The sequence below is a fragment of the Pseudopipra pipra genome, chromosome 6 (assembly GCF_036250125.1).
Source record: "Pseudopipra pipra isolate bDixPip1 chromosome 6, bDixPip1.hap1, whole genome shotgun sequence".
NCBI lineage: Eukaryota > Metazoa > Chordata > Aves > Passeriformes > Pipridae > Pseudopipra > Pseudopipra pipra.
In genome coordinates, this window is record NC_087554.1 from 48,678,676 (window position 1) to 48,750,764 (window position 72,089).

At 38.1% G+C, this 72,089-nt stretch overlaps 1 protein-coding gene across 3 annotated transcripts; it reads right to left on the reverse strand.

Moving 5' to 3' along the window:
- Nucleotides 1-1,125: 1,125 nt before the first annotated feature.
- Nucleotides 1,126-46,358, reverse strand: PPP4R3A (protein phosphatase 4 regulatory subunit 3A). Of its 3 annotated transcripts, XM_064658982.1 has the most exons (15): nucleotides 45,414-46,358; nucleotides 37,048-37,103; nucleotides 27,671-27,769; nucleotides 24,634-25,251; nucleotides 15,073-15,150; nucleotides 14,873-14,989; nucleotides 14,319-14,435; nucleotides 12,890-13,021; nucleotides 12,698-12,800; nucleotides 11,682-11,840; nucleotides 10,369-10,538; nucleotides 7,540-7,682; nucleotides 4,857-5,047; nucleotides 4,143-4,369; nucleotides 1,126-1,883 (listed from the first exon to the last, which is right to left on the reverse strand). In XM_064658982.1, the coding sequence occupies exons 1-15, from the start codon at nucleotides 45,553-45,555 to the stop codon at nucleotides 1,770-1,772; spliced, it is 2,466 nt and encodes an 821-aa protein (XP_064515052.1). In that variant the 5' UTR covers nucleotides 45,556-46,358; the 3' UTR covers nucleotides 1,126-1,769. The 3 variants fall into 3 exon arrangements, with proteins under 3 accessions (XP_064515052.1, XP_064515053.1, XP_064515054.1); XM_064658983.1 differs by lacking the exon at nucleotides 14,873-14,989 and having other exon boundaries at nucleotides 45,414-45,693; XM_064658984.1 differs by lacking the exons at nucleotides 37,048-37,103; nucleotides 45,414-46,358 and adding an exon at nucleotides 29,241-29,310.
- Between the last annotated feature and the right edge of the window lie 25,731 nt (nucleotides 46,359-72,089).

The following is a 72,089-nucleotide window of genomic DNA, read 5'->3' on the forward strand; positions in this document are numbered from 1 at the left end:
ATCATTTTTCCCCAATGCACACTCTTATTTAAATCTGAAATGGCTGGGATGTATTCACAAAGTCTGAGCACAAAAGCTTTGGCTTTTGTAGCTGGCAGAGAATTTCCCACACAACGTACAACGTTTAGAAACAAAGTGCTAATCTACTCTTGGGTGTGATCGCCTGTGGTCCCACCTCAGATCTTCATTTCTCTTATTTCTATTTGTATATGAAACGTTAATACATATATCGTGATTGTTGCAAAACTGATGTTTTGAATGTCTGAAAGGAAACCAGCTCCTGAAAATATATGTAAGAAAGGGTCTCTTGTTTGCAAAGAACTCCCCTTCATGGGAAGCACTGCTGTGCAAAGCTATCTTCTGTAAAAGGAGTAAAGAAGTGGGATATAATGCCTAGTTTCAAATTAATAACTAATATTATTTAGATTTTCTGGAAGAGGAGAAAGAACATAGTCATTGAGTTAGACCCAAAGTTTAATTGCTGTTTTTCAACTGACTATTAGAAAAAATTTCAAAAGATGGTATCCTTGTAAAAAGTTTATTCTACAACCACCTTTCATTCACTAAAACTGGTATTCCAAAGGGAATCAGATATTTTTAAAAAATACCACTAATGCCATTTTCCTTCAGCTTAAATTATTTCTTTTTTATTTTTCTAAGTCAAATGAGTCAATATATTGGTATTCCTAAATCATCCATCTTGCATTTTGATGAGTTAGTTACCATCATTGTTCTGAGTTATGAAATTTCAAAATCTCTTTGGAATACTAATTTCCTATTTATAGGTTTCAATTTTTTTATTTCATCCTATTTCCCTGATTCTTCTCTCAACAGTTGATGATGTAAAATTTAATATAAAATATTTAGTCACAAAATAGTTATTGCTTTTATGCACATTGTGGTAAGATTTTTTTTTCTCCAATAAAAACTATACCATCTTCCATAAAATCCTAAACATATTAAGAACTGTGATGCAGAACAAAATTACACAGTGTGAAACAGGTACCAGCACAACAGTGAGATTATATTACATCAAAAAATTTTAATGGTCCCAAATATATACTCAACAACTAAGCATACACTCAGGGGGGCAAAAAAAAATTATGACACAAAAGTGACCACATCTAGAATTCCACTCAATCTTTAATCAAGAAGGGACAAACAAATCCCCCACCTCAAAAAAAATTTCTGCAGTTTAAAGGGCAAAGGGAACAGATTTAAAAAAAAAGAGGAAACTTTATATTCGGCCCTCCCCCGTAGAGGTTTTTAAAACCTGTTGTAGCTTGAGTAAAACGTTCAGAATGTACGATTTCAAAGGCAGGTCTCTTTTTTACAAAGAAACTGCTGGCATTCTAACTAGTGAAGAATTATGGCAAAACCTGCCTTTTCTTCAGAAGTCTCATACATGGTCCAAGAAAGCATATTCTGATTGTAGCAACTGACCAGCCAATCCAGAGTTCCACTAACAAAACTCCTGCCCTGTTGGCTTTTTTTTTTTTGTTTTGTTTTGTTTTCCATTTCCTTCCCTGAGAAAAGGGCAACATGTGGTCCAAGCTGGAGAGCTCAAAGGCATAAGTCTTTCCCCTAAACGAAGTATTTCTCCTTCTTCTGCTCCTTTGAATTGGCACTTGATTGGCAGAAATCCATTTGTATAGGTTTATCTGTGTCACAGACAGTAATTCACAAAAGATTGCTGCTTTGCTGTGGGTTTGTTTTGTTTTTGGAAAATACATCCTTCCCCAACTGGTAATGTTCTTCAGCAGTTGCCATTATGATGACTCAAGCTTTGCTTTCTTTGACAAAAGTAAAGTTTCCTCTTTATCTTCATCTTCATCATCCTCTTCATCATCATCAGGATAATCTACAAGCCCAACGAGGCCTCCCTATGAAGACAAACACAACTACTATAATTAAGAAAATGTTTGCACATCGATATTTCACATCTGTATTGGAACATGATGTCTGCACAGAATATTGCCATAAGCATTCTGGTTCAGGAGGTTTTGAATAAAATGAAGCAGAACAAAAAGAAATCCTTCAGTATGAATGACATTATCTGACAATTTTTAAATTAATAAATCCAAAATGGGGTTTTACCTATCCAACTGGAAGTATTTGCAGTTGAAATTAAAGTGAAGTCAAAAATCTTAGTTTTGCTGAGTGTCACTGCAGCTCCATCTGTGAAGATGTAAATTCTATTTTTACTGAGCACAGCTGACTGCAGTGAGCGATTTGGAAGCACTTCAGAAACAAATACAGAATATCCTTTGAATTTGAATTTTTGAGTTATGATACTTTTAGAACACTGTCTTCAAAAAAGTTAGTTTAAATGTGTAGTAGCTTAAAGATTTTTTTTGAGTAAGATAATGGGATGAGGTGTACAGGTTATAAAGTTTAAATAAGTTGTCAGCTGAAAATGAAAATGTATCTAGTAGCATTAAAACCTTCCCTGTATTTCAAATAACCACAAATTTTTAAGATTAGGCAGCTCTAGAACCGTGAAGCAGCAGCATAAGCTTCTGAAACTTCCTCTAACTATGCTGCAATTTCTGAAGCTTAACCAGCATTTAATTAACAATGGCAGTTACTGATACTTTACTCAAAGATCCTACTACTTATTCAGGTGCCTAATGAAGGACATCCAAACCAGAAAATTTCAGTCAACTGTCTACCAAAAGACAACTTGAAAAAACATTACACACATTCTATACAGTCACATACAACACAGCACTGAGGATATTACCCCTAAAACAGCAGCACCAGATAATTAATGAAAAACCCAATTTCAACACTTTTCTGGTTTGTGACTGCGGCACATTTTACTCTGAAAGAATGTACCTTATGCCTGAATCCACAAGTGGTTTTTCAGTGCTCTGCATACTCAGTGTAACCTGAACATTTTTCTTCTGCCACCACTATTTGACTTTTTGGAGCCAATACTGTATGCAATATGTTCCATATGTAAAGACTCCATTTCAGACTCAAGGAATTACACTGTCTGGGAGAGAACAAGCCTCTAATAAACTGAACTGATTTTCCAGCCAGTTACCTCCCTTTTAAAAAGTGCTTGACTAACTCTTGGGTTATGCAAGGAGTTTCCTCCACAGAGGGATTTAGAGGAAGTGTTCCTTTAGTTCTTCTATCAGCAAAACTCTTCTAATTCAAGTGTTTTCAACAGAAGGCAATCCAAATACAAACTCTTAAGCCATGTTCAATTAGAAGAAAGAAAAAAACTTAACCCGCCATTTACCTTCACTAGAAGTTAGGTGAACAAGCAGTATGGTGGCATTAAAAAACAAGGATGAATCAGAGTTATTCCAAGGCTATGTGACAAGTGGTATACGTACCTGACCTTTCAGAAATGCAAACACGTGTTATGAAAATAAATGTTCATTATCTGAACTACCCTGTATCAACACTATCCCATCTGGCCCCCTGTGCTGGGAAAACACCAGTCACTATTTCTCTAACTTGGTTTAAATAGTTTTAGCCAAAAATCTGATAAAATCCAACAGTGTCCTAAAATGTACTTTAAAATGCTAGTTTTGAATATTTACTGCAAGCTGTAATACTCTTTTAAAGGGACTTTCTTCTATTACTACAATATGCTCCAAACCAAAGCTATATGTTAGTTTAAATGGTAAAAAAGTCTCACTAGGGTATTAAAAATTGTTTTGCCTTACAGTAACCATCCCCAATACAATTTTTCTTTCACAAATGCCAGTTATGTAATCTGAACAATATTAAAAATGGTGAGAGCAGAAATCTTCAATGGGTGTGGCAGGACATTGTAGAATCTAGCAAACTTTTGGCCATGTTTCCAAAATATTTCTGTATTTTCACCTGCCAAATATCCCTGTGCAATTTAATAAAAGTAAAGTGTTATCTGTATTTCACAGTGAATATCACTGCTAAGAGCAACCAGCGGTGTGCTTCCTGCTTGAAGAGTTTGGGCATTAAAAGATCTTTTATTTCTTCTATATAGGGCAGATCTCGTTAAAAATGCTGAAGGCCAAACAATAAGTCCACACAAACCAGACAGTCCATTGGTGCTTAACGTGCCAGAATTCACACAAATGCGAGACAGATGCTAAAGAAAATTCCTACTCTATAACAGTGAAGTCAACCTAATTGAAAATTACCTTAGTTGTAATAGCTGCCATCTGAGATGTGCTTTTAGAAACTGATCCTGGTGAGCCAGGGGACCCTGGAGACCCAGGGGACCCAGGGGATCCAGGCAGATTACTTGCAGATGACTGGCTGGTAAGATTAGATTTTGTACCACTGGAAAAAGAAAGCTTGAAACTTGGGCTCTGACGACCTGAAAGGTTAGTTTTCAGAAGAACTTCCTTTTCTTCACTCTCTTTCACTGGAGGGGGGAAAAAAAAAGGCAAAAGTAAAGCATATTACTGAATGAAACACTTAATTACAAATCACTTTACTGTGTGGAAAAAGGCTTAATACTTTACGTACAACTCAGTAAAGTGAGTCATCATAGACTTTTTTTCCATACTACTGTACCTACACCTACCAGCTGTTGCCACTGGCCAGGAATGAACACTTTTGTTCTATGAATGATATCACCTGAACATTATGAAGAAAATTTTTAATTATAAACCTGAATAAAACACAGGAAAACTCGACTATCAGCTAAGATCACTGAAATGCTTTAAGAAATCAACAACATTTTGTATTGTTCTGCTTTTAAAGATAACAAAACTGTTTTAAAGGGATGTTCCACCAAGTTGATGTCACAATTTCAAAATCTACAAGCTTCAGAATAAATACATGCAAATCTTTCACTGCAGTAGGACTAAAATAATACAAGTTATGGCACTCATCTTCTCATCACTTACATTTTTTTCTTTCCATGAATTTACTGATAGGGTCCATAATATCCTCATCATTTTTAGGTTTGTCAGAAGGGGGCACCACTGCCTCTCCATCTTCCATATCATCCTCATCAGTATTAAACCACATTTCCTCCTCATCCTCCAGGGTTCTTGCATCCCTTCTGTATCTGTGGTTTCTCAAAATGGAGCGCATGCTACAGAACAGTAAGTTTTAAAAGTTTAGGTTCAAAAATCAACTCATTAATAATAAAACTTCTGCTCCGCAGTTACAGTGACAGTGGTACAGCTACCTACATTGTAGAGCAATAAAAAACACCAGCAAATCATTCTGTAATGTGAACTTTTGTATTTTCAAAGCAAGTATCATTAAAAACTTTTCTATATAAATCAAATATGGTACAACTCTGCTAACAGCACTTTCAGACTATCTGTGCAAAATTTTGTAGCTTATAAACAGTATTATTAGAAGTAATTTTGATAAATCTCACTGAAGTGTTGCATTCAGGCTTGGTTTGCCAGTCTGCACTGATAAAAAGTTGTAAAACAAAGAGTTTAGAAATTATAGACTTTTCCTCTGAAAATACTTTGTAACCTGTCAGTATTCAGGGTCCAACATGTTAACAAGGAAAATCAAATAAAAACCTAACTTAAATATTACTCCAGTTTTAAACAGATACATTAAAAAGACAGCTATCTCTCTCTGCCACATCAACCTGTTACAATTTTTGGTCAGTATCAGTATTTTCCATTCTTCAGAGCCCTAGATATGAGGTGCTACTCCAATCCCCATTTGATCTATTATTAGTGCTGGTTTATCTCAGTTCAACCTTCCTTTTCTCTTTTCTCACAGAAGCTGTATTATGGTCTTGGAGCAGAGGGACAGGGATGTGCCCCTTGAAGAATGGTGAAGAAGAAGTGGAAGAGAGGTTGAAAACATTCTTTTCATTGCTAGATGTTCATTTTAACAGTCAATTTCCAACAGAAGCATGAAACCCTTGATGAAGCACTTCACAACTTACTGGCTGAAATTTAATATTTTTCATAAAATCTCTGTTACTAGGATCAAAATGTTAATAATACAACCTAGACCTTCTGTTTAGAGAAAGGGTCTCGCATTAATGACTGCACGAAAAAGCCAGAAGGGGAAAAACTAGGAAATTGCAAGGTATTTAATAAGAATGCTAAATACACTTTTACATCTGGATCTATACATCCTGCATCATTTTACACTGCATTTAACCTTGAGTTCTGCTAGTAGCACAAAACTAGGACTTAAGTGGAACTCTTCTCAATACTTTTATGGCCCATGCCAACAAAATGTCGGTCTCCTTCCTTACCAAACTATTCTTTGCTAAAATACGTAAATAGATTCTTGTTATTTTTTCATCTCAATATTTCTGGGGTTTGACTTAAGAAATGACATTGACTGTGACAGGACTTGTGCAGCCACTATATCCGATGTAGGAAGAAGGTAAAAACCGAGCTGGCTGAGCTCCAGACCTCTTGAAGCTCTATTTTCTGTTGGATAAACTCATGCAGCACAACTATACACAACCCCTTAGCTCAACTGAAGCCAAGAAAAGACTAATGTTTTACTTGCTATACTGGATAGAAATTACTGAATTACAGCTGGCTGTTCTTTCCAACACATGGATTAATTTAAGTAAGAATCATAGGCTTGAATTTCACAGCTGTTTAAGTGATAAGCTTAGATGACACAAGCCAAAATAACATCATCTCACCTATAAAACATTAGTACTCAAAACTGCAGGTCCTATACATGCTCTTGGAAGTGCTTCAACATTTTAAAATAGATGTAGACTTATACTCTTTATTTTAATTGTACAAGTCTCAAATTTAAATACTGGTTAAGAAATCTTGTGGCAGGAAATAAAAGTCTGAGATTTTAAGATGTCCTTGTAGGACTAATCAGGATTAATTTTTTAATGTTTTCTCAAACTAATTCAAGACAGCAGAACAAGAACAGGTCTTGCTAACAATTCTTAAGAGTAACTCATCTATTCAAGCAGTCTATCTTCTTTTAATGACACTGGACAGCCTTTTAACCTTGGGTTACTGTATATTAAGGAAAGGAACTTTTGCTCTGGCAAGCAACAGAAAGTGTGATTCAAGTGTTACATCAGACTGCTTTTTACTCCATCAGCAGCTCTAAAAGTGACAAAAAAGTGTTCTCTGAAAATTTCTCTGCGTATTCTACTTCTCAGGCATTTTGGTAGAGCTTATCTGAATATCTACTCCCACAACTAACTAAAATAAAAGGAAATCTGACATGTGAATTTTTTAAAGGAAAAAATCCACAGAATGGTAATGCAAAACTGAGCAATCATTCAAATCAGCATTGAAAATCCGTTATTTAAACAAATGAACTTTGGATACTCGGTAGCTTCCAGCCTCATTAAAACAGTGTACATAAGTTTAGGATATGACCAATAAGCATTATGACTGGGAGTCCAGCAACTAATGTTAGCTGAAGGTTGATTTGATCAAAAATCTGCAGCAACACATTTGAAAATCCCACTTTTAGTCAAGTAAACTCGACAACGCTTGAGATGCAAGCAGGAATCTAAATTATGTTCATTTCCCACTATCAGAGAACAATCCACCAATATTCTGAAAAGGGAATTAACACATTAATATACTATTAAGAGCATTGAGTGCACTTTACCTGTCAAGTTTTGGATTATCTTGTCTTTCCCTTTGTTGCTCAAATCGTAGTTTCAGCCCTTTGAATGTCTGCACATAATCTACATCTTCCAGTGCCTTCCAGTAATTTTCAATTACGTGAGCCGTTAACGATTTTATATCTTCCTACAGGAATGAACAAATATAAAGTGACTTACTTTCATTCAAATGAATTTATTTAATACAATATAAAAAGTAACTGAAATGAGAAATTATTTTAAAATACGCCATATGAAGCACTGTATTAATTAGCTTATGCAAAAACTAGCATTAAGCATACAACTGCAGTTAAAAATCTCGTGTCAAATATTTAATTAGCAAAACAGCGTCAAATTTTCTAGAAGTGTCTTCTTCAAAACACGACAGAACCCAACACCTGATAAAAAAACCATACCAAACCCAATTCTAAAACGCCTTTCCCACTGTAATTTATAAATATTTTTATATTGATAGATTAACTGGTACCTGTTGAATTAAAAACATGTTTATGAGATACAGTTTTGGCATTCATATTATTTCTTTCCTTGTCACAAATAAATTACTTATGTAAAAATAACTATTCAATGCATTTGTTTGGATCGAGAACAAGAAAGCTATTTTTCATCAGAACCTAACATCAAGTTTTTTTCTTTGTGGCTATGCAGTATTGGTGAAGGTCCTTTACAAAAGCTTCCCAACCCTTCTGCTGTTTCAGTTTAGCTTTGTGGCTGCCCAAAGCCACTCTACGCAGCTGAGACTAGCACAGGTCTGCACACTGCAGCAGGAAAACTGCTCCTGTGCAGTGTTTTGCTTTCTTAACCATGCACAGCCCTTGAAATACACTGCAGAATAAACACCCGAATTACCATCCACTAAGGGTTATGTGCTTAAAAGTAATCTTTTTGGTTATGTGCTTGAAAGTCATCTCTTGTAAACGGTAATACACCAATAACAACAGAAACAAGCTTTTTAAAAATTTGCTGTCTTTAAAAACAAACTTGGATAAAAATAATGGACAAAATTATTGACAGCTACCAAGAAGTAGTCTGGGAATGCAACCTTGATATCTGTGTGAAAAGGTGGATAAGAAAAAAAATAGTTATTTATTTTCCCATAGTATGATCTGTAGAATCAGCACCCAATCTCATGGAGTACTGAAAGACCATACATGCTAGTATGACCCTGGCTGGACACCAGGTGTCCACCAAAGCTGCTCTATCACTCCACTCTTCAGCTGGGCAGGGGAGAGAAAATATAACGAAAGGCTCACGGTTTGAGATATGGACAGGGAGAGATCACTCACTAGTTACTGTCAAGGGCAAAACAGATTCGAATTGGGGAAATTAACTAAATTTATTACCAATCAAATCAGAGTAGGACAATGCAAAAGAAACACAAATCCTAAAAATATCTTCCCCCACCCCTCCCTTCTTCCTGGGCTCAATTTTACTCATGATTTTCTCTACCTCCTCCCCCAAACGATGCAGGGGGACAGGGAATAGGGGTTCCAGTCAGTTCATCACAGATTGTCTCTGTCACTCCTTCACTTCTTCCTCCTCAGGAGCAGGACTCCTCACACTCTCCCATGTGAGACAGTCCTTCACAAACTTCTCCAACATGAGTCCTTCCCATTGGTTACAGTTCTTCACAAACTGCTCTCGTGTGGGTTCCTTCCATGGCATGCAGTCCTTCCCAAACAGGCTGCTCCATTGTGGGTCCCCCCATGGGTTACAAGTCCTGCCAGCAAACCTGCTCCAGTGCGGACTCCTCTCTCCATGGGGCCACAGTCCTGCCAGGAGCCTGCTCCAGCACAGGCTTCCCATGAGGTCACAGCCTCCTTTGGGCATCCACCTGCTCCAGTGTGGGGTCTGCCATGGGCTGCAGGGGGACATCCTACCTCCCCATGGTCTTCAAGGAATTTCTGCTCCAACCTTGGCCACTGGCACATTAATCCTGGAGCCAGCTGGCATTAGCTCTACTGAACACAGGGGAAGCTTCTAGCAGGTTCTCCAGATGCCACTCCTTTAGCTGCCACCCAATAAAACCTTGCCACACAAATCCAATATAGCACAGCACAAATCACGGTCACCTATATGGATTAACTTTTTTCACAGCTTCAAAACCAGTTTTCAACCAACTCTGCTATGACTATCAGGTCATCTCAGCCTTAAATTATCTTGAGTTCCAACTCAAAAAGGAAAGAGATGATCAGCACTGAAGATTTCAAGAGGTGACAAGGCCTGGTGACTTACTCCTCCACAACTGTCTGTGCTCTAGCTTGGCCCCACTTACCACATTTCCAGTCTGTACAGCATCTGTCAGAATCTGGATGCAAACAACAAGGAGGAAACAGTACTGTGCAGACAGCCAAACTGGCATGAATATTTAAGAGGCTCCCCATGGAAGGGACTTTGTAGCACTCTGTTAATATAATCAAAAGACTGCTATCTCTTCTGTATATTTCCATATTCCATTGAATTGTCATTACAGAGGAGAGTTAAATTTGATGGGTTTGTAGCACTGGTTTCACATTACATTTCTGTCATACATAACAAGTCCATCCAATTTGCATGATGAAACTTGATTAGTGCTGCCTTTGCAAATCTGGGTACTGTGAGTACACTATCAAGTGAATTTAATTTTCAAGTAACAGTACTGTTTAAATGTAGGAAAGAACATGTACGAATATGTAACAGTGATAGAAAAGAAGGTTCATATAAATACGTATCATATGGCTCCATTATGATAGCATAATTTAGGGCAAAAGCAAAAAGAAATTGAATTACAAGACTAAACAATACAGTAATTATCTTCAGCATGTAACAGCACTCACCACTCTGATAAATTCGAACATCTCTATTATGGCAGAGTTCATCAGATTATAACGGGAACCATTATTTAGAAATGCTTTGACCACAGGTTCAAACAAAAAACTTTTCATTATATAACGGTTGTAGAATTCATCTTTTAGCCCAATTATCTTCCTCTTGAAACGAAGGGCACCTGAAACAGAAGTGTTGTCAAAAGAATTTTTAAATTTAAAAGAAAAAAGTGCAAAAATTACTCAGCATTAGTTAGAGCAATTTACAACCCTGGTTTGTACACAGCCGTACATTACCAGAAATAAGTAATACATTCAGCTGTTTTCTGATTCTCTATAGTCTTGACTACACTGTTGAAGATTACTTATCTGTTTTAGCATAAAAAAATCCTCCATCATAATTGTACAAATGAAACTACCTCTGTTCACTGAAGAAATAATATAGTATTGTTTAACTATCTTATTACTAATATAAAGGCGTATTTTTGATTTTTAAATTACATATGGTAAAGGTAAAATATTTTCTCAGTAAAGAACTGAGAAATGTGCTTATCATTCCCATTATTCAAATGCAAGTTTGATTAGATTTAATTAGTTCTATTTGATTAGGATATAAACTATCTCATTTTAAAATTGGTAAATGACCTTTTCTTCACACACATAATAAGGCAAAGGCTTAATTTACAAACTATTTGAAGCTCTTTCTGAAACTCCAAAGCATATACAAGTGAGAGAATGTCCATGTATCACGAGAAAGTACAGTATGATCTCATTAAAAGGCAGCACATTTTGCTTAGCAACTAGGTGTACAGGAAAAAGATTATTAAAGATCTAAAATCAAACGCAGGTTATTCAGTTACAAATTTAAAAGGTACTTCTCACTGTATGGTACTGCTCAGTCAGCTTAAGGCTTTGTTTAACTCTTGTGTGCACAACAGAATTATGGAGAAAATCTCTTACTTGCCTTCAGAATTAAGTCATGCTGCTTTGCCATTACTGAGCTGCACATGGTCAAGAAACTATCAGAGTTTCAAGAGCAGCACACAGAATTTCTGTGCAGTTTAATGCAGTCAGGTAGCTGTATCTCTAATTAAGTACCTCTGGTAACTTCTACTAAAAAATATCAAAGCTTACAACACTTTTCTTAGTATATTCAATACTGACATACCATCTTTTCAAATCACCTCTCCACTGAAATGAGAGAAAATTTCCATATTCAATCATAACTTGTCACAATCTATGAACAGTGTTCTCCCAGCAGAATGAAGACACACAAAACTTCACACTGACAAAATACTAGTTTATTCCTTAGCTTTCAGACTTACACAATGCCAGGAAAGCGTGCTTCGAGGCCATGAGAACGAGAACCCTCCGCAGGATATCTTTGTTAATGATGTAGTTCTTTATGTGATAGGTATGATGTTCTACGCAGAAAGTCAGCAATTCCAGTATTAATGCCAAGAGCTGGGCCGTCTGAAAATCATCTGGAATAGAAACAAAACCCAAATAATTAAACTTATCTGGAATAGTGCCTTCAGAAGCTAACTTCAAATATCCAACTGCAGTCTGGTAAACATTTCCAAGTTCTTGTATATTCCCACAGACAGTTTATGGGACGTGCTGCAGGATATGTTTAGTCTTTAAAACAGAAATTGAACAAGCTTGTTATGGATTATTTTCTATAAATACAGATATAGCAGAAAACCTCCTAAACTACAGAAACAACTACATTTCCTTAAATTGGTGTTTGAAGAGTACAGAACTGAACACTAACACAAGCAGTCAGACTTATTTAACCAAATCTCATTGTGATGTCCACATATCTTTACCATAAAGTATCACCCCATATGCAGTGCCTTGACTAAGTCTGAACCAAAGTTGTGATCTATGATGCCTTTTAACAAAACTAAAATGCAAGAAATATCTCAGGCTCTTTTAATACCTGTGATAAAAACTGCTGCTAGTAGCCAGCACGAACAGTTACTTCATCACTGATCTTTGTTTTCTTAGCCCAATGTAGGAACAATACCCTCAAATTCAGCACACCTTCTTAGGGGAAATGTTGCAACATCTCTGGTAGTCCCTGACCTTAAAAAACATTTATGCATGTGTACAAGTCTATGTCACTGAACTGCCTCATGAGTCCCCACAGACTATAAAAATATTTAATTTTTGCTGAAGCCAAATTTGCAGCAAATGTCACATCATAAATCAGGTCTCTTGTTATGCTTATGTATTATTCAAATGACTAAATCATGAATCAACACTTTACTCTGAACTATGTAACACAATCTCAGACTCTCTTTAAGACAGAAAATGTCCTTTGACAGGTATTCATTACCTTTGCTAGGCTTGTCCTCTGTAGTATTGGCCAATAAAGGGGCTGTCAGAACATGCATACAATGTTTGTAGAAGAAACCCAAGAACTCTGTCTTTTCTGTTTTCTAAAGAATAAAAAAAACCCACATGTAAAACATATCATCAAATACTCTGAGAAACCCAAATATAATTTCATTTCAAGGTATTTACTTACATTGGCAGTGGCAAGCATATTTTCTGGATCAACTAAAGTACGAAGCAAACCCATGAGTAGCACTGCCCCTCCAAGTTCTGGATCTGTGTCACAAATCATGTGTTCTATAATAAGGTTAATGAGCAATATATCCTAACATGGGGAAAAAAAAAAAAAGACAAAAATCAATTCTAATGCTACTCCCTTTTCCCAAATCTGAAATTACCTTCTGAAAGGGTTACTGCCTGGTTAAAAATGTGTTCTAGCAAAATTTTGTGAAGTGTGAACAACTACCAAACAAAAAACCCCAAACTTAAGAAAAACAAATTAACTTTACATACCACTGATACATACTGACCAGTGGTTCAACAGTAAGAATGCAAGCAGTGAAGAGGAAACTTTTAAAGCAACTAAAAATGGTAATGAAATTAACAATCTAATTTCGAATTTAGTCTGAACTGAAACATCAAAAGATCAAAAGCACACAGGCACATCCTGAACAGTCTCAAAATTCAACTGATTTCTGGAAGCACTTTCAAAATAAAGAAGTTTTAATTTGTATCCCCTTTAAAATACATACCAAAAGATTTATTTCCACAAACATACAACAGGAAATTTTATAATGCTACTGAACTTGATGAAATTATTTTCACCTAAAAATAACCCTAACATGTATTTGCAGAAAACAAGAATAACACATGAAAATGAAGAATAACATTTACATTTAGGAATACCTAAACTGAAGTTGCTTAGTTACCACTCTTCCCCATAGAAGAAGACAGGCATCAGACACAAGTGGCTGGAACCACTAGCAATATTCACTGTCCCCTTTCTTTCAGTATAGAAGCAGTAGCATTAGGAGCTTCCTGTTCTCTGGTATGTTTTTGGCAGTTCCAAGAAAAAAACATTAACTATCTCCTCTGTGGAAAAGGCAGCACAACGTTTTCACTCCACTGGATACCACTCTGAAATACCTTTCTTGTCACTAGTTACGTGTAATCAGTTACAGAGGATCTTTGGAAAATCTGTCAGCAAGTGTTCTTAAACATTCAGGGCCATAATTCCTCTTTCAACATGTATGATAATAAACTGAACACAGGTTTCTCATATGTAAAATAAAAACACATGTACATGCCAATATCAAGACTGAAATTTATATTTCACATTTTAAGGAGGACATTGTTCAAAACATTTTGTTTTGCTTGTCTGACTGCTGATGTTAACCAGAATGGTGGTTTATGGTAACCTGCAACAAGTATCTGTGAACAGGTGAACACTCATGTCACCTGACTAACAGAACTTCTAAAAGCATTGTAGTTCAGTGTCCTGTTACCATCATGACTATATCCCATACTTCTTCAAAACCAGGGCTCATGCCATCATAGAGTCATAAATCTAAAACAGTAATTTCCAAAAACACTACACACATCTCTGGGGACTCTCTACTTACATCATCATTCTGCTGCGCTTCCTGCATGACAAACTCTCGTACCATGGATGGGTTGTATTCAACCAAATAAGAGAATATATCAGTGGCTGCACTTCGTACTTGTGCATCATCCATACCCTGGAACAGTCAAATAAAATCATTTATGTTTCCTTGAAAGGCTTAAATGCAACCAGAAAACATACAGCTTTAATTCTTACTCAAAAGTCATACCTAATTATTGCTAAAACCATATTCTAAAACTGAGTCAACTCTCACTGCTTCCCTGTACATTAAACAATTGTTGGGCAAAATAAATTTTATGGTTTTGCTGCCCTTCTATTTTCTTACTTAACTGTACACCAAAAAGCATGTAAAGATAGGAAAGCAAATAAGAAAACAAAACCAGAAGAATGCCAATGTAATATTGTAACTGCTTTAGCTCAAGCTAAGATAAGACAAATGAAGCAAACACAGCAGAGAACCAGTTGCTGAAGTTCGTGCTGAAGTTACTTTTTAAAAAAACCTCGCTGGAGATGAACAAAATTGTTATGACAAATAGAACTGAAATGACTTACCAATATGACTTCTAGTGCAGGCAGTATGCCCATATTTGATAAGGTTTTGAAAAATGCATCTCTGTTTTGAGGTTGCAGTGTTTGTGAGAATGCACAAAACTCTTTCAGAAAATTTACCTGAAAACCAGGAATATACCAGTCAGATACAGGTGTCCCTTTGTGGTAACTGTCCCTTTCATGTATATTTACAGATTTCTTACCAATTCCTGTCTTTTCTCCTCATCTGTGGCTTCATCTGTTAGTTGTGCAAACAAGTCTGTCAGAAATTTTTCATCTTCCTACAAAGGCAAAACAATACCATTTGTTTATTTGACAATATCAAAAGGCATCCAAGTATAACATAAAGTTCTAAACCATGCCTCCTGGAATTAAGAGAACATATGCTTGTATGCTGTAGTTAATCATACCAGTATCAGCTTTCTAATTCAATTTTCAAACAAATTAATATGAATCTTGGTTTTGAGTTCCAATCATGTTCAGCACCACTCCACTCCCCAATAATTCACTCTTGGTTACAACATATGTTGTGTTGCCTTTGGCTGTCCTTTTTCTGTTTTCTACTGCAACTCTCATCATTTCGTCTATGACTTCTTCTTTATCTTCCTTCCCCTTTGTCACATGCCTGTCCCCTTAAACCACACTATCCTTGCTTCAACTGTTTACATACATTTATAAACATGACCTCCCACACAGCCCTGCACACACACACACACACACACACACACACACATATATATATATATATGTATCTTTGGAATGTTACGAAATCTCTGCAGCAGAACAAAAGCAAGGACGTGATGGGGGGGGGGGTTGCAGGAACGGGGTGAGATTCTCCCACAATGCTGTGAAAAGGCTGAATTCTAGAAACTAAATTAAAACAATTGATCCTACTATATACAGTATTTATTGGATGTTCTGGCTGGCAGCAATCAAAAACTGTTCCATTATTTTCCATGCTGCTGTACCTTAGCAAAACTACAAACAGCAGCAAACACATTAGAAATCTATATTTTGATTGAAAGAAGCAGCAATACTTAGCTTTCCATAACCTTTACACTCCTAAGAACTAGGAGACTGTTAAAACAGAAATAAACCTTGCGCCATCCTTTCCCCAGTATTATACAGAATTAAGACAGCACCTGCTTGAGAAAGATACCTGTACATCAGATATGAAGAGATTTTTTCAGAAATCTGCCAGTGTTCTTTCTTGTGAAGTCAGTAACACCATGTGCAATATCCCTCCCTCCCAAAGCCACAGCTCAAGAAACCCAAAGCACTTTGCTTATGTTTGCACCGTGTAAAGCAAAACCATGAAAGCACTTCAGATACATCCACAAAAATTCTCTTATGTTGTGAATAACTCGGTACCTCATCCAGGTTCACCTTGAAACCCTGCTGAGAAAATGAATACCTCAGTTCTGACAGCATACCTTGCTAATGCTGCTATAACACTGCCACAACACAATCCAGGATCTCTACATGACACTGCACAACACAGATAAACCTAAAATACGCTGGCACGAGCTACTGCCCTACAAGGCATTTCACCACACTGTAAGGTAAACCCTGAATTTAGAATATGCCACGGTTCCTCTTGTCTGATGCTGTGCTGTGCTCCTAACCTGACCCAACAGTCACGTGACAATGAAAAATAAGGACTTCCGGACACAATTTCAGGCACTGTTTCTATGACTGCTTCAAAATCAAAACAAAAGAGACAAGAGAGGTCTCACTTGAAGTGTACCAAAATTCACTCTAGAGGATCGAGCACAGGAGATGTAAAGTTTGACTTTCAGATATCAACAGTCAAACACGTTCTAAACAACTACTAAGGTGTTTGATTTCAAGAAACATAACATTAGCTTTGATGAGAGAATACAAGGATATTGGACTACCTGCTATCCAGCTGTAACACGGCTTTGTAACTTTTCTGTTCTAATATTTAACTCATTAGATATCACAACATAACTAACCCACAGCATGTAATATACTTATTTACTGACATACTTATTTACTGAAATAAAAGAAAAACCCAACAGAAACCAAAACAACCCCCCCCAAACTCAAGTTTTTTTGAAGAACATGCAGGTTATTCCCCATGACTAGCAGTGCATTTAAGAAAAGGCTACACAGTTTGATTTCATTTCTCTTTTTTCTGTTTTGATCAAGATGCAAAACTAATCCTAGCTATGAAAACTATGGAGAAGGTGCACACTTATCCCCAGTTGGAAACCATAACTCCTATTTCCATTCTCAGAGTAAAATCAACTTTTCACCTCTTCCATAATACCTGAGAATAACGGCAAGTCAATATCACAGAAATATCTCAGAATGATCACTGGGGAAAAATGATGGAAATGTCAGCATTTTTATATGTAAGAGCCATGATTAGAGTGCTTCTCCATTAAAAAAAAAAGTATGCAATATTCCCCAAAGTATCAAATTGGGATTTTAAAGTCCAAATGTGGAAGGAGAGGAGACCCTGCGTTGTTGGTAACATGTGGGGTCTCATTTATGACCCGCTGCAGTTACCAGAGACAGGGTGGCTGGGGAAGCTGCACCTCCAGCACTACACAGTAGAGCAGGACAGGCAGGACCTGGCTGGGCAGGAAGGCATGGGCAGGACCCCAGCTCAGCTCTGGGACCGGATCCTGCTGCGTCCCCAACCAGTTCAAGAGGTGGTTGTCTGCAGCAAAGGGCAACCCACTCACCCTGTTACTGGGCTTGGGACTTGTAGAGGGAACTTTAACACTGGCAAGTGACAAAGGTGTCAATGCTGACACTTCATGTTTCAAGAAGAATTTGCAGAAGTTTGGTCTGTAATGATTTTTCAGCATTCCAAGCATATACTGCAATATAATATTTTACAATTCTGCATTACATATAATTTTGAAACATTCCCCATATCATGTCCTCTCCCAAACCCTATTAAACACATTGTACTTTGAAATTAATAAGATTATCTGAAAGCTCTAGGACTCATAAAAACCATGATCTTTTTAAAATCAGACAAATTAAGATGAATCTGAGTGGTTTGAAACATCCCACCCTTACATGGATAATATGCAGTAAATGGCAGTTATTCTAAGAAAATAAAAACAACTTGTTACTAACTTCACAGTTATGGCTTAGCCCTGAAAAGCATTTAGCATTTATCTCATTCCAGATGCTTAATGAAAGGCAGACAGGTTGCTATACATGAGAAAAAACTTAGTCCTCTCACATTTATAGAAAAATTGTGATTGCAATGAACATTCTAAATACAAGGTTGTCTCTCTCAACCTGTAAAATTACTGTCAAGGGCAGCATATCTAAAGATACATTCCTGAACAACACTACCAGAATCTATGGAAACGCTCAGTCTGAGGGCAGAGTTCACATATTTTAGAAGTCACAAAGCACCAACACTGAATGCTAGAATTACACAAATTTAGATGTTTTCTTTTTTCCCCAACTTATAGAAATCACCCAAAATACACCTATGAAGTGAAAACAGTGCAAATGCATAATACTTTGCAGTATTTGGCCTCTTCATACAGACAAGTATCAGAACACATTTAGATGTATCTTAGAAGCTGTGAAGGGCACAACTGTTTTTCAAGAAAACAAAAGTGCAAATGATAGTTTATGGAGTAATTGTACAATCTAGCTATTTTCCCCAGGCACAGAAATTATTAGAAGTGCAACACTTAAACTATGTGTACACCAGATGCCAAGTATATTCATTTATGCTTTTGCAAGATCTACGTAGATGCTTCTGGGATTTAATACATTTCAAAACTTATGAAGATAAAATCAAGACAGGCCAACTACTCCCTCAATCATTTATGACTTTAAAAACAAGAAAACCCACAGATAAAGTATGGTCACAAAAAAAGACACTATTTACATTTGTGATTCTACTTTCAAAGCAGTTCTCCTCCTCCCAAAAGGCACTTAAAAAAGGATTCTTCAAAACCAGGCCTCTCTTACATGTAATTAACTTTCAGTTATCAGATCAGCCATTGTGCTGTTCACTCTTTTATATGGATCCGAGTCATGGGTCATCTACCGCCACCACCTGCGTCTCCTAGAACGCTTCCATCAACGCTGTCTCCGCACAATCCTAAACATCCACTGGTCAGATTATGTGACCAATACATCTGTTCTAGAACAAGCAGCAGTCACAAGCATTGAGGCCATGTTGCTGAGAACACAGCTGCGCTGGGCAGGGCACGTCTCCAGGATGAAGGACCACCGCCTCCCCAAGATCTTGCTTTATCTTGCCACCGGCTGCCGCAAGAGAGGAGTCCCGAAGAGAAGCTACAAGGACTCCCTGAAACAACATCTCAGCCTTGGCCATATTGATCATCTTAACTGGTCTACTCTGGCTTCAAATCGGGAGGCCTGGAGACACACCATCTATAACACTGCTGACGCTTTCGAGAAAGCACACAGGATCACTCTCGAGGAGAAAAGACAGTGCAGAAAGAATCGTGTCTTGCAGAATATACCATCTAAGGAGTCTTGTGCCTTTTGCAACCAGACGTGTCTATCTCGTATTGGCCTTTTTAGCCACCAGCGCACTTGTAACAAATGTGGGTAGAGCCCTTCCCAAATCTTCGTTCGCGAAGCCCAGCCATGATGATGATGATGATCAGATACTTTGTGCCTGTGATTACAGATAAATGACAAAAACCATCCCTTTCTCAAAAAAAACCCAGCCAAGAAACTCAACAACACCTAAGCAGGGAAGAGAGCATACCTTCCATCGCATTTTCCACCTCCATATTCATTTTGGGCAGAAACAGTATTTTAGCCCATAAGGTGAAATTTTCATAATATGTTACCAGTGAACAGATAATTACAGCTTCAAACATACATTCCTTCCTGCTACCAGACCAGAAGATGTCTTAGTTTAAAATCTCCTTTATATCAGACTGCCTTTCCACACAGGCCTTCATCGGGCGCTACTTCCACTTGAATCAACAAGCTGAAACAGTAGTGGGATCCACCCAATCACTTCTGCAGTTTCTGCACACATAGAAAAACATTTTCTACAATGAAGAACTTAAACCCCAGAAACCAAAAGCATGCACCACTTGCAAATATCTTTCACCAAGTCATTTACTCCAGGAAGTGGTATCCTTTTACACTTCATTGCAAGCTGTATTTTGCTGGAAGTTAATCTCCAGTTTTTCCTAAGTCAACTACTATAAAATAGTGGATTGGATTTGGGCAAAACCATCAAAATGCACCGACACAATTCTTCCTCTAAAACAACTACAGATAATTACATTTACATCCATGAGTCTCAGTCAATAATAAGCAACTATCTGTAAAACTACTTTAAAAATTAAAATTCAGCTATTGTTATACATAAACCCAGTAAAATATACAGATGTACCTAAATGCCTACAAGTTTCTTGAAAAGGGAGATAGGGACTACCAGTAATATCATTTCTGCCTTTAAAAAATCTGATTTCCCAGTACAGTAATACCATATCACTGCTCTACCAGGCACAAAAATTATTTTAACACGTCAAATCTTCCCCTTCTAATCTCAGCTTTCCTGAAAATAAAAGACAATGAAGTCTAAATGCACATACCCAAAAGTAATGCTAACAATATTCTGTATTCTGGAAGATAAAAAACACTGCAGGATCTTGCTGGCAAAAAGAATATGCCAATGAGAAAGGGGGGAGAGAACAGACGGAAACAGTGTTTGCTCACTCTATGGCGCAGTTTTGCAAGTTTTTGGTTTTTTAACAACTAGTTAATAATACAAAGGGAAAGAACTGGTGGCCTCCAGTGTGAACATTAGTATATATTTTTTAAATTGCAAAAGAGCGTCATATAAAGCAAGAAACACCACTTACCTGTCCCACCCCCACTCTCAAAACTTGGCGAACTCCATGTTTCAGCAAGGTTTCTTGGAGGCTATGACATCTCAAGACTAGAACAGGCTGGACCCCAAGCAGTAAGAGCATATTAGGAGGGGCTGAAATTGCAAAAAAATGTTATATACCTCTTTCGTATCTCACATACAGCAAATCACAAAACCTGCCACTGAGTATTTTCCACAGCAGTTAATTCTGCAGGCTGGAAATATTGCTTTCATGGCTCTACTATTCATCATGGAACAACAGTAATTAGTTTAGTAAGATGTTGACATGCTCACTTAAAATGACAGTTCTTATAAAATTATATCACAAATAAACTAACCTCCATTTGTCAGAAAAGCCCATCAGTGTAAGCATTTTTGTAAATATTATGGGAAAGCCAACCTTCATGAAGAAGGCAGGAGGAATACAGTTCATAAGGCTAAGTGTCAACTGTTACCTAGTCTCTATTTTTAGTTTTATCACAGAGGGGCAACAGTTATTTACCTACTAAAGAAAGCAAAATCATGGAAGCAGGTATCTTCCATGACTACAGAATTTGTTTTTCCTTAAACATGCCCAAAATCTCCCTGATAAAGCCAGAACTCTTAAGAATCAGCATGTTCTCATTTACAGAATTCACTAGTTATAACTGAAAAACTGACCTAAAAGGTCAATGACCTTTAATGACCCATCTTGACAGCAAATGCCTTAAATAAAACACATTGGTAGTTTTGAGTAAAGTCACTCAGCCTGCCTAAAAGTATAAGACACAATCTATAGAGTCTTGTAGAAATTTCTAGTCACTTCTCTGAAACTAAGGTATGCTGAGTTGACAAGAGGGTACTACAAAATGCCACTCTGGTTAATACACAGCCTGACATGGAAAGGCCTCTTTAGAGCTCATTTTTTTTCATGATAGATGTAACAGGTTTTCTTTTCCTTTTCTTCACAGCCAGCAGGAGAGAAAAGAACAGAATACACAACAACTCAGTTGTACACACAATAGTTGCAGTATGTCACAGGATATCAACTACTCAGGGAGTTTACTTTTATTCTGAGAAGTAAAATTTCTCAAAAGGAGATCTCTTTTGTCACATCCTCAATGGTCCAGGAGAGACAACCTAAAGTCAACAGCAGAGGCATTAACAACCTATATTATGCATCAACTAAGAACTTGAGACTTGTCCACAGCTCCCAAGAAACTACCGTGAAGCATTCTAGAGCCTTTTCAATTAATAATGACTTACAAAAGAAACCACTTAAGTACACATGTAGGGTTAGTGAGCACCAAGATCTCCTAAGATCTACAATAATGAATGCCAGGAATTCCAGAGAACTTTAAATCTTTCGTGAAGTAACACCCTCTCCACATACACCAAAGTATTCTCATACAACCAGCTACAGAAATGCATGTTAAACCATACAAAAATGGAAGAAAGACCTTAGGAATTAATTACAGAACTGAAATCAACAAAAGCAGTCTTTTAATTTTGTTCTTAAAGCATTATTTATTCTGCTTAAAGAAATGAGAAGGAACAGTATCATACATTTTATATGCAGACTGTAGGAATAAGGAGTGAATGAAACTTTAAAGTGCAGAGATTACAGAAAAGGGCAACCTGACATATTGCTCTACAAATAAACAAAAAAACAAATGCCTGGTAAATAAGCTGAAACCTTGGTTTAGAGCTACACTGCAAGAACTTGAAAAATCATCAGTGAAGCCTTTTAAACTCTTAAAAACGCAATGGACATATAATTTGTTATAGTCTCTTCAATTCCCTCAAAATCAAAATTGATCAACAATGCCAAATGATTTCCAACAGATTCTTATTAACAGATTCAGGGAGTTCCCACTCACTGCTATAGAGCTTTACTGTTAAAGTACTAGGAAATGCAATATAACACAGGATGTATTATCTTTCTTGTGTGCTACCACTCTTGGCTCCTCAAAGCTGTAGAAAGCACTTGAACAATCTGAAATATTTATCTAACTCTGAAATGCAATGTTAATTCTTCTGGCTCCCACATACATGGAGTTCACTTTATTCTCAACCACAGACAACAGCAACAGAAGTGAAGATAAGGTTCAGAAATCCGCTGTCACACAACAAATCACAACCAGCCCTGAGCATCTATTTCACCTCTAAACTGCAACTAACAAGTCTGGCACCCACACTAAACCTTGCTATTGGAATCAAAACTTACCCTGTATCTATTAACCTAACACAGGTTGTAAGAGACAGAATAAAGGAAACTCATCAGTCACTAGTCCTCAATAAAGTTATTTTGGGATGTCTGGCAAACACACCCTTAACGATTTTGCCGGATCAGGTCCTCTTTTTCCTTGCCCAGCTTCCTTTTCAAAGTTCAAGATCCCTCAGAATTAGCCACTGTCACCAAGACTCCTGAGTAATTCTTCCCCTCCTCCTCCTCCAGCCAAAATGTATCACCCTCAGAAATTTGCTTTTAACAACCCTTGCAAAGAAGACATTTTATGAGAGTATGACTACTAGTTATATTGGACACTCAAGGTGAGACCCCTTAACTGAATTTTTTTGGCATTCTCTCAGAGTCAGGCTTGTTAACTTTCTCAAATTCACCGTTCCAAAATGATTAAGGTCTTCTGTTCCAGATAAGCAACCGTGACTGTTCATCAAGGACACACATGTGGACATGAACAGTTTGGTTCAGCCGAGCGTAAGGCAGAGCCCAGCACTCCTGAAGATGCCCCAGGTATTCCATCAGGCCTCCAGTGGCTGCTCCAATGCCTAATTCACAGGTCCACCAGGCACATGCCTCAGCAGCAAGGTCTGGGTGATGACTTGCACATCTGGCTGCTTATCAAACACTCCATATGTGGATATGACATATTAAGGCTCCAAGGGAGTGGATGGTGGATGAAAAGTTGTGAGGCCTGGTTTTGACAATTATTTCCTATATGAGCTTGCAAAAGGACTTTTCACTCTCCTTTGCTGTATTTTCAATGAAATTATACAGAGTTCATCCTGAGAGTCAAACTGAAGATAAATATGATTAAGGTAATCAGTAATATCTAGCACTAAGTCCATTTCTCCAGATCAGACAGCCTCTACAAAGGCAGTGGCTATTCATTCATTAAACACTAGGAGAACAAAGATAATTAAGTTCTATAAACAAAAATATATGTGCTGAGTTAGCTGAAAGCTTTAGGAAGCTCCCCTGCTTCTAACACTGTTCAAGAAGTTCATGGGTTGCTGTAGAATACTAAAGACATGTTGGTAAGACATCTACAGCATCATATAATCTCTTTACATTTGCAATAAGATACTTCAGGAAAAACTGGTAATTCCAAGCAGCATTATTTAGGGACTTATTAAGATAAACTCAGAAAACATTCAAGCACCTAAGGCTGTGTTGTGTTCTTCACCAGTACTTTCCAAACAACTTAACTTAATTTACTTCAAAAATAGCAACAGTTACATCCTGGTAGAAGATTGTATTGTGAAATTTAGGCAAAGTAATTTAATTTTTTTTTCATGGTAACATGACAAAAAATATCCTTAAGTCTAGTGACTAAAAAGTCCCAAAATACAGGAAACCTTCAACCCTCAAAATTCCTATTGAAGTCAATGCTTCAAAATGCAAACAATACTATTCATTCCAAACAACCTTATTCAAGATTCTACATGTTTTCTCCATTTAAATAGTTACAGAGAATCTAATCCAAAACCAGACATAAGAACATATTTTTAACAACTCAGTGCTCAAATCCACATTTTTTCTGTCATACTCCACAATCACTTTGAGAACCACAGAAGTGAAGTTTCCACCGAAGCACCTCAGTTTTTCCAAGAATAATTATCCAACTTTCTGTGCCCAAGTGCAAATAAGAGACTATGAAATTTTGAAACTTACCTGTAACATACCAACTATTTCCACTTTATTAAAAAAGATGAAAGAATGAAGTGTTGATAGCATATTTTCCTCAAAAACTGAGGGAGTGGGTAGGACCATATCTTGAATATACTGTACTCTGTATGTCTGATGTATTTTTTGCTTCAGCTCTGGATCAGATATAGGTATCACTTCTTTAAATTTGGCTGTTTTAGTCAGAAATTCCCTGTGTTTCCGTGACTGTGATAAAGACGGATCATATTCTAGGCATCCAATTACGTCCATTATACATTCCTCGGAAAACATGACTTCAAAAAGTGCAGTTCTGTTCAAAAGGAAAATTCCCTTGATAATTTCATATAAGTGGTGTAGTCCTTCGATGTTCTCCAAGTCTTCGCACACATGAAAAATTTCTAAGAGCTTCTTTATATAACCCTCATTTTCCAGTGCTAGTGCGAGTTTTTCACGGCGTAATGGTGAAGGCAGTGAAGATGCCACAAGTTCTGCAATCTCTTCTAGTCGACTAAGTTCACAAGATGGCAATTCTAGACCTGGTGATGACATATCATCAAAACGTTCTTCCTCAGATTCATCAACAAGGTCCTGAGTAATATCAACAGAAGGGTCTTTGCCTTGAACCTACAAAATAAAATTTGTCAAAAAAGTGGAGTTTAATTTTACTGCTGCTTGACTGCTTTTTTAAAAACATAATTTCAAGTATCACGTGCTTTTTCTCTGTATGGGCAAAAGAGAAGTGCAAATCTAAGTTTGACATTGAGTATAGCTGGTTTGGAAAATAAAGAGATGATGAAAAGATTTTTTCAAACAGAAGGCTTTAAAAAATTATTTCTACATTAGACATTTAATTTTATTTATTTTCTAAAAAAAGAAGAATTAAGAAAAAAGCTACATTTTATAAGTACTTCAAATAAAAACAGAAATTCATAATTACTAACATGGATGGCAACTTTTTAATACACTACTAAACTATGTTTCCACTCTTTATTCTCTGCAGACAAATTTTTAAATGCAAACCAGTATTACATTATTGCAGTGACCGCTTTAAACACTTATCTATAGGCTATTAACTGCTCTTGATGCTTTTAAAAGCTTTTGCTACCTCAACCAGAGGAGAGAGGCCAGTCTTGCTAATTTAATTGTTATTTTCAGTACTGGAGACCTGCAAGTCAAAATCTGTTACCGTGCACTTCCTAAATACTCTACAGACACAGAATCCCCTCGTAAGAACAGAAAAGCCCAAACATTGACAAAAGAGCAGTGGAAAACTGACTGTCAGAAAAACAAGGCAGAGGACCTGCAAAGACCTCTCTAGAGATATGAGGAAATGTGGAAAGTACAAATCAGTGAAAAAAACTGACAGATGCTTGGGCACCAGAGCATATGATCTTTAATGACATCTTAATTTTAGCATCTGCTCGGAGTCTGATGTGTCAAATTCAGAAAGGCACTGCTGTGCAGAGCAGTAGAAGATAGTGTTCTTTTTCATCCTGAAAATCAGTAAAAAAATCCCTGGGAGAAATAATACTTCATTTGTAACAGCAAGCCTATATTTAGATTAAAATCCAAAACATTGTTAAAAACCACATATTGTTCTGCTTATACATCAGCAACCACTTTCACTATAAATGGTATCAAAGTTTTCCTTTTAGAAGAAGTTTTCATGATTGAAAAAGCTTAAGATCTATAAAGTACACTAGACACAAATACAATAGCATGGCCTCAAAACAGGATGTAAAGACACTGGCTTCCTACAGAAATATTAGATCTTTATATGAGGGTGAGGAAGCTGGGCTTCTTATCTGGGTGTTTCCCAAGAACACAACTTCCCCTTCTCCCCATTTTGTTTCTGTCCCCGACTTTCAGTCCATTGACTGCTAAGGTTCCTGGAAATGTTTCTGTACTTATTTACATAAGTTTCTCTACTTATTTATGTAAGTGGTAAACTATTGAAAATACTCATTCCTAAAAAAAGGAATAATCTAGACACATGCCACCACAAAACCAGATTTTTTTGCCTTACTTCTGAAATCAGTGAGAATGAATTCCAAAAGACAGAGTGGAGAAAGCTAGAGGTTTGTTAAGAACAGAAACAGCGCACAGAGAGCAATTTAGACTAATTTAGAGAAGTCCCACATAATGTAGCAGAGAATTAAGAAAAGTTGTAATGTTTGGAATGGAAGAAAAAACCCAAATAAGAACTGACAAAGTGAACTAACAGCAGTGACTATACTGATTAAACTCTTTTAGGTATTGGTCAACAGTTAATACCTGACCAAATATTATCCACAAGCAATGCTGATGCACTGACTATACAGTCATCTGATCTCAGTGGGAAAACATATGTTAAAATATATACATGCTACATATAAATTGTTTGATTTCTTAAAGCTGTATCTTTAAGGTGATAAGATAAGGGATAGAGCTATCTCCAACTTCAACTATCGCATCAATCTTTCATAGCCTGGAAACATTTACATGGAAAAAGTTCTGAGAGGCACTCAATATTCCCCTCACCTGAAACAGAAGAATGAGAAATGTAGGAAGAGAAATGTAAATAAGATATTGTTTTATTATATATACCATATATACAATAATACATTAGGGTACGTATTTCATAAGAAATATATTATAAATTCACAAAGAGCTCACATACATTCTTCTCTCTACAATGCAGCTTTGATAGGTAATCTTTTCCCTTTTGGTCAACTTGGAAAAAGTTAATTATGGCATTAATTGTTATGAAACTTTTTCAGGGCTACACTTCCTTGGGTGATAATAGAGATGAAAAGTTATGTTAAGCAATAAAACCTGCAAATGCTCTAAAAGAATACCCAAAACATAGATTAAGTTTGTATTAAATTTCCAGAGGAAGGAGAAAGTGTTCAAATTCAAAAATGCAAAATCTGGGAGAGGTGGCTAAAACACCTCTCTTTACTATCTACTGTGTTCAGATTCATCTCTTAGAACAGCCTAAAAAGTCTGAACACAAACATTAGGATGAATTAGGTTGTCTCAATCTTACATTTATCAAACTTACCTGACATATTTTTTCCCATATTTCATCACATCCTGCTTTTTCTTGAAAGCTAAGTGCCAAATCATAGTTTTCAGCTTCAGACCACACAATCAAGGTATCCTTTAAAGAGAAGAGGAGTATTTTCAGGCAATGTATTTCAGTGTTTAAAGAGTAAAATTTTAAAATAAAAACAGGCCGAGACCTAATTCTGACAGGATAGTATTACAACACAAACGTAATCATCATACTTTTTAAAATGTTTATATGTTCTAAGATTCTTAGGATTAAAAAAATTTCTGCATAAATCAGAACAAAGAAGTTTCAGAAAGATACTGAAGTCTTATTTCTTATTTCACGTGACCATAACACTGTAAATCTCAAGAAGGCTGATCCAGAACACACACTTCTACCTCAGTGCACCCTCTGATAAAATACAATAACAACAGCAACGGGGTTTGTGGCTTTTATGTTTGGGGTTTTTTAAAAAATGTTTCAATTGGATCACATAAAACTGCACTTCTTCTTTAGGATCAAAGTTACAATCTTTTTTTTTCCATTTTTATAGGCCCCAGAAGACATTGTGCTAATGCACAGAACAGTTGCTTAAAAGGCCGCCCCAAGAGGGCTACAAGCTTTAAAGAACAGAAACCTGAATAAGCACAGTTAACTCCCTGAGAGTACACACTCCTTTACACTGAGCCACGCACAGGAGCTTTACTTATTCCAAACCACAGCTCTGGAAGGAAGTTTTGCCCTAGATTTCTAGAAATCAGTTGAAGCCGTGCTTAGCTCTATGTACTACCCAGACACTTCGGCTCTCATCTACAAGAGAGACAGTTCAAGAGTTTATCAGAGCCCTCATACTGCATGCAAACCCAATATACCAAAGTGGCAGCTGATGCTGCAAACAGCAATGTCACACACTGAGAAGGCATTTGATGAAGTAGCTAAGTCTGCTAAATAACTCTCCGAATAACTAAATAAAAAATACAAATAAATTAATAAATAAAATTAAAAGCAGAAAATAAAATCGGCATTATTTACACATCCTGAATCAAGTTTTATTTAAAGTCTTTTGTCTTCCTAAAACAGCTAAAATATAGCCACAGTAAATATATATAGCTCCATGAAACTGTGTTATGTCAGCTAAGTGCCAAACTGTGCCTTTACTCACTAGGACAAGGGACATGAGGATTTTTCTACTTGTATTTCAATAGGAACATAAAGAATTTTTATTTCATTAAGTATAGATTTTGCTTACAGTGATTATTCCTAAAGAAATTAATTTTAAATATTTGCAAAAGCATTGTAAGTTGTAAAGCATTTATAAAGTTTAATACAGTTTATTAATTAGACTTAATTTGCTTCAAATGCTAAAATGAACACAGAGGATAAAGAGAAATCTTAGACTTAGATTTTGTTATGCACTTACTAGAAAACTCCTTAAACTAAACTATAATCTAAATAGTACCATCAGCTAGATCCATTAGGATTATCAAGCAATACAATATAATCAATTTGCCATTACCAGAGCAGCTATACTGCTTCAGAGGCACTAATGGCTTTACCTTGTAAATGGCAAATAGTTTACCTTTTCCTTTTCCAAATGGTTGAGGAAGAGGTGGTACACAGAAGAAAGGGATTTAGGAAGACCACCTCCAAAATACAAAAGGAAGAAAAAAAATCATAATTAACAGCTTATTCTCTACAAGGTCATGGTGCAAATACTCTGGTAATAACAGATTGACAGCACTTGGTACTGCTGGCTCCTATAGAGCAAGAAAAATAACTTTACAAAAATCTAAAAAGTTAAGGTCAAAAAACCAAAATTTTTTGTTTACCATCTGTTAAAAACAGTATGTATCTTACTGCAGTATTCATTGTAGGTATCAGGTTCAAATTCTAATACATTAATCTCTGCAATTGGTATTTATGCTGCAGTAATTTTCAAGGCCATTGTCTCATTAGCTCCACACTGTGTAGTGCTTATTTAATTAAAAATCAAAAAACACAACTAACCCTAACACCACATTTTAAGTAGATCCTAGCAGAACTTGCAACTTTCCCATCTAATTTTTACTCCACTTAAGTCAAAGTGGTTAGATTTCTAAGCAAGCCATTTTCCAAAAGAAGATCAAAATACATTTTCTTCTTGATTAAGAAAATGACTAACAAATAGGGAAATGACTACTTTTAAAACCTACTTTTGAAAACTACAGTCACAGATGTACAGAAGTGTATTTGGCCATAATACAGCAACTGCTCTTGTTAAACAAGATCACCTACAGCTAAACACAGAAGTTCACACCTCTACACATTCTGATTTTTTAAATTTACTACTTCTTTGGAAAACAAAACAAAAAACTACTGAAAGAAATTATTTGAGCAACAGAGCAATAATTTCATTTACTAGTATCAGAAAAGCATTTTCCAATTGCTAACATTAACAATATTAAGTTATCTGTTGTCTTATCACACAAGTGTTTCATATTATAGATTATTATCAGTTACTCAACAGAAATCTACCAGTTGCTACTCTTCGATTTTTGGAAACAGTACTTGTTTGTACAACCTTTCTTGCCTGAAAGGTCTTTTAAAAAGAGAACATGAAACAGAGTGACAAAAGCACTTCACTCTGTCACATAATACACAGTTCTGTCAAAGTTTAAATTCACTATTAAATGCAGACAGTTATGAATGTAATTTCATTTTGTTAATCCTACAAAGCTTATAATCGTCAAAAAGAAAAGCAGCACAAGACTTAGACATGTATGAAGAAATGACTAAAGGAAATTCCAAATGTAGAGATAAAAAAATGCATGAATAACAGTTTTGCTTCTGCTTGTTTTAAGAATAAAATCTATGTGCTTGATCTAAAATCTCCTCAGTATAATTTGAATCCACTAACTACTCTGGATCTCTCAGCTATGGAATAAGACTATCTGTTGCTTTCAGATATCAAACATTACTTCTTTTAACTCCAGAAAGCAACAGAAATTTCTTAAGAATGGCTTCGCCATTTCAAGAGAAAACAGGAGCGTGGATAAATATGCTTAGTAATAGTAGCTACTGGTTAGAGAGGTAAGGAGATGAGTCTTGCATATTACACCTTGATGAGCATAAAAATCTTCAATTTTATATGATTCATGGAAGTTCTGGCTCAGTTTGATCAAAAACATGTCCTTTGTTTTTGCATGACATACCAAATGTTAGCCTCTACACAAGGAACTGGATGGTATGATTAAAACATGTAAAATTTGTTCTTATCTAGCTCATCATTAAACACAATTTGAATGGGAAACTGCAGTATTAAATCACGGTTGTGTGAATTGTCATAAACATGGACAGATGTTTTATCACTGTAGGCTTTCATACTGAGCGCTCTGCAAGAATTCCAGCATTCAAGCTCCTCACTTTTTTCAAGATGCACCACAGTTCTTGGCAAGATCTTTTTTAAATAGGATGACAATCAGCTATTTATCTAGAGTTCACAATCTTATCTCAAGCTTGAAAATCATTTGCTGCTTTGCAAGACAGTATTTTGACGGTAGTGCCAGTTGGATGTGTCATCACCATCTTAGCCCATACAAAATGTGCTGGTCTCCCCAAGAGCATTTATGCAAATTTGTCTTCTTTCATATCAGTGTTCACATTATGACTGCACAGATGAAGTCAGGAATTTTTAAATGTAACCAGAAGTTTTAAGCACAGCCTCTTTTTAGGAAACCTGTGTATTTAACGTTCCCATAAAGAGGTACTAATCATTTTTATCAGTGGAGGGTAGCTTTGTACACTCTAATCTTTATAAGGACACAGCCTGAGGCAACAATTCAGAATGCAATTGGAGATTTCCGTGCTGCTTCTCTCACCTCTGGCTGCATCAAGCCCACACGAAGCACATTCTGGTTAGTTAGAGGTTTTCAAGGAAGTACTACTGTGTGCTACAGTTTTATTTGAGACTTCATGCCTAGAGGAGCTAACCTTCAAACATACTACTGCAATAGTTCAAGCCAGGAGGCAGTGGCAATTGTACTTAAAAGAAATCTACCCTCTGACTTCTCATTTTTTGAAATTATTGCCAAAAGGTTTCTTACTTTCCTCAAGCGTAAAGAGCTGCTGAATACACACTATCAGTCTAAAGTGCTCGCCATAACAGTCACTAGAAGTCACATGTTTATTACACATTAAATCAGTTTTATTTAACAATTAGAAAGCTGATTAGCAGGTGTGTTATACAGCATTCACATGATCTCCAAAGCAAGCCCTGGGATTTCATAGTGAAGAGTTTCAGACCAACTAGTACTCAGGATTTCATTCTGCTGTAAAATTAAGATTTCTTTCCTAATGTGATAAAATTAACAGAACTGTTACTGTTTGACCATGAACTCTCACTGCTGTTCATGTCCAGGGAGAACACCAGTCTCCTCTGTAGCTCCAAAACTTTCTCTTGGCACACCTATAAGATTTAGTTTACACTCAAGAAGTAGTAACCCCCTAGATTAGATAGGTCTTTCATAAATTCCTGCTTTCAGTCTTAAAAAGCAAATGAATCTTTTCCTACTAGCCCTCAAATGATTCAGGCCTATGACACTTTCCTGGCCCCCACTGAAAGTTCAACACAGTAAGGCTGTTTCTCCCCCTCTCGGACTGCCTGATTGCTAGTTCCCTATCTAGGCACTTATATTGTTTACAGTCACAGACACTTTCCTGGACATGCAAAGCCACCTTTCAACATCTTGCTATGTAAATATTTACAATCAAAAGTACAATTTCATAAGCAGGCTTCTGTTTAAGAAATAAACTACTGGCACTAGCCAGGTTTTTTAAGGTAAATATACAGTTATTGCGGTAGGTCGTGGCACAATCTTCGGGCTAAAAAAGCCACTCAAGTAATGTAATATAAAGTTTCAATTCTGCCTTTGGTTTTATGCATTTCCTCACCTGAAACCTGGTTATCTAGATGTGCTACCAATATATCCCTAAAACTGGACTAAGCTCATATTCGGACTGTGTTTTGCTAGCTTCCATGAAAGCTCAACAGTCATACATGACTTTTCAGTTAGTGATTTCACAGCTGCATTCCCGTGAATCACGAGGAATAAAATCAATTTATCAGTTCTGTAACAGAACCTTGACTCACTGGCCTAATAACCATACCAAGCAACAGCAGAAAAATCAGATTACACATGAAAACAGACACAAAGGAAAAGAAACATGGTAATTTAAAACAGATGAACTGGCCCAGCCAAAACCCAAGGGCAACCTTTCCCCTTGTTTATCCCCTCAACCCACAAAGCCACATATTTTTCCTTACTAAGTTGGCTATAATAGGCATAAATTTTATTGAAATAGTTTCACTGTTGGCTCGCTTGTCATGACAGCAAAGGTAGAAAGTGCATCTTCTCTGAGCATTCTGCCAGTGCCTTTTTGGATCTTTTCAAAATTTGGCTTCTTTATTAATAAGCCTGCTCTCCATCATTCAAGGATGACCACCTTCAATCAAGTTACATAGCTATTAGATGGTACTCTCAATGAGTTTTAAGCTTTGTATTCTCATGAGGAACTGAAAAAGAGGCTGTAAAAGCAAGGGACATGACTCTTCTAGTGCAGAAGCAAGACTCTGTAGCAGGAAGCTGTAAGCAACTCAAGTCTTCCTTGTTTCAGGCATAAAAAGGGATGCAATACATCATCATTCGGTTACAGGATGCTCATGGATGTATCTCAAACACAGCTGAGGATATAAGTCTTTATTGTTCTATTGTTAAAGCATTGCCAAAGTATATTGAGAAGTGTATACCCGAGTTTTCTCCCTAGATAAATGCTATATATATTTTTTTTTCTCCTTTAGGGTTGTGTGGGAGGAGGTGTGTTCTAATATACTAGTGCAATTTGTTTTCTGAATAAGAACAGCATCTGTCACTAGCATTCTGAAATTTCAATGCCTCCACAAAAATAACCCACAATTAAAATACCTTCTACCTTTACTAGGATATTAAGAAAACAATCAAAAGCATAAGAGGAAAACTAAGTATTCCATGTGTGACCCAACAATGCATTGTATAATTAAATTTCACTTACTAAACAAAATTTGGGTTCAAGCTGTGTGCTACTACTTACCCAGTAATTAAATCCAGTATATTCCATGGCAAAGTTATAGGACCATTATCTAACATTTTAAAATAAGAATACTAACACAACATATAGCTATAAACAAGAATACAAGTCAGGCATCCAAGTGGCTGTACTGATGCACATTTTGCTTTTTCTGAAGAAGTTTTTGCCTACAAACAGTACCTTAACATAAGAAATATTAAGTCCTTTTTCTGAGCCACAGGACATTAGTTTCTCAAGTCATTTTCTTTCTAGCTTGTTTTCCTCATATGGGTTCCTTTCTTCTACTTCTAGTATAAGTAATGATGAGTTTGCCAGGAAGTACATGGTTCAGAGCATCCAGAAACTTCCACTAGTAGCAACTCTATGTTGCAGAATCAGATATATAGACATATCTTTCTGTTGGAACACACAGCAGAAAATGACTCCTCATTGTGACAAAGACTAATTTATTTGACTAGTGAAAGGATAGTTAAAAGACTGTCTATGTGTTCCATGCTTTAAGGAATTATTTCAAACCTCCAGATGGCAGATAAGTCTGGGAAGACTGGAAACCAGACCATGCAAGCTGAAGTATATCTCCAGTTGATGTATGATAAATGAGTCCCTGAGCAGGACTCAAAATCTCCCAAAGTACTCTTTCTCTCCTAAAGGAAAGGCAGACAGTTGTATTTACCACCATAAAGGGGCAGTCATTGCTTTCAATCCTAAACACTAAGAAATATAAACCAGACAAAATTACACTAGAAGCTCAGGTTAAGAGGGTATAGCATTTGTTGGTTTTGGGGTTTTTTCTGTTTGTTTTGTTGTTTTGCTTTTTTGGTCAGGGTTTTTTGTTTGCTTTTAATTTCCATGGATGTTTTACACATTAAGGAACAGACGCAGTAAGGCAAACTTGTCCTCAGGTCTTCACACTATTATTTTGATAAATAATTATCTAAGCTGTGCAGTTACTAAAATGCACATGGTGTATACCATGAGATTGTGTAATTTGTGATATCAACAATTAATGAGACCATCTGTTTCACACTGGCTCTAATAGTGCAGCATAGGTAGAAGGTTCTTTCACCAGCGGAAGAACTTCACTGTTTATCACAAAAGTATCTATAAGGCTTTTGTTGAAGGATCCAAAGCAACTGGCACAGCAAGTTTCTGCAAGTTACCACACATTGTCTCTCCTTCCTTGCAATCACACATTTCAGTTGGTCCAATAAAAGACTGTTTGGGCTGACATGAGGCTTGTAAAAAGAAACAAAGTCAGAACTCATCCAGTTATTCCATTAGATATCAGAAGTGCCCACAAGCCACGTGCTGAGTATGTTACAGTAAAAACAGACATACTGCTGAGTACCCCTTAAAATGGAATGGAGGTTCACCCTCACAACAAAATTCTGAGATAAAAGCCTGGTAAGACCATAACATCAGACAGTTACTTTGAAGTTTTAAGTCTTACATTCTTGAAATTTTGTAAGCTCAACTAACAACCGCAGGGAAATTCAAAAGCAAGTCTTCCATCTCAGGCTGCAACCTCACCAGTACATGAGGCGACATAAGTGGCCTCCTGCAGTTAAGAAAGAAAGATCTCATGCACTCTTCAATCTCAGTTCCACAAATGGATCTGTGTAAGGTGGCTTGAAACTTCTGCCAACAGAGAGATACTGGTTTTTGAAGAGGGATTTGGAGTACCAAATTGATTTTCATGTGGTTTACTGAGTTCAGGTAGTTCAGAGTTCTAGAAGCTACTCCTCCTTTCAGCTGCTAAGCTCCAAGCTTAGCTCACATAGAATCAGGTTTAAACTCTGAACTTGCATTTTACTCAGGGAATGGATAAGTAGACCTCACATGAAAAATAACAGGCTACAAAGCAGATTTAATATACACACTAAGAAACATTTGGCATTTCTAAGGCTCAGAGTGGAGTCCTACATTCAATCTATATTAGAGACTGCTTTGCTTAAATAATATGAACAATCCACCTTCAATTATAAATTTCTGTCTATGCAGCATTTGAAAACTTTAAGAACAGCATTCTTTCTTCTCCAGCACAGAAAACGTGGGGTTGTTCTAACGGGACAGATTCATATGTAATATTTTTATTTCTCTAACCATGTTTTCACACAGTGGCCAGTACTGATTTGTGCAGTGCTAGATTACAACACGTCTGACCCAGAGTAGCAAATGCTGTTACACCGACAGGTACGTGTGGTGGTTTGCACCAATCTCACAATTTTCTGCCGACTTGAAGTAGGTTTTGTGTCTGATCTGGCATAAAGCCTATTGATACAAAGCTCACCCCTCAATGCTCTTTGAACAGATTTAAGTCAGCAAAGCAAGTTTACACTAGATCAGCACTTTATGCCGTAGAGGTGTGAAATATTCAGTGTCACTTAAGGAGTCCTAAAGCTCAAGTTACTGTATCGTAGAACCATGACCTCAAGCTAGTCAGGATTATAGCTAAATCTTAGTCTGTTTAGCATTTTTGCTGGAATTGATTCTTCAAACCCACACTGGCCTTATCAGTTGTTCAGTACAGGCTGTTTATATGGCGCATGATGAATTATATCAAGAGACAGATACAGGTTAAATTTTTCAACGAAGGATATTTTTAGCCCATACTGATTGTCCCCATTCAGTTCAACATACAATCTCACAAACAGCTGCAGCCACACAACCATTGGGACTGCCAGTGAGCAAAACAACAGCATGTTTATGCCTGCAATAAACTGTTAAAGCAGAGTGTTTTAATACATTAACTGTATTTGACAAGATTTTAATAAGTCTGAGCTGATCAGCTTTTTATTTATACAGAATGCTTTGAAGCAGTATTAACCCATATTCACCTTCCAAGTAAAGAAAACACTCGTTAACATGTAAATAGCTTTAAAGCCTTCTAGTCTTCTTGTGAATAAAACTCCACTCAAAGTTGTAGCATTTGAAGCATAAATAAGAAAAACAGCCAGATGACATTAAGTTTCAGATACTATAAACCTTAGGAACTTCAGCTACTTCGTGATTTTCACAATTATGTTTTACCTGTCTCTGCCAGAGCAATTTCTGATGCAAAACAGAGTGTAAATTATCCATAGAACTTCACAAAAAACGCAGAGAAATAACAAATGGATCATGAAATGCACAAAAATGGTGCAAACTACTTTGCCTCCTATTTTTGGTACAAGAACATAAAATACAATTTGCAATAGAGGAAAAAAATTACTGTATTGCAAGATTGTTGACTGTATTGTTAAAGAACTTGCCTTTAAGCAAGAGGAAAAGAAAAGTATGTTTACCTGTTGCTTCTGGTACGCAGTGTTCGGATTAATTTTGGACTCCAAAAGAAGAGAGCCTAGAAAATAAAAAGTTCCACTTATTTACATGTGTACTAAAATTTTAATCTCCACATGAATTTTCTGATTGTTCTTTCCCTGAGCAGGTTATTAACACCTTTCCTCCCAACAATAAGCCTGTTAACCCCTATTCTTGAGCTTTGTATTTCATCCCTCCCTCAAAGATATTGTTCACATAGTTCAGAACAATTAAGAGTGCTCTGAGGACTGAATTTTAAACCTCTTTCTTATTCTGAGTAATGACTTCCACGAAAAAATTTTTAGATATTATAAAGTCTGCAAAAGTCAATACACCAAAAACATCACAACTGCTTTCCACAGAATACCCGTGGTTGTTCCATGTGAAATTTGTAATCATCTGGTATTTGTTTGTAAAGGTTAGCTAAAACACTTTTTTTACCCAGGAAACTTACCTAGAAACTAATGCTTGGAGTGGCAATCACTGTGATTGCCAATACTAAAAAACTTCACACATGATAAACTTCGGAACAATGGTTTCACAGCAGATTATACTGATTTAAGACGTAGAAGAGCAATTCCACTCTCACATCTGTGTCTTTTTTCCCTTCTTTTCACATAAGCGTTGGCATTAATATGTCAATTTGGATGATCTGAAGGGGTGATCTAAGTGAAAACAACCCTTAAAACGCTTTTTTTCTTGGTCCAATCACTTCTCCCATCCACCTTGCTGCTCAGCTGCACTAACCCTTTACATGACTTAAATCTACGTATCTGCAGAGCTGCACTAAGCATACATGAAGAAATATTGATAAGTTAACTTGCATAGTCAATCTTATAATTAAAACATAAGGCTGCAAGTACCCCTTTTAAGTGGCACTTCTTCATTCACTTACCTATTTAAATTTATTTCTTAAGAAGAGTCCAAACTTTAAGTGCCAACTTCTCAGTTTCATGGCTATAGTTCTAAGGTAATCATAATACTAGAATATTTACCATATATTCTCACAAAAGCTACAGTAAAGAAAAACTAAAATGCTTCTACCACCTCAAATGAAAACCTGAGAACTTGAAGACAAGTGAACAAACCATTTGGATTTGAAACACATACTTGGAAATTAAACCCGTACTTTCAAATGCCACAACAGACTCAACAAAGGCTGGCCAGTTCTCACTACTGGAGGAGTATATGAAATATAAAATGCACAGCAAGAAATATCCCAAACCAAAGTCTGCAAAAGAGGTATCACCATCCTCAATCTAACGGGTTACAGTTACAAAAAAACTCTCCACACTCCCCTGCTGAAGAACTGCTACTGACTAATAGAAGATCACAGAATCATACAATGATTTGGATTGGAAGGGACCTTTAAAGGCCATCTAGTCCAATCCCCACTGCAATAAGCAGGGATACCTTCATGTAGATCATGTTGCCCTGACCTTGAATGATTCCAGGGACGAGGCATCTACCACCTCTCTGGGCAACCTGTGCCAGTATTTCACTAGCTCACAGCAAAGAATTTCTTTCATCTAGTCTAAATCTACTCTCCTTTAGTTTAAAACCATTACCTCTTGTCCTGTGTCTACAGGTCCTATTACAAAGTCTGTCCACATCTTTTTTAAAGCCTCCTTTAAACACTGAAGGGCTGTAATAAGATTTCCCCTGAACCTTCTCCAGGCTGAAAGACCCAAGCTCTCTCAGCCTTGCCTCATAGGAGAGGTGTTCCACCCTTCTGACCATTTCTGTGGCCCTCCTCTGGGCCCAGTCTTTCCTGTGCTGCAGACTCCACAGCTGAACACAGCACTCCAGGTGGGGTCTCAGCAGAGGGAAGTAGAGGGGCAGAATCCCCTCCCTTGACCTGCTGCCCACGCTGCTTTTGACGCAGCCCAGGACACGACTGGACTGGCTGTGAGCGCACATGGGCAGCTCACGGACAGTCTCCCACTCACCAGCACCCCCAAGTCCTTCTTGGCAGGGCTGCCCTTGATCTGTTCATCTCCCATCTGGACTGATACCATGGGTTGCCCTGACCCAAGTGCAGCACCATGCACCTCATGAGGTTCACACAGGCCCACGTCCCGAGCTTGTCCAGATCCCTCTAGATGGCACCCTGTCCCTCTAGCATGTCAACTGCACCATTTCAGCTTGGTGCCATCTGCAAAACTGCTCCCGGTGCACTCGATCCCTCTGTCTATGGCACTGATGAAGATGTTCAGTTGGGGGAAGTGAGGGAAGAGACTGAAGAACCAGATCACAGAACTTCACTTGCTGTAAGAGTGGTGTATCATTAAAGAATTACATAAATATCAGAATATTTTGTTGTCTGTAAAAAAGGTTATTACTTCATGAATTTAAAAGCTTTACCAAAATATTATTACATTCATTAGCTTCCCATACATGTGATAATCAAGTAAAATTAATTTTTGTTATAATTAACTTACCAGTGAAGGCTGTTTGTTCCTCATTTCTAAGTCTTTTGTTCTACAAGAAGCAGCCTTCACTAACAAAGCTAGTTTGAGAAGCTATCACCTTGTCTCAGCTACAAACTCAGATACTATCCAACAACAAAACTTAAATAAATACCCTTCAAGGGAAAACAAAGACAAGAGAAAAGCTCTCACCTCAAATCCAAATATACTACCCTTTCTTTTCTGAGAGTTTTTCCAGTTTTCTAACCTGCATCTAACCTTACTTACCTGTAAGTAAGCAGCTTACTTACTTAAGTGTAACAGCAAAACTAAAGAAAAAAGTAATCACAAACCATAGAGCAGGACAGAGAATGAAAACATTTAAGATGAGCTTTACTGATGAAATCCAATAAACTGCTCATACTTTGGCCATAGTCTCAAGCTTTGAATTTTGGGTTTGCCTAATGAACATCTAAAACCAGCAAAACCCTTTTCCATTATGATCATCAGCTACAGACAGTATTTCACTTCAGTCTTGCTTTCAAAGTCCAGCCTCTACTCCATGAAGTTTCAGAATATTATTTTGTGCTATTAACTTGGCTAACTACCTTCTACAGTCCTACCTGTCTAGAAAGATTTAATACCAGCAAGTATGAATTAGAATCTTCAAAGAATCAAAATTGATAATTTCAACATTGTATTTTAACTGCTGAACACAGACCTACAGACACAGAAATCCCAAAATTAGCAGAGTATCATACATAACTTGAATGCCATGTTTGACAAAATACTATTCAAAAAAAATATGAACACAATTGAACACAGACATTTAATCTTCTGAGCCAGAAGCAGACACTAGAGAATAACTTCTTTACTAGACTTGTCACCAAAGAGCATTTCTTCTTCTCTACTAAACCTGACACTTGTGGGAAAGCCAAATCAAGCCTTATACGGCTTGATTTGCTTCTCATTACCACAAGATTCAACTTTATTCCTCACCATTCCAGACAACAGAAAGATACTAATCCGAAGATAGACACATACTGAAAGATAAACTGTGCTCTATAACTAATAACTGCTCCAAATCCATCCGCCTGAAGAATACAATGCTCCATTTGTGCAGTATGTTCCACAAAAAGGGTTCAACAACTCCAAATCAGTGACTACTCCACTAGTTGTTTCAGTGAGTGTATTTTCATACAGTAAGTTTTACAGGATCAAGCCCCTTCCTGAGGCAGCCTTAGGTCTCTGTTACTTGCATCTGGAAACCAGGCAGCAGTAACAGATGTCTGAAACAGAGATATATTCTTTAGCAAAAAGGTTACAGAAATCTAACATACCACAAACAAACTTCTTTTCCATTCAAAGTCATTATCAGTATTGATTCCTAAATACAGTCTCAGATGCTTTTGTCATAAGCAATTACTTTCTATGTATGCATTTTTTTCTATATTTTCTAGGCACTATCATAGAATCTGTTAAGACTATTCAGTCTACTTTATAAAAATACACCAACAAAATTCATCTTCGTTGACCCAATGACTATTCAAAGTTAGGTAAGACCTGAAAACCCACCCTAAAGCAAGCTATGTTTTTAATAAACACCCCAAAATTATGCAGATCTAGTTATTTTTCTTAATTATAGCCTTGAATGAATCTGTAAACGTAGCTGCAAGATACTGGTGTCAGAAAGCAACATCTGAAACCATCCATAAATAAGAAAACTGATTTGCAGAATTCTGTTATCTGCCACTGTAATGCAATACAGCACAGCTAGGAGGTTTGTTAGTATAAAAACACAATTCTGTGCTGTGGAAGGAATGTGTGTATAGAGAACGACTTGCTCAAGAGATTACATACAGATACTCCATCTATTTTCAACTATATTTAGGAAACACCAAATATCCCAATCCCATAGTCTTAAACTGAAAATCTGCAGCCTTGTTTACATATGTATGTATGGAGGAGACTGTTATGTGGATTCTTCCTCAAAAAAAAAAAAAAAAAGGAAAGAAAAGAAAAAAATAGTGGTGCTCATTACCCCTCACTGGTATAAACATGTTTACAGTTAAATGAAAATTTCAATTCAAGAGCTGTTTTTTGCAAGATGCACACAGAAGTTTTGCAATCAGTTCTGCTGCAACTTAATCACAGAAACTAACCCACAGAAACTCAGAAAACAGTTCAAACGGAGGTCCAAGAATATGCTCTCCATTACAGGAAACTACTCCTCACTCTAACACATTTCTGAATGGTCAAACTCAAATATTAAGGGGATAACCAGGAGAAAAGAAAAAAAAAAAAACACATCCTCCTCCCTGCTTTTTTCATTTTGATCTAAGTATTGTGTTGCTTTCCTAAAAATAAGTAAGTGAAATTAATCCATTGAGTTTGAGCAAGGTAAAAATAAACTTAAGACAAATTTTGTCTAAGCTTCTGCTAGTAGTACAGAGTTACTGATGCCTACACTAAAGAAACAGCCAGGATGAGTGTCTGCCCTGTGGCAGAAGTGATTAACAAACAGACTTCAGAAGCAGCAAACTACAGCTTCTGAATGAAAACGGTGAAATAGTTCCTAAGATAGCTGGCAAACATGGCCTCCAATGGAGGGGTTCACTTTGGCTCGTCAGGAAGTTTAGGTATAGGACAAGTAAGTTTCAATTAAAGGCTTAAAGGCCTTCAAATAAACCCAAAGTAATTGAACAGAAAAGTTTAATTCAGAGATCACTTCAGTCATTTGGGCTCAGCATAAAAAAAAGGCAATCTGAGACCATGCAGTAAAAACCAAGAAGCAGATCGACATTTTAAGAATGAGGTAGGCCATAGTAGCCTAAAATACCACGTGAGAAATGGATAAGAAATCAAAGGCTTTTGACTACACTGAGAAACTCACATGGAAGGAGACAATTTGTAAGAAAAGATTTCACAATTGCTCTACTGCAATTCAAGTAGAATACACTGCAACTAGGAATCACACTGAGAAACTTTTCAGGGTTTTAAATAAAAAGTCAGCAGTTAATAAAGTGTAAAAAAGTTACATTTTCCTGCTTCAAAGCATAATATAACCAATCTGAAAGCAGTTTATGGTATTTCTGCTCTAGAATTGATTACTCCAAATTGCCAGCAATGCCTCTAACAGTTTAGTGCCTGGAAACATTAGACATCTCAGAGCAACACAAATCACTCATCTACTTTAATTCTTTTAAGATGGTGTTAAAAAACACCACCAACACAAGTTAAAAAACCACTTCTATATACTAAAAAACCCTTTTATTCAGTTCTTATTCCTTCAACTCCAGAGGACAGCTTACCTTAGACCTGGCATACAGATAGTATTTCCCTTATCCGAACACCCTGACCATGCCATAAAATCTCACCCACTTGTAAAGCAGCCTATTACACCAAGTCATGGCTGCAAAATCCAAAGATTGAACTATGAGCTAGCTCACTCAGTCAGCCAAACAAATCTCGGCTAATTCTGTTGTTGCTCTGTGCACAGCCAAACTGGCTCTTCAACAGGAGTAGGAATTTCCCATACGCAGAAGAAACTACTGCTCACATCCCCACGACCTCCCCTACACAAGAAAGGGAGCCTTCACCTTCATGCTGATCCCGAGGTATTCTGTCAGCTTCCTGGAGTAAGTCAGTAAGAACATGCCAGTGTGCACAGGATGAAGCTCAGCTCAAAGGCTAGGAAAAGCTGGTTTAGAAATGCAGGAAGGAAGAAGTTTCATTGTGGAAGGAGGAGGAGCTGACAAAGAAAGACAATACAAGAACGCAGTGGAAACATGGAGGCAAATGGTGTATAGGCCAGGTTCCTACTACTGGTATGCCTTCCATAACTGGGAAAAAGTGAAAAATAACAGTCAACTACTTTGTTTAGTTAAAAAAGTATGCAAGGGAACACATAAATTGAACAGTATCTAAAACATAAGTCTGGAGTTACCTTTTTCAAAATCATGTAAAAATGACTGTCTTCAAAATTAGCCCACAAACAGACACTGGGAGTAAATAAAATACAAATCAAATTTTAAGAGGTGTTTACACAAGCAAGTTAGAAAAACCTAGCCTATTAATAGAGTGCACATTTATCCAGGACTGATACTACCTACTATATTAAGAACTTAAGCTCTGTATATTATTCAATACTTTGAAATACATGTGGGTTTAGAGAGGTCTAATGTGTGTATCCTACCAAATACACATCTGTGTATTAGGTGCAATTAGCAAGTCTGAGACAGTCCTGCTTTGATTAGAGTATCTCAGCTATACAAACACAAAGCAATGACTTCATTTTTGGGTTTACACCAATTTGTATCTTCCTTCTTACAGATGTTCATTTACAACAAATAAGCTGGTAACAATGGTTCAATTCAAGATCTAATCAGTCTTAAGCATATATATTCCACTAAAAGTTAATAAAGGGATTTTAGTTTGAATGGGCTATTTCTTCACAAGCAGGTTATGAACTGCAGTTCTTTTACTTTCTTTTCTAAAAAAGAATTAAAAAAAATCAAGATATTGTTAATGTATAGGAGACATGACAGTTTTTAAACATGACCCCATCAGCCATGTAGGCAGCCAGGACAGTATCTACAACAAAATATGGTGTAAAAATTAGCTTAAAAACTTAGTGATAAGCTTTATAATTCCTTCTCTCATGTTGAAACTAAACTAAGTCTATTTCTGTTTTGGATGTTTTCTTACACTATGAAGCTGCTCAAACTTAAAACGCATGTTCCTCACTGTAAAATAAATAAAATCAAGTATCAGTTTAACTTTTTAAAGTATAATCAAGAAACTACAAGACCCTGAGATTCGTGCTTATCAGACTCCTGCTCAGATGACTGATTCCTCCATATCAGTTTATGATCTTTGCTGTAGAGATTATTGTTCAGTTTGTCAAAACTTTCTGAAATAGTAAAAACTATTCTCAAGTTTCTTTTCATCCTAGTTCCTACAATGAGAAAGCCTAAAAAATAAAATTACAAGGTCTGTTGACAGTCACAATCTACAACTAGATCTACAAGTCACTAAATACAGTAGCTATGCAGCTGAAAAAGTAGTAAGTCATGCACTGACAAACTTTAATAGCAAAACGGTACAAGCTTGATATTGCAAAGTGTACATTTTAAAATCTACTCTGATCATAGCAGTCATGAACTCACTTAATCAATAATGAAGACTGGTCCAAATACGTATCTACAGGGCTAGATACTACTAATCAACTTACACTATCGACGTGTGTTGCCAGAAAATGTGAAGGAAGTTGATAATGCATAATTTTAAATTTATTTACAGGAAGACCTAAAAGTGCTGAAGGACTGAGAGCTCCCATTCCATTAGAAAAAGAAAAAAAAAGGCATCTCTGAAAATGCTGTTCTGTCCACTGTATTGCCTTTATTACCGTAACAACTGTACTTTGATAACTGTTGATAGACTGACTTACATAATTCTAAAACCTACCAAAGAAAAAGGTGGGGGATAAGAAGGGTGTTAATCATCCAAGGACCGTTCAAAAACATGTAATACAAACCGAGACCTCAGTTTTGAACAACTTTCACGAGGGGATCGTTTCCAGAAACATCCACGAAAGAATATATCACAATGATCAGTTTTGAAACCGGAATACATTGGGCATCTAATAATAGATCACTAGATAGCCAAACCCATACAAGATTTACAACAAGACTTGAAAGCATTTTGCAAGCAACACTGTGTATTCAGTACGAACTAAGTGCCTACCGTGCTCGCACTTGATGGCACCCGTCTATTTCTTTCACTTGGCCTAACACAAATGAACGCTGGTTAGTGCCTACTTGCTTTTAGAAATAACATTTGAATTACCCAGCAAAACATTAAGGCAACAGACCCAAAGCTACATCCAGTTCCTCTTCTGGGTAGGACGAGGAAAGACTGTACCTTCAGCCATACACACTTACCATCACTCTCTGCCCTGACTAGCAGGGACATGCCCTTGAGCCTCTCCACGTAGCAAGAGGACACATGCCCTGTGCCTCGATCATCCCACTGGCGGTCCTCATTTAGCGTGTAAACCTTCACCCTCCGCCGGGTGTCCGTCATCCTGCCGCCTGCCACACCGCAGCCACCACTCTGGCTCACAGTCGCTGGAGCAGCGGAAGGCTGGTCGGGGGCCAGGACCCCTCTGCGGAGGGGAGCGGGAAAGAAGGGAGCAGCCCCACACGGGCACGCCAAGCAAGGTCTTCTTACTTCTCTTCAGTGCCCCAACGGGATCCTCATTATTGAGGATAACAGAGGACTGGGGTGCGCAAGGGAAGAGGGGGAACAAGGGGTGAAGATGTGAAAGGGGAGCTGCTCCTCCAGGCACAGTCAGGCGCTGCACAAAAGGCGAGTAAGCCTACGCAGGGCAGAGCCGCAGAGAGAAGGGAGGCTCTTTGCAGGGCGAAGGGCAGGCAGGAGAGGCGGTGAAGACGAGATCCCGAAGGAGAACTGGATCCACGGGAGTGGAAGCAGCGGCGGACAGCAGCCGGCGGGCAGTGACAGGCGGCCCTGGAGGCCGGGGCCCTGCCGAGGAAAGCAGACGGGGGCCTGGCGAGGCCGGAGGGAAGCAGAGGAGGGGAGGCAGGCGGGAGAGGGGCCGCTCGCCCCGGCCCGGAGCCTGGCTCTATTGTGCAGCAGCTGCCCAGACCCGAAGCCCCTCGCTCGCCGTCCGTCAGCGCGGGGCTCCGCGGAGCCGCCCTCCTTCCCGCCGGCGCTGTCCGCGGCCTGCGGACACTGCCCGGCCCGCGGCGGGGTAAACGACCGGCCGGGCTCAGCGGCCCGTCTCCCCCATGGGCTCCGGTCGCAGGCGGCTGTTTCACTCCCAGCTCGACTCCGCCGCCATGTTCTTCTTCTTCCTCCTCCTCCTCCTCCTCCTCCCGGTGCTGCGGCGGCTCAGTCCCGACTCCCCAGCGCGCCCTGCGACGTGGCCGCGCTTCCAGACGCTTGGCGGCCCGGCCGGCCGGCAGACGGACGCTGTGCCCCGCGGAGGGAGGGGACGAGCGACAGCGACTGGTGCGGCCCGTCCGGCCCGGCTCCCTCCGGCCCCGGCTCCGCCTCAGTCAGTGCGCGGCCGCCATCTTGGTTTCACCTCTCACTGGAGGCGCGGGGTCTCCCAGCCAGCGGCGGCACGGGCCGCCCGCCGGCAGTTAAAGGGCCAGCGGCCCCGCGCGGCTCTGCGCGGGCGGGACGCGTGTGGGGCACCGGCCGCGCCGTCTCCGCGGGCCCGGGCAGAGGCGCCGCCTGAGCCCGGCTTTCCCTTTTTTTTTTTTTTCTTAATTTTTATTCTGAGTGAATCCCAAGGTTAAACAGATTTTGGTTGGGCGTGTGTTAGATCTTCACAGTCGGAGATGGGATCAAACAATTGCAATAATAGAAGCTGTCGAGGCTCTGCTTCTGTCACCACTGCCAACATCTGAGCATATGTTTGACAGACTTCCCTAAAATGCGCAAAAACACTGGTACATTTGGGACCCCACAGACACCACTGCAGGAGAGAGTCCATTTCACAGTGCATTGAGATACACAGTGGCTATGGGAGCTCACTGCAATATATGCTCCATTAGATCCACTTACTTTTATTTTATGGTTTCGAATAAGTACTGTTACTTGTTTATCAAAGTGAGTTGTACTGAGGCTCGTTTGAGCCAAAATCACAGACTACAAACTTTCACCACAGAATTAATTACATGTCACAAGGAAGCTTCCAGTGAAGCCCTGTTTTCCTTTCTCCACCTTCTATTTTGCTTGCCCCATGAGGAAGGCAGTGTTTGACTACAGAATTGATATTCAGTTTCCTGGACAGGCTCCTCAAAAAAGTGGTCACAGCCCCAAGCCTGACAGAGTTCAAGAAGCATTTGGACAATACTCTCAGGCACATGGTGTGATTCTTGTGATGTGCCGTGCAGGGCCAGGAATTGAACTTGATGATCCTTGTGGGTCCCTTCCAACTCAAGAATATTCTGTGATTCTGTGGTTCTTGATGTGCCTGGACAAAGCCATTTGGTCTTTGCTTTTGTGCCTGGCATTGATGCCCAAGGGCTGTTTAAGAATACAAGAGCCTTCAGGAGTGTTGTTTGGGTGCCCATGATGTAGCTGAAGGTATGTTATGCTCGTTTTTCTCAGGATGGTGTTCTTGGCTAAAGCAGTGAAAGGTTTGAAGAGATTCAGATGTCTGAGAACTGTGGATTGTGGCCCGGATGAAGGGAAGCCACCACACAGCATGCACACAGAAAGGCACTCATCACCTTCATTTTGCGCCCTGCGCAGCCCCCAAGGGGATGTGCCTGGGGAAGTGCTGTGGCAGAATTTCTCTTAGGCTCTTTTGGAGATGGATTTCTGTGACTTCAGAAAAGATTGATGTCGCTTAGAGAAACCCTTGTAGAACCGCTATACTCACATAGGATTTACAAATTGTACCCTCTTGTGGCCATCAGATTAAGTATAGACCACGCTGCTCACTGCAGTTTTGATTATTTTTTTTGGTGCATTGAAAACAAGAAGTTCAATCAGATTTCCATTTGCACGGTTTGCTTTATGAAAATTTAAGGTTCAGCTTCTTTTAATGGGCCTTGTGTTCTTTTGATATCAGCTTGAACAATGCTCGGCCTGATAAAAGTGCCCACTTGTCAGGTATTATCCCAATTCTCATTGTATTTGGAAAGGGATTTTATTTTTTCAAACGTTTCCACCCCAGCGATTCCAGAAGAAAGGCTGGGCATTGAGAGCAACTTCCCTTGCTGGAAAGCAGTTGTGAAAGAAAAAAACAGTCTGTTTATTCTTCTTGGAGTTATGAGTTAGAAAGCAAAAGTATGTCAGGTCATTTCCTTCTCTCCATTTCTAGAGGTTTGACAGTTTGTGTCCATAAGGAAATATCTTCAGGCACCATGAGAGGCCATTATTAACTGAGTTGAAAGGTTAGGCTCCCTTAGTCCCTGTAAATAATAAAGGACCTTGCTCTGATAGAGGTTTTGGCCCACCAGGAATTGAGTAACAAGTGAGGAAATGGAATATTGAATACAGTTTTAAACTTCTCATATTCATGGGAAAGGAACTGCATATGGATCAACATAATAGAAATAAGCCTAAACTGGTTTTACCAGAGAGAGCCACTTTCTTGCACAGCAGTCAAGACTAAAGAACAAGATGACTTTTTCTTTCATTTTCTAATTATAATTTGGAGATAGAAAATTGCATTGTTATTACAAACTTCAGATCAGACATATAGGTACACATATGTACTGAGACATTATTAGAGTTCCTAAAACTCCTAGCTAATTATTTTCTGACCAAAAAAATCATAGTAGGGAAACTAATGACTTCAGACTTTGTTATGGTGAAGATTATTGCTAGAATAAAACTCTGTGCTTGCCCGAGTGTATAGATATGGCTACATTCAGTATATGCAAACAAGGTTTCAATCCATAGTACATACACACATATGGACATTGGCTATGTCTCCTTGTTCCCAAGGCATGTGTTCTAACTTGTGCCCCAAAAAGCTGTGGAAAATGAATTACTGAGTGAAAAGAAAAAATTACATAGCAAAATTATCAAAGTAGAGGGAGTCTATAAAGAAGAAGATGTCTAAAAAGAAGTCAGGCTATTGTGGTCAAGAAAGAGGGGAGATTCAGAAAAATATGCTTCTAGTTTAGTGGGGAAGCAAACGCAGCAGTTTGAAATAAATACATACAATAGAAAAAAGGCAAACATAGCAATCATTACAAGTTATGAAGCACAGAAAAATGGATAAGAATGCCAAGAAATATGCATGGTTGATAGTTTTAGGAACAGCTCAAGTTTTCTAAATCTTAACTCTTTTATAGGTCTATTATATCTAGATTTTAAAAAATCTTGATATTGATACAGAAAAAATAGAACTGTTTAATAAATAAATTTGTTCTGTACTTGAAAGAATATATGATGTATTTGTATCATATGATGATGACTAAATGCTTTTCTGATCATTATTAAGAAGAATATTAAACAATCTCTCTTAGAAATATTTTCAAGTATGCAGGTCCTAAAGAACTTGCATTTGAGAGTCCTAAAGAGATTTGCATGTCTGATCTCAGAAAACATAAGACCTTATTAATTTTTAATAAAGCTTAAATTATTGCAGAAATTTCTGCAAGACATGAAGATTGACTATAAGTATTCAAATTGAACAAGTGAGAACACAGGTAATAGTAGACTGACTTATCTGACATCAGTCACAGTCAATAAATGCTGATACAAAATGTAATAAGGAATTATAAGATAGATATAAAGCAGTAGCAGGTGATGTGGCTTTAGGGAAAAACGTTTAATTTCTAGCTAAATTACAAAATTGCTTTTAAGGGTGTCCTAGTTAGGACAACTGAGACCAGTTCATCATGGCATGGGTGTAACCCAAAACTGTGTATTCTATAGCCTTCCATGCCATTTCCCAGAAACTGTTGTGAATAGACTATTCGCACCCTCTGCCCATAGAGCCTGACTCCTCACAAACTAGGTGTTAAGAGGCCTGTGAGATAGGAGGATGCTCTTGTCCTCACACCCTTTGTGGAACTCCCCGCCCTGAGGGAAGCACCGAGCATTCCTGCCTGAACTGGAGGACATATAATCTTGGAGTCTTAGAACATTTTTCAACCCCTCGTGGGATCCAGAGGAAGGCTGCAGCTCAACCAGACTTAGACCATCACTGGACTGCAATCACCACTTTTGACCAGACTGCAACAGCTCTCCCACCAGCAGGTTCTTCCCCTCTCCCTTTACTTTGGACTCAAGCGGGGCCCAAGGAACACCACTTTGTTCATGCCCCAGGGTACTGGGTTATACATTTGGGTTTTGTGGGTTAAGACCAATTGTTTGTTTGTATGATTGTACTTACTGTATTATTGTAATAAATTGTTATTCTGAGTTATAATCTCTCCTTTGAGTTGAGTTCATTTCCCCTGCTGGTTAACTCTTAAACCAGCACAAAGGGTAATGATGCGGATATAATACTTGGATAGTTCTCAGGTGTTTTTCTGGAAAGTCAATGTTGTATTCTATGAAAAAAGGTCACACTGCATGGGTCAGATATGAAGTGACTGGCATAGCTCAAAAGGAGTTATCAATCAGAGGAGATGATTCTGGATGATTGTGCAGAAATGGAGAGTAGGACTGATGCTATTTAGGATTTGTTGTAAATCTCTGTGAATGAAAGCTGTTTATGATTCAGAGAGCCTGGAAGAATGGGAAGAAATGGCCGAGGACAGAGGGGTCAGAAACAGACAGGTTCACCTACTGAAGGTGCTGATGTAGAAGGAATGGCTTAGCCTGGGATAGCTGGGGAGGTTACTGACAGCTGCTTCTGGCTTATTCCAGCTTTATAAATGTCTATGAGCTCATGAGCACTTCCCAGTCATCACTGCATTTTTAAGGCAAGCAATGACACTTCCGCTTAAAATTCTGAGTTGAAAACAGTGTAGATTCAAGACCTGGTGGATGAGCAGCTCAGGCACCCAGGGTGGGGACGCCATGGTCAGCCAGGAGTGGTTGTGCTCTGATTTACACCTCCTAAATGGGACCCTTCAGATAAAGCCAAATACGGGGTCACATTTATAGGAATAAATAGTAGGGCAGGTCTGAAAGAAGCTAGGCTGCATAGTAAACAAGCAACCCAACACAAACTTCTTATGTAGATCTGTGTCTATAAGATCTAATACCTTTTGGGTATATTGTAAAGTAGCATGCTGTGGAAGAATGTAACATCAGAAATAAAAGTAGCTTTAATGCCACGTTCTAGAATTCTGATGTCCTCACTGTTAACAGATTATAAGAAATTGAAAAGGTCAGAGAGGACTGCTCTGAAGAACTTTATTTTTTTGCAGATCCATTTGTTGCCCTTCAACCTCTTGGATTTCTGCAGCGTGCACTCTTTTGCAGCCATACCCTATGAATCATGTCTCAGATGCTACTGCTCAGCTTTCACATCCTGCCACAGATCCCCGAGAAGCAGTAGCCCTGTTCTTGTACCTGAACCACAAACATGAACCTGTGTAGGTCAGCAGTTGAAAGTCTGTGACTCTTCCTCCTACATAATGTGCATATGAATCCCCTCAACAGAAATGTCATCTCTTTCAACCCATATTGTCATCTTAATTTTCACAGTACTAAAAGACTCTTGTCTTCCAAGCAGAGCTTGTTTTTAAGGGTACTGTGCAACTGCACAGTCATGCAAAGGCTGTATTTGTTTTGAATTCCTGTATACTTCTCTGGAAGTGCTACATTTTATCTAAATATATAGGCCTCATTATCAAAAGACTGAAGAATTTCAAAGCACTGCTGAAGCTATTGGATGCAGGGAAAACATCTGGGTCATTTATTCATCCAACAGTGAAAATTCCCCTCTTTCTAAGAGGGAAACTCCAAGATATATGAATTACGCTAGCTGTCCCTATGCAGTGCATATTTCAATTTTTACATTCATTATTGTGCATGTTGACTGTATTTGTAAACTTTCTAGTAGGAGTTATTACTTTTTTTCCTTTTTCTGTGTCAGGCTTCCTATTCCTAACTTCTACTTTCATGTATTTCAGTACTTTATCTGTAACTCATTCTTCAACAGGCTTCTCTTAGACCCACACAATTGATGGTCTTTTGAGAAAGTGATGGATAGAGAGGCAGAAAGTATGAGATCCACATCATAAGCATGTTTCCAAGAAGCTTTGAAAGTCCATCAGAAGCCCATAAGGAAAAAAACTACCTCCATTTTTCTAATATATCTCTACCTAATCATCTAAAAAATTACTAACTGCTGTAATACTCTCATTAAAATAGATTCCTCATTACCTTAGGCACATCCTGAGATGAGTGTGGGAACTGTTAAAGCTGTTTCCAGTTTGTGTAAATAAGAACTACCCAGGTAGATTTGGAGTGAAAAGGCAGAGAGGCCAAAAGGGATGAAGGGACATTGTCAGAGCTAGAACAAGACTGCAGCACATGGACTCAGACGGGTGGACGCTCATCCATACAAACTCAGCAGGTCTCAGCAGGTTGATACTTTAATTAGAGCAGTCATCTGGGATGACCTGTGTAAATTTAGGATCAGGTTCCTGGACAAAAGCTAGTGAAAGTAATGATACTTCTGTACATAATAAAGTGCAAAAAATATAAAAATATGTCAGAAACCAGAAAAAAGTCCTAAAAAAAAAAGGAGGAAGATGAGGTTTTTGAAGGAAGTAATTTAGAATCAGCCATTGTACTGACAGTAACTCAAATATAAGCTTATTTTTTCAATTTTAAAAGTTACGAGTCACTTCAGTGTTCATGACAATGATGACCTTAAGGATGCAAATAACTCAAGCCTTGCACAGAGCAGGAATGATAGGGGTGCAAGTTGCAACTAGGTAATATGAACAGCAGGCAGATTGGGAGCACATCCAACTACTAGAGAGATTACTTTACTAATTATCTAAGTTGGTTCTAGTATCTTCCATTTTGCATATGAAGCCAACAAAGCAGAGGTGGGAACCTGACACCAGGCTCTGTAGTCTGTGGATGAGCTCTGCTGTAACAGAGGCCGGGCATTTGGGGAGGGAAATGCACACTGTCCTCACATTGCATCCCTTCTCCAGCTAACAGTGAAGCTAAGTAGACCGAATGCAAAACTGGAGGCTTTTCTCTTGTTGTCACCTAGAAAAAACAACCTAAATTGTTATGGGAGGGGTTTGCCTGAGTAGTAACATGAGTAATATGATTCTACATTCCCAGCCTAGTCTCCTGTTTTTCCATACATGTTAGCTCCTTTCTGGCTCACTCCAGAGATAGGATTTGGCAGACATCGTGAAAGGCATGAAGAAAGTCACAAAGTATCAGTTTTATGTCCTCTCCAATATGAAAACTAAGGAGCAAGGAGTCCAGCAAGTAGGTGGAATGGTCAAAACAAGGAAAAGTGGTCTTTTTTCCTAGCTGTTTGAAGGAAGTGACGGAATGCTCTGCTGCAAGGCCACATGGATGCTGAAGTCCAGCTTACTAGTACAAGGTACTAATCTAGTACCAGGCTGTCTTTCGGAGAGCACCTGGAGCGGTAAGACAGAGATCTTCTGTGACTAATGGGCAAAGGCATTAGTGGCATGTGGGGATTACCAGCAGATGTGCAGGGGGAAGAAGGCTGGGAAGGAACGGCTGTGTGCCAGTAAGGTCTGCAGCAGGGAGGTGCAAAGGGCGTCTGTCAGAGACTGAAATGGTTAATGATTTATGCATTCTAGGAGACTTTTGCAGGCTTTTGACTTGCATGATACCTCTGATGAGCAGTCGGGCCCCTCCCTCCCTCCGGTGCTGAAGGTGTGAAGTCCTGAAAAGGCAAGAGCTGAGCTTGCAGGCTTTTGACTATTGATACATCTGACGAGCAATCAGGACCCTCCCTCCCTCTGCTAAACTTGAAAGGCAGAACCCTCCCTCCCTCTGCTAAACTTGAAAGGCGGGAGCCAGGCCAGACACGGCAGCTCTCTTGCGCAGGGCCCAGGGAGAGGTTGGAGGCTCGAGGCATGGCCCGTGACACTGACCATGGATATGATAATTCATAACTTCTTGGAGTGTGGGGGCCTCCCTCCTTCACCCCCAGCAGATCAAGGCCACCACTTCAAGTGACAGACACGGAAGCTGCAACTATCAAGTTTTATCGCTGGACCCCGTGGGCGGTGACTATGGACATCTGTCCACTCTCAGCTTTTCTTTCCCTTACTCTCCCTTGCTCTTATCCTGCCTTTCTCTCCCCTATGCATTTTTCTCCTCCCCAGAAAGGTTATGACAGCACCCAAAAATGTAAGCTTACCTATTGATTGTGACAGCACCCAAAAATGTTAGCTTACCTATTGATTATGACAGCACCCAAAAATGTTAGCTTACCTGTTGATTATGACAGCACCCAAAAATGTTAACTTACCTATTGATTCAAAACTGTTAAAATAAATCTTATCAATATATGTTTTCATACACCGATTATTTAGTGTCCTTTCGCTTTAATCCACCCCAAAGGAATTTTTGATAAAACCTGGGTTACCCCCCCCCCCTCTTTTCCTGGGGCGGGTCGTAACAGCGTCTGGCAGATTTCACGCCCTGCTGTGTCGAAGTGTGGGGTGACTGCGGTTACACAGCTCTGCTGTGCACTGGCTGCTGTGGGACAGTGGGACTGAACACACAGGGCTAATGAACAGTCCAAAATAAATACAACTAAGGGCACACTTGGGCACTGCTACCAAAGACAGTGTAAGTGAACACCATTTCATTAGTCATCACTGCAGCTTGTCACTGTATAGACATTAGTTGCTAATTATATTATATTACATTATTATATAATAACTATAAGAATAGTTATTAATATTCACTAACAATTGTCTAAACTAATCAACTTGCAGGATTTGTGATATTTATGGCTTTTGTTAGTAACAGAACCTAGCAAAATAATCATGATAGAATGTATTATCTATAAGAATATATCTCCATTCTAGCACTTTATTTATGTTTAATACTGACTAAAACAGTACAGTGAGAAGAGACTTCTTTAAATTTTCTGAAAGCTGCATAAAAAATCGTGTAAACATATAGGGTCTGGAGATTTCAAAACCAATTTGGGAATGATAATTCATTCTAATGGAGAATTTGCATATGTAGAAATAAAAATTTTAGAATATTAGCAATATATTATCAGACTGGAGTATTTTTTCCTCAATAGTCTTTTATTTAATTTTATCTTTTATATTTATATAATGTTCCTGGTGTTTCATTGATGCCCATAAAATTTAAAAAAAAATGACAAAACCTAAAAAATATTATCAATTTTTTATTTTCTCCAGATATGTTAGATGCACTTAATGTAGTTTTTGGTTTCACAGACAGAAAGGGAAAAAGAATTAGCTAATTTCTTTTTTTTTTATTCTAAATTTTCCCATCACAGACTTCTGTGAGACACTGAGCACTGTCTCCCGTGAGGTGACAGATTACATTTGCCACTGACAGAGGTATTTGGGACTTTTTGGAATTCTGTCTCTAGTACAATATCCAAGGTCAGTAGAACAAGCTGCTGGCTGTGAGAGATTGTTCAAATATATAAGGTGAAGCTTCATGAGAAGGAGAATAAAAACCCCAGGATGTCATGCAGGGTTCATACCTGAGTCATCATTCATACAGCTCAATCTGATCGAGCATCATCAGTGCTGGACAGTCTTGAGACCCATTACAAAAGAAGGCCAAATTCCTTGCAGGTGGTATTTTATATATGTATATATAACAGTAGGTGTTGTTCATACTGATTGAAACACTTTAGTAGCCAGAGACTTGTATCTTTGGGTCATCAGCTGGCTCAGGATGCTGTGAAAGCTGTCTGGAGTCATGCTCTAGGGAGTGCTGTACTAACCCCTCACTCATTTGGTGTACATAGCATATAAACAGGAGCAGAAGGAGTCAGATTCATTCTTCACATTCTTGCAGTAGTGCACAGAAAATTTGTAGGCCTGATTTTTTCCTCACTTCCATTTTTGCCTGTTAGAATTTTTGGGTTTTCTGATTTTTATTAGCCTCCATGGGTATTTCAGGTTCACTGATGTTAAGACGTTCTCTAGTATTTCAGATATGTGGTAATATAACCATTCAATTTATTGTGTATATAGGGACAACAGAACTGCCAGCTGCCGGTCCCCTGGAACTGGAGACACAGCCATACTCGAGCCTTGATCACCTAAAGATCTTACAGTGCTTTGCAGCCAGGAGAGTATTCTAGGGCAACTAGAGATAAAGGAAAACAAGACTAATTCCAGTCAGTAAAGCTGCAGCCTTGATCCCTTCCTGCTTTCCTCTGTGCTTCTCACTTCTCATAATCCCAAATCATTGGGATTATGATTTATACTTTCCTGTTACCTTTTATATATCACATGGACGAGCACTAAATCCATTCCCTGACCTTCTCACCTGGGAAACCACGGATCCAATCACACTCATCTCCCTCCCTTACTCATGCGGCTGCCCTCTTTTATATCTTTACTGCATTCCTCCTGATTGCTTTCAGCACACCCAAATGAGTTGTGCTTAGGGTATGTTCTCACCTACCATCCTGCTCATAGCCATCACCAGTTTGAAATCTCTGCAGTGCCATGTCCCCTGCTATAGGACTAATCTCTGTGCTTGCAAGGTCCTGCACAATTTGGTCCCCTGCTCGAGCTAAATACATTCTCAGTGTTTTTTTCCTATGCTTCTCCTTCCTGTCTTATTCTGCCTTGAAAGCCTTCCTCTATCAATCAGCACGTATCAGTCTCTCGTTTATCCCATCTGTAGTGCTCTTTCTTCTTCACATTGCAAATGCCGTTCTCAGTTTTCCTGGGAAATGACTTTTTGGCAATTCCGGCGCACAGCCTTGTCGTTTAGTTCAGTTTAGGCTCTTTGTAGGCGTGAGGAGTGGCAAGAGGAAAAAGATACCTGATAATATTGGAAAATAACCGTATAGAGAATTCACTGTAGCCACAAACTATGGTGGAAGGTATGGACACAAGAAAAGTAACAGTATGGGGGGAAATCAGAAATATGAGTTTAATATGAGATACAAGTTTTGTTCATCAGTTGCATTTGAAACACAGGACATATGATGCAGTTTGATAATAGAGTAAACTCAAACCATGCATTTCACAAAATCAAACAAAAACTTGTTAGCAAAACAAGTCTTCAGCCATTTAAAAAGGAGATGCTTATGGAATGACAATTAAATGGCATTTTTCTAGTAGTTGTACACTGAATGGTATCATAATTGGGAACTGTGCTGTTTCTTGCCTCTAGCTATCTCAGTTCAGATCTTTCATAACAGAAGAACTTAGGGATCCTGAGGGATTTTTTTTCCCCCAAAGCACTGTACTGAAAATAAAATCCCTAGGAGGTCATGGGGTTACATGGAAAGTAGCACTTTAATTTATTCATCCTAAATAGCAAAAGGCATATTTTAGCATACATTAAAAATAGACTCATTTTATGCACTTTTTCAACATAGTGTCTGATTTTACTGTTGATTTATTTCTGCACAGTGTATTCTCCCTATAGAAATTCATAGGCTATTGTTGACAACTTCTTCAGATAAATGTACACGTAAGAATAGACAAATTCCTGTTCTTTTGCAAAAATGAACACACAAGGTAGGAAGTTTTTCCCTTTCTATACCAATTCCTAGGCACCACCTAATGGCTGCTTAGCTTTCTTACCAGCAGTTCTTTGAGGAGAGGAAAACCATTTTCATCTTTTGTATCTTTCTGTAGCCACAGTTGAGCAGTCACTGGAACTGGAGAAATGTTATGAATTGATTTCCCACATATGCTCCCCCTCTTCTGTGTTATAACACATACATGAGGTTTCTGGGATAATCACAGCTATCGTAGACTTACCCTGTAGGTAGTTGTGCTGTGACAATAAATTAGTATCCCCAAAGCAATGGTAGCCATTTAAAAGAATGAAGTAAATACCATGTTTGCACTGGCAGATATATCTGCATTGCAGAGTTTGCTCCTCCTGTCTACTAACCTAGTGCAAGGCTATAAAGGGACTGGTTTGAATTTGTTTATCTAGGAGCCACTAATTTCAAAACTGGCTTTTTCCCTCTGTAATGATCAGAAGACCATTTCATTGATTCCTCTTTCTGTTAGGCCTTATGGTGGAATGTGCTTAGTGAGGGGTCTTTGGAGAGTTTATAGTTCTATATTTAATGTAACATAGCCTGATGTTGTTAGTTTTCACTGTCTGTGGCAATACCATACTTTTACCATTGTACCTGGGGGAAGCAGTTGTCAATTATGAATTGGTAAAACTGATAACAGAAATGATGTGAACAAGTATAGTACAAGCAGATCACTGCCACACATGATTGGAGCTGATGTTATTTATGGGCTTGCATATTTTTAGCTATTGGCAATGCCTGCCACAGTGGAGAGGGGTGGTAGATACAAACGGAAAGAATACTTTGAAAAGGATGTTATTTTTATACTGAACTTCTCATATTGCTCAACTGATGTTGCCTCAACATGACACTGAACACAGTTAGAGAAAAGTGTCGGTCACAAGACTGTAAGAACTGCCACACTGGTCAGACCAAAGGTCCCTCTGTTTCAGTGTTCTGTACAGTTAAGTGACACGTAAAATAAAGTGTTTCCGTTTGTTTCAAATTACTGTTGTTACTATTGTACAGCTTTACACCACCTTTATACCACTGATTTTATGCTCTATCCACTTTAATCATCTCTTTTCCATGAAGAAATACACTTTTCAGTTTCTCTTGAGTAGAACCCATTCATTGTTTCTGATCACTACTGCTTAACTTACCTGTATCTTATCCAGTGCTACTACATTGGTCTTGGAGCTCAATAACCAAAAGTTCATGTATTTGAGATTCAAGATTGGGACAATAACATCATGATGTTTTCCTGTTTTGTTCTCTATTCACCTCATAGGGAAATAATTGGATTGTTCAGTTTGTCTTTTCTTGTCACAGGGCACGGCGCTGCTTCTTCAAATAACTCCCAAATCATTTCATGATCAGTACCAGCTAAGAGCTCTCTGTTTTGTATTTTTCTTTCAAGTACATTTGTTTGAATTTGCTAATCATGCATTATATGAGAGGTTTTACCATCTGGTTGCTCAGCATTTGGTAAAACTTTCTTCAATTCCTTTCTGTTTTTACGATTTTGCTGCACAACTTTTTATCTTTGCAAACTTTCCTGCTTCAGTATACACTTTTTTGTTGTCATTTGTGAATAACTTGTACGGCAGGATCTGGAGATCTCTAGATCCTGTGGAACCCCACTGTCTATTTTCTTTATTCTTTGTGGAAAAAGATAATTTCTTTGGATCTCCTATCTAGTTGCTTGTCCATGGATTATCTTTGCTCCCATTCCATGAGTCTTAGCTTCTTTGAAAGCTTTTAGTAAGATACCTTTCTCAAAGAAGCATTTTACAAATCCAAATACACAAAAATGACTAGCTTAACCTCACAATTGCTACATTTTCTACGCAAATTCCTTCCTCAAACTTAATTTTGATTGTTCCTTTGTATTTTAATTTAGTCAAATTTCTACTAGTTCTATTTTACAATCATTTCAATTAGTTTGCCACCCAAGAAAGTCAGGTCTTAGGTATTGTAGTTACTCAGATAACCCCTGAAATAGTTTTTAAAAACTAGTGACATGTCTGTCATCTTCTGTTCTCTTGACTGATTGAAATGTTGGGTTAAACACCACAGTTTTCAAGTGAGGAATTTAATGTGTAAAATTCTTCAGTGACCTTTCCATGCCTTGGCAGTTATTTACTATTTCTTTAACTGATTTGTTTACAACCTTTTCTTATGTCGAGTCAGTGTAAGAGAGTTCTTAGATTATTTTCCAGTTCTTGAAATGTCCCATTACCCATCTAAGGTTTTCCTGCTGTATCAAGGTCATTTCATTCCATCAGAATTTGTTCTTACAAGATTGATGTCACCCAATACCTATAGTTTGATCTCCTTCAATCCTTCTGAACTACATGTCATAAAATACTAGTAATTAAATGCACATCTCTATATATTCAAACTGAGAAAGACCAGAGAGAAACTGAGTGTTCAGAGAATTATATGAATAATAATAAAGAAACAAGATTAAACCAAAAACAGAAGAAGGAAGTTTCCTTTACCTTAAATTTCATATATAATGACATTTTTTGAACAATGTTCATTATGTAGAGAAATGCTTTGTTGATGTATATTCATGTACTGTCCAAGGACTGAAAAAAGATGACCAGGAAATTTCAGTAAAATTTTACATAATTATTTTTTACACTACATAATCAAATAATTACTTTTTTGGACTCAATCTGAACCTAACTCTCCAATTTACCAAAACTATTCAGAATAAAATAATGCTTATTTGAATAACCATTCAGAATAAAAGAATGGTAGAAGCACAGCTATTGATCAGAATTAATTTTCTTCCTTTAATGGCTTGTAATGGATGCGCTTCGTAAATATAATGACTTTGCTACAAACAGAGAATTCCCATGTGTCACTATCCATTTAATCCCAGTCCTCTTTTGCACTCACTTCCAGTAGTGATGGATTGCCAGCAACAAGGTTTATTAAACACATTGGAAGCATTAGATAAGCTGTGAAATTGAGCAAGAAAGCAAAGATATGTATTTAGTACTCTGTTCTCTGTAGTTTAAGAAAATCCCAAGGAAAGAAAAAAAATTCAAACTCTAGAACTTACTTCCATTCAAAGCTATGTGAATGGAATATGGAAAATTTCTTCATCATAACTCTGTGCACACGCTCTCCACAACACCCGAAATTGCTTCTTTGCCAGTTTGGCTGACTGGCTAAGAAGTCCTTTATTGTACTGTAGCCAAGGACAATGAAAGTAACTGTGGAAGCATATTTAACTTTATTTTTTTTTGTCCGTAGCCTTTCCATCGCCACCTATTTCATGCTTTAAAATCTTACAAAGTGTAGATTTGAAAGTTTCCTTTCTGACTTCAACTGCTCTGAGCTTTCCAGCCCTTGGGTTTAATTCTTTCTTACAAGTCAGCTCCCTCCCTCTTTTTGTTGTTTCTTTATTAACACACACCCACCCATCCACCCACACACCCCACACCACACACATTTCTTTTTAAGTTTATCCATGCTAGTGCATGAAAGAAAATACATGCAAGTGTAAGGGAAGTTCTCACAGCTGGTTTTCTTTGCTTTGATCTCAGTAAGAATTTGAGTACTAAAAATAGGATTTATCTGAGTTTCAAGCACCAAAGGCTGAATCTGAGGCCAGAGTTTGCCTCTCTGGCCTTCAAATACTCAGTGTTCATAGAATCACAGAATAACTGAAGTTGGAAGGAACTTCTGGAGACTGCCTGGTCTAAATCCCCTTCATAAAACAGAATTCACTGGAAAGGGTTGCTCTGGATCTTGTCTGGTCAGATTTTGAATATCTCCAAGGGTGGAGAGTCCCCAAGTGGTATTTAAGCATCCTCACAGTAAAATATTTTTTTATATGTTTAAATGGAATTTCCTATGTTTCCTTTTGTGACCATTGCCTTTGTCATTGTGTTCTTTCAACATTCCTCCGAGTATTACCAGCCTGGTCTGGCCCATGCAAGTAACCTCCCAGCTCCTACGAAAATTGATAGGGATTCAAATGTAAGTGGAGTGGCACATTAATTTTCTAAGGAGATCTGTTGGGTTGGCACACTGAGTCAGTTAAAAGGAATTTTAGGTGTCCCTCTTCAGTTTTAAAATGTGTGTGTAGCTACTTTAGTTTTCCAAAGCCAGCTGTTGCTGGGCATGCTGGCTGTTGGCAGTACACTCTACTAGTCAGAGCGCTCACCCAAAAAATACAAGCCCTTCCTTCAACTTTTTCCACGGCCTTAGTCCAAACCTTTTCTCAAGAGAGCATTCTGATTATTAGCTTATAAAGCTGGGTGAGGACATTGCTGTCTCCATCTTTCCTAACGCAGAAATACTTGCTGTTAGCCATGCACACAGGGAAATGAAGCCAGAAATACATCATGCATGAGAGAGCATGGTGGCTCAACCTGTAGCACGGCAGGGGGAAGAGAGTGTCCTGTGTTCCTGGCTGATGGCTGGAACTGGTTTTGATTTCTTACTCCAGTGACTAATAACAATAGTCTCAAGATCAGAGACCAAAGTTCGACAATTAAGCTGCAAAGTCATTTTGCAGTGAGTGAGAACCCAGAATGAAGGGCTTATATGCAGGGATAGACTCATTAGGTAGCTATGGGAGGGAACAATTCCAGCCACAGTTCCAGTCTCAGCATTCAAAGTAAGGCTCAGTACAGTTGCAGAGTACATAAGCATCAGTGGCAACAACATAGTTGCTTGTTTTTCCATTAAGAGGCAGAAAGGTGAAACAGGTACCACTGAAACTAATAACCAGGCCTGAAACTAATAAACTTATTATCAAGATTTTAGCAGTCCTGAAGAGTATGCTTACTATATACATCTTGATAGGTCACCTACTCCCATCATGATCAGCTATAAATCCTGCTGTTACTCTCTAATATCAGCAGGGTGTCTGCTCAGTGTAGGATAAAGTACTGCATGTCAAGAATACCTTGAACTCATTCCTGCCTCCCCAGATAAGTTTAGTGTAGCTCACATCATATCAGATGCACGGGATAAGATTTTGTCTCCTCTGAGAGTTGAGATTTTCAAATGTGCCTTGGGGATCTAAGAGCATAAATCTCACAAATTTCCAAAGGTACCTGCATTCATACATGCTATAATCTTTAGGAAATATATCTTTTAAGTATTTTGTCTTCCTAATTTAGAATGTTAAGTTCTAGTATCTAGGCACTGGTTTCCTTAGTGATTTGAACACCACTAATACAAATACCATATGCTTGTCTTTTCAACAAATGGTCAGTCAGGGGAAACTCCAACATGAGTTAGTGAAGAACAGTTACTGCAGAATTACCCTCCTTGAGTCTGGGTGAGAGATGTTTATCCTAGTGATCACAGCAATCTCTTCCTAAACAACTTTACCATACAAACTTTTACCAGTAGAAATAACTTGCTTTACAAGACAAATCTCATCAAAATCCACATTTTTTTCCACAAAATTAAAATAATTGTCAAACCACACACATTGTTTTGTTAGATTAAGATTCTATTTGTGTACTGATCTCTGTTATTTACATTCTCTTTGCTTCTTTTCTATTAACTTGATTTATTCAGTGATCTGCTAAGGACCAGCTATTTAAGAAGTTGTGTATGTGAATCAGGGGCAGTAACTATGAGCGGCATGGCTGCAGTCACATGGAGCACTTTGCATGTGAATCACTCTCTTTTGTACACTTTTGTTATTAATATTGCTGCTGTTACCATTGGTTTTCTTATCTCATTGCTGTTTCCAGTAAATTATTCTTATCTCAACCCATGATCTTTATCTTTTGTGCCTCCAGTTCTCCTCTCCAGTACACCAAGGGGGAAAGGGGGAGTGAGCGAGCAGCACAGGGTTTGGAGAGTCTCAATGGGAGTACTAAATTGGGGAGTACCATTCCTGAACCACAACACTAAGGAATCTAGAAATAATAATATTGATGTTATCAATACTGAGCTAAAGGCAGATCCAAGAGTTTGTGCTAAATATGCTGTGCCATTGCTTTCAGAACTTGTTCCCATCAAAGCAGAGATGCTTTGGTCAATCAGAATTACTGCTAGATGCAAAGCTCCCAAATGATCACTGATAAGACTTGCTGTTAGTCTCAGACCTGGCATATGTTTCCAAACCTACAAAGCCAAATACAGGCAATAAATTAGAAGTAAATAATCACATAAAAAGAAGACAAAAGTCGTGCTGCTGAGTACTGCGGTTCAGTAACTTCAATAAGATCTCTTACTTGGACTTACACCTAAAGAAACACTTTCACAGTAAATTAGCAAAGGGAAGAAAAGAACCTCTTCAGAGCAAATTGAAAAGTGAACAAAATAGGATGCTTTTTCCTAGGATACCTTCAAAGATACCATGTGCATGATCCTGCACTGGTCATTGGAGTGGATACTTATGTCTAATAAATTCAAGAAGATTCTACAAGACTAAAGGGCTTCATGTCTGTATAGTTATTTACAGATTAGAAACCCTAGGGCTCAACATAAAGCAGGGCAAAAACTATGGCAAAATTCCCATTGATTTCCATAATATTTTATACACAATTTGCATCTTCTGAAGCATCAGTACACACCTCTTCCAATGAAATTTACATATGTACATTTAACTTGATAGGTTTATTTGTATTTTAGAGGAGCAGTGACCCAAATGGATTTGGATTCTCCCAGACCTGTCGCCGCCCAGAAATAATGACACGTTTTCTTCTCCTTCATGGCAAAATACAGTACCAAAAGATTCGATTAAAATCAGCAGATCTTGGACTGGTGAATCACTGTTATGTCATAGAAAGTGACTTCTAGAGGGTTCCCTCTTTACATGGGCTAATTATTTTTCTTCAAGTGAAGAGATTAATTAAAAGGCAGCTAAATTAAATCTATACTTTCCTGATATATTTAGCACACTACAACAAGTGGAAAGGGAGAAAGGACAGTCTTCCTGTCAAGATCCAACCCATACAATGACAATACAGGAGATATTTGATTACAGCCATCTGCATTCTGTACCAAATGAACAAGGAATATATGGTACAAGACTGATGAGCTTGCTATATCCTTTGACGATCTCTCAGCAAGTGATGAAGCATGACTCCTCATGCTTAGCACAGTCACATCCTACACTTTCCTAGTTTGTGTGTTGGTGTCACTGTCATACTTTGCCTGGAGCCTGTTGCTCTTCAACTAGGTGAGCTTGATTCTGCCAACAACACAACTAATAAGTACTACTGCTTTCAACAAATCTTGTCTCTTTATCAAGTATTCTAACCTGAAAGTTCACTCAGAACTTACCAACAGGAAGTATTAATGTTTCTGTAGAGAACATGGTTACAGTAAAATAGCATTAACAAAGTGGGTGTGAAGACTGGTTAAGGCAGGAGCTTTTTCATGTAGCTGTCATGCTGCACTTCACGGCAAAAGTAGGTTTAAATTCCTCACCTGCCTTAGGGAAGAAAATGCTTCCCTTATCTCTCATGAAGGTGACTGAATGACTGCACATATACATTAGCTTTTATAATATTTTAATCTTCAAGATGTAATAACTGAAAAGAATTGCCTCCATCACTAGATAATCACACCTGTTACGTAAATAGTCACTGCTGAATTACTCTGTATACTTAGAGGCAGAGCTGCTGCAGAGACTGTTCATTAGTTAATTAATATTTTCTGAAAAGACTACCTGTGTATTCCATTAAGTGTAAAAATGTCATTTATTTTGGTAATTGCCTGTAAACTACTGTGCATAGACCAAACTGAATGAACACAGAACCTTGTTTATATAAAAACTTCTTCCTGTTGATTCAAGATTTCCCTGTAACAAAAAACCATTTACAGATAGCTTCCTCAGTAGTCTCTACAAAAGCCTAAAATGAAGGATTTCCTCACTAAAGATCAATTTCTGATGATGATACTGATGCTGAATAACTATTACTTTAGAAAGTTTCACAATTTAAATGGGACCACTAACAGACATGGTACAAACCCTACAAAAACAGTGAGTCCAGTAACTGAAAATGCATGACATTAATAATTTTGAGCTCGGTTCCTCTGAAATCAGAAAGAACTTTGCCAAAACAGTTATAACAACAGATTTGGACTACTTATATCTTTATTTTACTACTTAAGGAAAAAAAAGAAAAAAACAGATTAACTTACACTCAAATTCAACATTACTTTCTTTGTATACATTTCCATAAACATAAAGGAAATTGTGTGTGAAAAAGTAATCCATGTGGCAAAAATCTGGTGTTTGCAAATACAAACAGTGGAAATTTGCGGTTCTGATGCAGTTTGTGACCTCCTGTATCGCTAACAGCAACCGTGGACTGGTACTGAAGAGAAATAACACCTTAAGTATCAATAACCAATGGATAATAGCTATGCAGTTATACGGACTACTAAGAAATGAAGAGCAGACTGGCTGCAGCAGCCGGTCTGTGCACCAGGCGGAGCTGCGGAGCCGCCGGCCCGGCCGGGCGGGGCGGGCGCGGGCTCCGAAATCATCATCCTGTGGAAAATAAAAAGGAAGAACTCAGGAGAGCGATTGTACCTCCTTTGACGTAAAAATAAATATACGCATCACACAAATCAACTCTCAGTAACAGGCAGGCAAACCGAATGGTTCCTTGTATTTGGATAGCTAGAGCGCTTAAAGCTCGACAGGTCTCGAGGCAAGAAAGATGGAATCTGGTCAGTATTCTGAAAGGCCTCCAAAGAAATAGCACATGGATTATTCTCCTAGTCAGGAAACTGAAATGTCTGAACATAAACAAACAGCAGCAGCACCACCCCCCACTGGAGATCTACTTATTCTGCTTACACAGAAGATCAAAGCTTTGTTCATTCTGTTTAAAATCATCCCTTTGCATTCTTACAAGTAACATCGCAGTCAAATTCAAGTGGCTGCAACTAAATTCCAGGCTTACAGTTCAAAGTTGCATTTTTGTAATATCTTGGCCTACCCTAAAATGTGTCTGCATTAAGGTGTTAGGCAGTTGAGCTGTTTTGTCCCAAAGAGTTCAAATACTTTCAAACAAATATTCACCATGTAAAGATATTTGCAAACATGAAGACTGAAAACAGATTACATTTCCAGGTTCCTTTATCATTTCAAAGTCATGGAGTCTCACTTTAGAGAACAAGGGAAAGAAAGGAATTAAGAAGGATAAAAATAGCACATCATAAAGAACAAATTGTAATTATAGTAAAAGAGATTTTCTGGTGTCCTTATAGTTTTTCTTGATATTTTTTCTGTTTTGTTTGTTTGTTGTTTTTTTTTATTTTATCATTTGGTCACAAAGTAACATTGGCATAGGTATTGGTTACAGTAATGGAATGTTATCCTTATTGTGGATCTGATCTTGCTCTTCCAGTGCACAAATATATAGCTATTGAGAATATTTCACCGATTTTAATTTTTTGAGGAAACACCCGATAGCTGTCTAACACACAGTCATGATTTGTGCCACTAAACGTTTAGAGAACTAGAGTCAGTCAGGTGCTTCATGTTAAATCTTTTAATTCCAAAAGGATGCCACTGCCATGAAAGTTGCATTAAAACAGGCTTGGGAGCACTGTTCGTTATTAAGAAAGTTGAATACAGAATCTTCTAGTAAGAATCATGGAACAGTGTATAAATTTGCCAAACCAGCTATTTGGAGTGAAATTTTCCTTGCAAGCTTTCTATCTCAGGCTGACATTTCAAAAATTTGGAAAATAATACCTAAAGTCTCATCTGTCTCTAAGGATCTGTAAAACAAACACACAAACAAATAAATAAATAAATTTAGTGATTTAGTAAAAAGCTCTTGTGGCACCATGTTTTCCATAAAGACATTTGGCAGACAGACTATGTTTGCTTGAAGGATCCTCTTTTTACAAGGCCCACAAGAATCCAAAAAATTCCAGCCTTTCCAAAATTACACTATTGCATATACTCAGAAAATACATCTTCAGTTTCAACGGTTAAAAATCACTGAAGAACCTGTAATCCCTGACAGTGTTGGCTCAGACATGCAATGCACTCTGCTGCACAGATAATATAGCCTGTCCTATGTCCTCCCCTGCCTTCACTAGCACGGGCAGCATGGAAGGCAGAACTAGGGTTTGTTGTGGAAAAGGCATTAAAGCACAGTGGAGAGCAGGACCAGAACTCTCTGTTAATTTTGTTCTTGCAGCTCTGTTACTGTGCCTGTGATAGTTTAGGAACACAACCAGGCTATTTTTATGGAAAGCATATATTTTATTAGCAACAAATAATTCAGTTGAAGAAAAAGTTGGGGATCACAAGCCCTTCTTGAGATGACTTTATTATGTCTGTTTCAAAATTTTGCCCCAATTAAGGTCACTAATACTCATGCATACCCAGTATAAGGATTTGCAACCTATTATTTCCCAAGTTACAAATGTAATTGCCTTTTCTGTACATAGAACGATCACTTCTATACACAGAATGTACTGTCAAGAAATTGCTATTGAAATGGCTAATTTGAAAGAAAATTACCACAATTTCAAACAAAATATATGTCTGCAGTTAACAAGAATCAAACATAAGGGAGTATATTACTTAAAAATCATATTAGATTCAGGAAGCATGCATTTACGGCAGTGCCTAATGCTTTGCATTGCTTATAATGAATTTTATATATCATAAAATGCTGATTAAAAGATGATGATTATATACCAAACAGAAAAAATAAAGAACTAATGAACCTTGCTAACTGGATTTCAAATCACTCAAATCAAAAAAATCCATGGAAACTTTGTTGCTTGGGACAATTGATTGTAATTAATGAACAGATACTTGACTTCCTGAGCAAGATTTTACCTTTCCTTCTGCAAAAGGTACAAAATGATGAGTGCTGGAAGTGTCATAGTTCTTTAATAATACTTAAAAAAATATAGTAAATTCATGTATAAAATTTATTTTTTAGACAGCATAGAATCACAGTATATCCTGAGTTGGAAGGGACCCAGAGGGATTATTGAAGCCCGACTCCTGGCCCTGCACAGGACAGCCCCAAGAGTCACACCATGTGCCCGAGAACATTGTCCAAATGCTTCTTGAACTCTGTCAGGCTTGGTGCTGTGACCACTTCCCTGGGGAGCCTGTTCCAGTGCCCGACCATCCTCTGGGTGAAAAATCTTTTCCTCATATCCAACCTAAACCTCCCCTGACACAACTTCAGGCCATTCCCTCAGTGCTGTCACAGGCCACCTGCTGGAGTATAGAGATTGTGTGTGAACAATTTCTATTGCATTTCTGTGAGCATTGCCTTGGCATAATTGGGTGTAGACAGTAAAACTAACTGCATAGTTAAATATGGCTACAGGGGCTGAAGTTAGAACAAAAAAGGCTTTTTGCCAAGGTCAGGGAGGAGTTTTTGGCATCATCTCCTATGACCACCTGTTGTGATCCAATTAGCACTGTACAACAAAGTATGTTTTCCTATGTATTCAATGCTCTGTGAACAAGAAATACACATCTGAGTGTCATAAGCAGTATAGAAGTTGTCTTTCTTCTAATAAAGCCAACATATTGCTGACCATATTGGTTTGTGAGCATCTGTCCGTACCTCTCCATCAACAGCCACTACAGAGAAGAGATCAGCATCTGCCCCCTCTCTTCCCTTCATGAAGAAGTAACTGCACTGAGGTCTCCCTTCAGTCTTCTCCAGGCTGAACAGACCAAGTGCCCTCAGCCACTCCTCACACAGCTTCCCCTCAAGGCCCTTCACCATCTTCATTGCCCTCCTTTGGACACTCTCCAATAGCTTAATATCTTTCTTATATTGTGGCGCCCAAAACTGCACACAATATTCAAGGTGAGGCTGCCCCAGTGCAGAGCAGAGCAGGACAATCCCCTCCCTCGACCAGCTGGCGATGCTTTGCCTGATGCCCCCCAGGACACTGTTGGTCCTCCTGGCTGCCAGGGCACTGCTCACTCATATTCAACTTGCCATCGACAAGGACCCCCAGGTCCCTTTCCATGGCACTGCTTTCCAGCCTCTTGTAAATCCTAGGTCTGTATGTAAATCTAGGATTGCCCCATCCCAGGTGCAGGATCTGGCACTTGTCTTTGCCTTCCTATTGTTGGTGATTGCGCAGCCCTCTAATATTTCACAGTCTTTTTTCAGGGTTAATCTGCCTTTGAGGGAGTCAGCAGCTCCTCTTGATTTAGCGTCATCAGCAAACTTAGCACACCTTTGAAGTCTACGTACAAGTCATTTACTTCAAAAAGTAATGTTTTGCAAAAGAAAACCAAAAGACTGTAAATGTACTATGTCATATTTCCAGAATACCTCTCTGAAAATAGTTACAATTGTTTACTTCCTATTTCACTGAAATTTTGCAAAACTGGGTTAAAAAGCTACATCATGTTGCTTACTCTTACGATTTTTCCAGAAGGACAGCATAGGTCTTCACTGACAAATAAACCTATTGTTGTGAGGACTATTAAACAGTGATTTGTTAAGATGATATTCACAAGTGACAGGTCAGCACAGACTTGGGGAGGGAAAAAATCCCTCATTGTCAAAGGTTGTTGCTTTCTTCTCTTCACACATCATTTGCCATTCCTAAAGCATATCCTATTTCCATAGACAGCTAGGAGTTACCCTCACAAGCTCAGGAGCCTTGGATAACATAGGATTCACACAGTGTGCAATGCCTGGCATGGAGGGACATCTCCATGCAGTCAGCCAGGCGGGTTTGAGATCACACTGTCCCTGCAACCAGCTGTTCTAGAGTGCTTTCCAAATGATTGACACAAAAATGGTTAGATCCACGTCTAAAAATACCACTTACTACAGGTTTTAAACATCCAAACTAAATTGCTTCCCCTATCCAACATCAAAGAAACTCCTTTTATATGTGCACCAACACTGTTTTTAAGTAACATCCTAGCAGCTGAATCAGAGGCAAATTTCCTTGAAGTCAACACTACACTAAGCTGAGTAATAAATGTAAACTTTCTTCATAACCACAAAGGAATTATCAAAATATCTGTAATTCTAGGCATATATGTAGAGAATACAATATTTTTCATACACTAGCCTAGATGCCATCATGTAAATAATGTCTGGAATCATAGAATAATAGACTGCTTTGGGTTGGAAGGGATCTTAAAGATCATCCAGTTCCACCCTCCCTGCCATAGGCAGGGACATTTTTCACTAGACCAGATTGCTCCAGGGAAGGTCCCTTCCAACTCAAGACATTCGATAGTTCTAGGATCATAAATGTCTTCAAGAGGTATCTGAATTAGGACTAACTTTCACTGATTTTCATCTATTTTTTTTGACAAAGTGAAAGGAATGTAATGATATTTAGACATTACACACTGGAAACAATTTCTCTGTTATGAGAGCTGTTCAAACTTTACAGAAATTACAGGGAGCTACTTAGACAACCCAAACTTGAATTTCGTGTGTGTTCTGTATTTAATTCCCCCAAGCAGCTACAATGATACAATGCAGAAGATCATGAAACCATTAGTGCTTAGAGCACTCATTCTTTTCTGTGCAACACATTCAGTACATCTATCCACCTGAAAGTTTCAGCTTCTAGCTTCTCACTACATACTTGTTTGTATTTTGCAACTCACCTCTAAAATAAATAACTGCCACCTGCCATTAGTCACCTCACCTTCAATTAGCTACCACCAAGTTTCTTACTCTAGCACTGAACTTCAAAATACTCTATCAGGAATGAAGGAATGAGAGTGGATGAGGCCTTACTTAAATGTGTTTCTCTTGTACTGGCCTCTAATTTTGAGAGAATTGACAGATAGTGTATCTACATAGTCCCACATGTTCTTTGGCTACACAGAGAATTAGTGAAACAATTGTGTTAGCACTGTTCTTAAAACTAATTTATAACTCATGCTAATCAAACATGCACTGGGAAAAACTGAGTGTCACCTGTCCTGTTTTATTTTGAAGATGCAAAAATGGGTGTTGTTCATGATCTCTGTTGGGAGCATGATGTATAACTCTGCAGAGTTATACATCAGTAGAAACTTCTTTCTCATTTCCATAATATTCTCCTCATTTATGCCATATAAATAATAGCTTTTCAGATAGGTTTTCTTTGAAAAAGATATGTTTTACCTTGAGAAGTCTTCTGCAATCCTTCCATTGCAATTACACCAATCAAACACTTCACAGACTTCATAGATGAATAATATATAATTAGTTAAATTCTCTGTACACACAGTTTTTTCCTTGAAAGCAGATACGCTGCAACAAGTCAGGGATCATAGAGGCAATAATCTTAATGAGAACAACTTTATATACATCGTAACTTGCAAATGTTAACTTTAGACTGAAAGTAATGTGGTTTATGCACTAGGACAAATTTATGAGTGGAGAACATGGAGGATCAAATTGAAAGTCATAGATTGCAATTAGTTGAAGGTGACAAATATGTATTTTCAAGGTGGAGATTTAAGTTTCAAAAC

Excerpts from the sequence above, each read along its gene's own strand:
- PPP4R3A (XM_064658982.1), bottom strand. The coding sequence starts at position 45,555 with ATGACGGACACCCGGCGGAGGGTGAAGGTTTACACGCTAAATGAGGAC. Across the intron at positions 25,252-27,670 it reads TATGGGAAAAAATATGTCAG|GTTCAAGGCAAAGACCCTTC; the intron begins GTAAGTTTGATA and ends TTTATTTTGTAG. Across the intron at positions 12,801-12,889 it reads ATATGCTTGCCACTGCCAAT|AAAACAGAAAAGACAGAGTT; the intron begins GTAAGTAAATAC and ends TTTATTCTTTAG.